The sequence below is a fragment of the Monocercomonoides exilis genome, assembly GCF_001643675.1.
Source record: "Monocercomonoides exilis strain PA203 chromosome Unknown scaffold22-1379369, whole genome shotgun sequence".
Lineage (NCBI taxonomy): Eukaryota > Preaxostyla > Oxymonadida > Polymastigidae > Monocercomonoides > Monocercomonoides exilis.
In genome coordinates this window covers 1203645-1274148 of record NW_027150567.1, presented here as the reverse complement: position 1 = coordinate 1274148, position 70504 = coordinate 1203645, and the positions used below count along the sequence as shown (strand labels likewise).

General features: G+C 41.2%; 9 protein-coding genes across 9 annotated transcripts in view; 4 read left to right on the top strand and 5 right to left on the bottom strand.

Annotated features, from left to right (window-relative positions):
* Nucleotides 1–221: 221 nt before the first annotated feature.
* On the bottom strand, nt 222–1313 carry MONOS_1873 (uncharacterized protein; the record flags this gene model as incomplete). The annotated part of the gene is made up of 2 exons (XM_067871752.1): nt 222–1070; nt 1131–1313. The coding sequence occupies 2 exons, from the start codon at nt 1311–1313 to the stop codon at nt 222–224; spliced, it is 1032 nt and encodes a 343-aa protein (XP_067727650.1).
* A 1523-nt stretch (nt 1314–2836) lies between these two features.
* On the bottom strand, nt 2837–4240 carry MONOS_1872 (uncharacterized protein; the record flags this gene model as incomplete). The annotated part of the gene is made up of 1 exon (XM_067871751.1): nt 2837–4240. One exon carries the CDS (start codon nt 4238–4240, stop codon nt 2837–2839), a length of 1404 nt encoding a protein of 467 aa, XP_067727649.1.
* Nucleotides 4241–11053: 6813 nt separating this feature from the next.
* Nucleotides 11054–12145, top strand: MONOS_1871 (uncharacterized protein; the record flags this gene model as incomplete). The annotated part of the gene is made up of 2 exons (XM_067871750.1): nt 11054–11194; nt 11256–12145. The coding sequence occupies 2 exons, from the start codon at nt 11054–11056 to the stop codon at nt 11967–11969; spliced, it is 855 nt and encodes a 284-aa protein (XP_067727648.1). The 3' UTR covers nt 11970–12145.
* A 1443-nt stretch (nt 12146–13588) lies between these two features.
* MONOS_1870 (uncharacterized protein) lies at nt 13589–33819 on the bottom strand (the record flags this gene model as incomplete). Its single annotated transcript, XM_067871743.1, has 5 exons — nt 13589–32990; nt 33080–33235; nt 33295–33433; nt 33503–33627; nt 33699–33819. The coding sequence occupies 5 exons, from the start codon at nt 33817–33819 to the stop codon at nt 14113–14115; spliced, it is 19419 nt and encodes a 6472-aa protein (XP_067727647.1). The 3' UTR covers nt 13589–14112.
* A 207-nt stretch (nt 33820–34026) lies between these two features.
* On the bottom strand, nt 34027–37543 carry MONOS_1869 (putative vacuolar protein sorting-associated protein 72; the record flags this gene model as incomplete). Its single annotated transcript, XM_067871732.1, has 4 exons — nt 34027–36637; nt 36753–37168; nt 37222–37322; nt 37393–37543. The coding sequence occupies 4 exons, from the start codon at nt 37541–37543 to the stop codon at nt 34222–34224; spliced, it is 3084 nt and encodes a 1027-aa protein (XP_067727646.1). The 3' UTR covers nt 34027–34221.
* Nucleotides 37544–38278: 735 nt separating this feature from the next.
* Nucleotides 38279–45535, top strand: MONOS_1868 (uncharacterized protein; the record flags this gene model as incomplete). The annotated part of the gene is made up of 1 exon (XM_067871721.1): nt 38279–45535. One exon carries the CDS (start codon nt 38279–38281, stop codon nt 45533–45535), a length of 7257 nt encoding a protein of 2418 aa, XP_067727645.1.
* Nucleotides 45536–47349: 1814 nt separating this feature from the next.
* Nucleotides 47350–50331, top strand: MONOS_1867 (uncharacterized protein; the record flags this gene model as incomplete). The annotated part of the gene is made up of 1 exon (XM_067871710.1): nt 47350–50331. The coding sequence occupies one exon, from the start codon at nt 47350–47352 to the stop codon at nt 50329–50331; it is 2982 nt and encodes a 993-aa protein (XP_067727644.1).
* Nucleotides 50332–50400: 69 nt separating this feature from the next.
* Nucleotides 50401–59661, top strand: MONOS_1866 (uncharacterized protein; the record flags this gene model as incomplete). Its single annotated transcript, XM_067871699.1, has 1 exon — nt 50401–59661. One exon carries the CDS (start codon nt 50401–50403, stop codon nt 59659–59661), a length of 9261 nt encoding a protein of 3086 aa, XP_067727643.1.
* Nucleotides 59662–68017: 8356 nt separating this feature from the next.
* Nucleotides 68018–70504, bottom strand: part of MONOS_1865 (uncharacterized protein) — a gene marked incomplete at both ends in the record, with an annotated part of 4136 nt that continues 1649 nt past the window's right edge. Inside the window, 3 exons of the mRNA XM_067871688.1 lie at nt 68018–68390; nt 68442–68581; nt 68853–70504. The exon at nt 68853–70504 is cut by the window's right edge and continues 819 nt beyond it. Of these exons, the coding sequence (XP_067727642.1) occupies nt 68018–68390; nt 68442–68581; nt 68853–70504 (2165 nt within the window). The remainder of the gene's footprint in view (nt 68391–68441; nt 68582–68852) is intronic.

The window sequence follows — 70504 nt, the reverse complement described above, 5'->3', positions numbered from 1 at the left end:
ATTATTAAAGGAGAAAATAAAAGAAGAAAATGCATAAACAATGTTAATGAATGAAACAATAAACTCATATTTAAACTCATCTGTACAGACAACGTGAATGCTCTTCTCATGAGATATAAACATAAAATCACTGACCTCAATCAGAATCTCCTGATTCAGTTTCAAATGTGATAATCACTTGCATCGCCCGATGCAAATGAATAACACTTTAACCATGGAAGTTAAGTTTCGAAGCTGAAGATAATATCTTCATCCCCTTCTTCCTCTGACTTATTCAATATTACTCTTTTTATCAACATTTTCTTTGCCTCATCAGTGCCATTGGGTTTTTCATTTTCATCGGCATTTATCACTTCGTCATTGTCAATTTCTTTGCCATTTTCATCGCAATCATTGTATTCATCACACTTATCATCTTGACCACCTTCGCCTTCCCATTCAAACACATCCAAATCCTCACTTTCATCATCTTCAACATTCGTGTTGACTTTTTCTCCGTGCAACGCAATTGACAGCTCTGAAAAGAACTGCATGCACTTTCCAAAAGTGTCACATCTGAATGTCGGTTGGATCAGCTCCTGAAAAAGATAATCCATTGCTCCCCTTCTCAGCAAAAAATCAACGTTTCCCAAGCAACTTCTGATTATCTTTTGGAAAATGAACATTCCACTCCCAAAAGCTGTTTTGCTCGAATTCTTAACAGTCTGACAAAGTCTCACAACACATGCAATCAGCCTCAAAACTTCATCTCCTCTCAAAGTGTTATTGAAGAAATATGCGTTGATTATTCGAAGCCATCTTTTCATCAGGCGAACCTCAAAATTTTCATCTATCTCCTTTTCATTTTTCCTCCAATTCACACACCTCAACAGCTCATCCAATTCTCTTTCTGCCTCTTTGCAAAAATTCAGTTCATTTTCAACCGTTTTCCCCATTTTCTCGTCATTGCTTGCCTGATTAACAATGGAACACCAAGCAGATTGATACGCAAGTCTGGTGAGGTTGTGATGCTCCTGGTGATATTTGATGATTTCAACACTTTCATCAAGGAATTGAACCCTGTTGTCACACTATTCAAAAAACAACAAACCAACAAACGAATTATTGAATCAATGAACAAACTTTCACACATCAAAATATTTTGCATTGCTCAAAGCAAGCAAGGCCATTTCCACTTCTTTTTGAGTTTTCTCATCCTTCTCTTTGCTCATTGCAGCCTTCATCACACAACGGACACTAACAGCAACGGTATCCTTTGATGCGTCTGGAATTCCTTCAAACAAAGCAAGAAAGCATTCGCAAAGGTCGATCATCAGCTTTTCGTTCTTTTCCCCTTTCTTGTTTTCTTCTTCCAGCACCAACTTTTCGAATCTTTTGTGTAAAGTGCATTCGTCGTATTCAGATATCCACACACGTTCAACAATTTGCAAAAGCCAATCCGCTTGAGCAATAAAATCGAATTCTCCAAACGCAAGTGCCCGTTTTCAATTGCATCATTGATTTCAATAAAAAACATTAAAGATATTGCGGATTCCACAGTTTCATTATCACCTTGCTCAAGAAGAGCAAAAAACTCTTCAATGCTTTGAATTTGGGCATCACCTTCAGATTGCTTAATCTCATCAAGCTTTTCTGAAAAAAACAAAACAACAACAAAATGATGAAATGTCTAACTGAAACATCTGACATGCTTTCCAGTTCGTCTGGCATTGGCTCGAACTGCATCCGTCAGTTTTTTTGCAACAAACAAATTTGTTGAAATGAGGAAAATGGAAGTTGAAATCACGTCCATTGTGCAAATCAAATTGTCAGATGCAAAACACAATAACAACACCAAACTTCCAACATGTACTCTGGTGGTTTCATTTTCAAACTTGAATAATCCTCAAAAAGGAACATTGATCTTTGTGGATTTTATTATGAGTGCAAAACTTGTCTTTTTTTCTCAACATAAAAGCAAGGCGTCACATAAAGAAGAAATGTGCATTAATCTCACAGAATTGTCAAAATCAGCACATTTTCAAATCCAGCATTGTTTCACATCAGGATGTTTAAAGATGTCTGAAAGATCAAATAAAAATAAATTTGCTCGCCCCAAACATTCCGAAAATTCAAGCTGTTCTCACTCTATTTGTGCAATAATCGTTATTTGAATCAATGTGATAAACATGCAATATTTGAAAATGAGAGAAACAAAAACAAAATGAAAAAAAGAAGGAACAAACAACTTCATAAAATAGCATTTAATTTCAAAATAATAAAAAGTGTTGCAAATTAGGAAAAAATACAAAGAAATTTATTGTTTAATATTATTAAAGAAAAATCAATCTTGAATACTAATCAAAAAAGATTTGGAAAATAGGATGTATTATTCAAAATAAAACGCGAATATATAAAAAACTATTCTGAATAAACAAGCAAGTCCATCACCGAAACAATGCAAATAAGACTATCATTCATTCAGAAAAGATTGAAAGATATGCACAAGTGTTCATTCGTCTAATACTGAGTCGAAAAAAATAAATAAAAAATATAATAAAATAATTAATTTTTCCTGGTGTTGTCAAGTGCACAAATCTAAATGACTATTACGATGATTCACATTTTGATAAATTAAAGAAAACAAACCAACAAACAAATATAATACTATGTTATAAAATAATATTTGTATAACATTCTATTACAATTTCATTATTTCTGCATATCCGCCAAAAACAGCAAAGAACAGCTGCTCACTCAGATTATCTTTTCCTTTGTTTCTCTTTCTCTTTCTCTTTCTTTCTTCTTCACCTTCATTCTTTCTCTCTTTCTCTCTCTCTCATTCAAATATCCTTCTTCAACACAAGCAATCAACCTTCTTCTCTTCCATAAATGTTCCTCTTTCCATCATTTTCTCCACCTCATTCAACAACCCTTCACATCCCTTGCTGAAATTTCCTTCTCCTTCAAATTCTATTTCCCTTCCTTCTCCTTCTCCCTCTCTTTCTCCTTCTCCCTTTTCTTCCTCTTCTTCTCTTCCTTTCTCTTCCTTTCCTCCTCTTTCTCTTTCTCTTTCTCTTTCTCTTTCTCTTTCTTTTCCCTCTTCCTCTTCTCTTTCTCTCCCTTCTTTTCCTTCTCTCCCTTCTCTCTCCGAATTTCTCCGAAATCCCAATCGGTTCGGAGAAATAGAACGTCTTCCTTGCTGTCTGCGCTTGCCTGCCCTGTGAACACACACATTCCGAGGAAATAGCTCCCAAAACGGATCTTTTTCTTCCTCTTCTTTATTTTCTTCTTTATTTTCCTCTTTATTTTCCTCTTTATTCTCTTTATTTTCTTCTCTGTTTTCTTCATTTTCTTTCCTTTCTTCTTCTTCTTCTTCTTTTTCTTTTTCATCTTTGACGTTTATAAATTCTTTGTCTTTATCTTTGTCTTCTTCTTCTCCCGATGTTTTGTTTGAAATATTCACTTCTGATTGAATTTCGGTTTTTTTTTCAACTTTTTCTTTCTCTTCTTCTTTCTTCTCTTTTTCATTTTCCTTTTCATTTTCTTCTTCTTTTCTCTCTTTTTTCTCTTTCTCTTCCTCTTTTTCCTTTTCCTCCTCATGTTCACTAATGTCCTTCAATTGAGAAATATGAATATCTTTGTGAAAGGAAAGAGAAGAAGAAGAAGAAGAAGAAGAAGAAGAAGAAGGCAATGAAGATAAAGAAGAAAAAAGAGGTTTAGAAGAATTTGAAACAGAATTAGAATTAGAATCAGAAGAATAAGAATTAGAAGAAGGAGAATTAGAAGAACATGGATGATTTGCATTAAAAGTATTATTATGATTATGATTATGATTATTATTTGTATTTATATTGACTTTATCACAGTCAACAATAGAATCAGAAACATTGGAAGAGGAAGAAGAGGAAGAAGAGTTTAAAGAAGAATTCAAAGAAGAAGAGGAAGAAGAATTCGAATTAGAATTTGAAGAAGAGGAAGAAGAAGAGGAAGAGGAAGAAGAAGAAGAGGAGGAAGAAGAAGAATTAACAGCAATATTAATTTCTTCTTCATTCTCCGCTTCCCAAAAGCAGCAGTCATTCAAAGACAACTCTGAAAACTCAGAAAACTCAGAAAAGGGAGAAGGAGAAGGAGAAAAAGAGGAAGAGGAAGAGGAAGAGGAGGAGGATGAGGAAGAGGAAGTAGGAGGAGGAGAAAGTGAAGAAGAAGAAGAAAAGGAAGAAGGAGGAGGAGGAGGGGTAGAATCAAGTGTGAGAGGCATGGAATATGAAACATCCAAAAGAGGGCTGAGAGAAAGAGGAGAATAAAGAGAAGGATGAAGAGGAGAGGTGGAGGCAGAGGAGAAGATGGTGGAAGAAGAAGAAGAAGAGGAGGAGGAGAAAAGAAAAAAGGTGAAGAAAAAGGTGTAGAAGGCTGAGTGATTGAGAATAGTGAAATATACCCAAAACAAAAAATTAAGATGTTGAAAATGATTTTAGTGACGTCGATTGATAAAAACAAATCATTCGATGAGTTGATTTCAGATGAAATAAACAATCTTTATCACAAAATATGTGAAAGGGAAAGAGATGCAAACTGATGAAGATAGAAATCTACAAATCGTTGACTGCCTTTGTGTGGTTGAACTGTTTTTCCCTCAGAAAAGGAAAATTATCTTTGTCCAATGATGTTAACAGTTCAAAGAATTTAATGCATTGTGAGGATATTGGAAGAGAAGAATTCGAAATCGAAGAAAGCATTGACGATTGAAGAAGTTGACTTCAATTGCAAAAATTTCAAATGAAATAAGAAGAAAATGACGAATTTTTTGATCATGTGATTGATGTGTCGATTCTGGCAATGAGCATCTTTTGTTGAAGCGAGACTGTTGAGAATGATAGCGAAGGTGAAGAAGAAGGTGAAAAAAAATAGAAGATGTCAACTTTTCCAATTCAAATTGATCGACAAAAAAAGTTGAATTTGTTGTGAACGAGAGTACCCTGTCAGCTCATCATCTCTGATGAAAGATTCGCCTCTGCCGAACACTCTCAACAAATAAGCCAAACAAACTGCTTTTCTCTCTCTTGCAAACTCATGTCAAGCATTGTAAGGCTATGCAGCATGCATAACAGATGGCAGAAGTCACGGATGTTATCGTTGAAAGCAATCCAAACAAGAATAATCTCAAAACTTCTGGTTCTTTTGAAAAAGGATAAAAAGGCTTTTCTTTCGATGGCATTCCTGTTCATGACCAATCTGTATTCATTCAAAGAACACTTAAAAGAAACATGAATGAAAGAAAAAAAGCCAAACCATCTTCTTGATCTAGAATAATTTTCCCATCTCCAATGGATTGGTAATTATCGATCCAACAGGTCTTCTTGTTCTTAGAATCCATTGTAAAACTGCTTATGAAGTCAAGTGAAAATTCATGTTCTCCAAATAAACAAGAAATGAACTCCTATTCAAGGACTTATTCAATGTTAAGTCTTTGCCGATAGCATACCAGCATGCTTTGTGCAAAATGCAAATGCGATTGTAATTGAGGCCTGCTGAGAGTTTCGCTCTGCTCGCTTCCTCCATTGTTCAATCCCCAATTCCCTTTCCTTTTCCACAAAATAAATCCTGCGCAAAAGATATTCTAAATAAACTGTATTTCCCACAAAATGACAAAACGGTTCAATTCAATCTTTCAGATATTCTGCTCGCTTTTTCTTCATCTTGCTTGAGTTATTTTTCATTCAAAATATTACAGACGATGTTGCATCACATACTTTGCAATAAATAACCATGCTCGTATTTCATGCTGATTTTCCCCTGCCAATTCACTTTTCATAAGCAATTGATGCAAACAGCAGCTCGCTCCTTCATCTGGAAATAAAAAATCCCTGTTCTTCTGCAATGTTATAACTCACATGGGTGCATCTGAAACCCTGCAACTAAGCAGCTCAAATATGTTCTGGCTGCAGCAAATAATTTATCAAAAATCTTCACTTATATAATTTATGGCTGTTAACCCTTATTTATTTGTTCAAAAACAAGTTTTTTTTATTTCATGAATTTTCTTTCTTTGAGGCAAAAACCATTGATGAAACACGAAGACGTATGGACTTTTATGTTGTTTGATAATTGATTTGGTGTTTTTAATTCTATTGATTCAATTACGCCATGAAAATTTCGAAAACGAATTTATTTGTTGTTTTGAAATCATTTTACGATTTCATAGTCACCTTCAACGAAACAAATATTTTACGGTTTGCAAAATGTAATAAGAAATAGTTGGTTTTAAAAATAAATGCTTCTTTTTTCTTTTTTGATTTTTCAATTTTTTTAAAGAGAAACTTTCACAGTTGGAACAAATCACTGAAGCTGAACAGAAACAAAAAATCGTTGAAATGAATAAAATGATTGATGGAATGAATAAAGAAGAATTCAAATCCGTTTTCACAGAAGAAACATTCAACAAAATAGAAAAAATGATTGAAGAAAAGAAAATGTCAATAAAAAATGCAATTTTGCTGCCGAAGCATGTCGGATATTGCAATGTGCTGAATGAGTTATTTATTGATGGATTTGATTATTCTTCATTGAGCAAAAGATTTGGGAGGATGATAATTGAAGAAAATAAGAAGAAAGAAGAAAAGAACGAGAAGCTGCTTATTGATCTTTGCGAATGCAGTCTTATGTTATGCTTCATCAGTATTAACGAAGAATTGCTAGCTGTTTGTGTGCCTTGCCTTCTGAAAGCTGCATTGAAGAAAGAGGAGAATGAAGAAACGCAAATGGAAGTGGAAATGATTTTTCTGATTTTGAGCATGATCGTAGAATTTGTATGAGCATTTCAATTTCATTTTTATGCTGTAATTTATTTTCCCTCTTTTTTTATTAGAAAATAAAGCAGGAGCTGTTTTTGACTGAAATTAAAGAAATCATCAAATATCATCAGGAACACAACAATCTGACACGACTTGCTTATCAGTCAGCGTGGCAGTTTTTAATAAAAAGATTGTTCTTTGAACAAAGTTTGGAAATGGTAATAGTGAATGAGCTGCATTTTGCGAGAGAGGCAAGAAGAGAAGTGAAAGAGCTGATGAAAAGCATAGATTTGAAAAAGAAAGAAAAAATTGAAGTGGGAAAAGTTATGAAAGAAGAGGATGTTTCGATGAGATGGCTTGAAACAATTGAAGAGTTCTTATGTCAATGCGAAATGTGGAATGAAGAATATGCTGAACTTATTCACAACATTGTTCAGTTATTTCTAGCATCAAAGAAAAAATACACACTCTTTCGGGCCAGATGCATTGAACTTTTTTCAAGAGCAGCATTCAACAAGACTGTGAAAATTGGAGTTTTTTTGAAGGAAGGAATCGTTGATCTCTTTTTGGAGGAGATTCAGGAACAAACACTTGATGACGAGAAGACAAGTGATTGCTTGAAATTCTTTAAATTGATCTCCATTCAATTGAAAGATAAAAAGAAAGATGAAATGGAAGAAGTGGAAAGAAAAGAGTTGAAAAGGAAAGTGTTTGAAAAGATGGAAGAAGAAGGATACGAAGATATCATCATTGGCTTTCATGAAACATTTGATTTTCTTCAACAAAAATATTTTTATGAATTATCTTCAAACATTTTTAATTATTTTGTGTTTATTTGAAGAAACGCATTGAATTTTGTAACTCGACAGTTTTATTTTATTCTTTTTTTTTTATCATTTCACAAGAGCGAAAACAAACGCTCATTTGAATGATATTTTTTAAGATATTTTGTTTTTCATTCCACTTCATTTCATCAAAATGAAGAAACAAAAAATAGAAAAAAAGATAAAATTTCAATTTTCTTCCAAAACTAATGTTCCTCAAAGGACTTATCAACTCAAAAGTTGTGTGAAAAAAAAAAATAAAAACTCTTGAAAAAGTTTATTTATCGTCTGCAACCTCATTAATGTCTTTTGAGAAGTTTTTTCGTTCCACCATTTTCTTCTCTTGTTTTTCCAATTTTCACTTGATCTCATTGAGCTGAAGAAGACAAAACAAAAACCATTTCACAATCAGAGTATTTGAAATTCGAATGTGAATGAAAAGAATATCAGACTTTCTTTTGTCAACTGGCTGGCCAATTGCTGCTTCAATTCCACAAATGTCCATCTTTCCCAAAGCCCCACCTTCTCTTTCCCTTCCTGCATGCCTCACCAAACAGTCATTCAGAACATGATGTCCACACTCAATTCCAAATGAGCAAGAGAAAAGAAGGCTTCACAAAAAGTGAAGACGAAGAAACAACATTCTCTTGAGAGGTTGCTATTTTCTGTCCAAATGTCTTCATTTGCTTTTTTTTTCCTTCATTCTTTGACAATCCAGTTACCTCAGAATACATGATTTTTTTGACGCATTTCGAAAGGATGAGGTTGCTTTATCAAAATGCAAAAGAGGAAGAAAATTCTAATTGAAAATCAAATGCTTTCTTTGATGATCACGAAATTGATGATGGAACTGAGAAAAAAGGAGAAAGAAGAAGAGCGAAGATAAATTGCCTGTGTTGTTTTTCATGTTTGTTGAAGGGCTTTTTGTGAAGGATTTGAAATATGTGTCACTTCTTCAATGACCACAAAAAATGAAGTGAAATGACTGTTTTCATTGTGATGAAGATGAGGAAGATGAAGATCTGAAATTGTGAATGTTTTAGGGATGATGCACCCAAAATGAGGTTGTGAATGGTTATTCAAAACTTCATGAGATTTGATGGAATTCAATAAAAAGTGCAATGTCATTAACAAACAGACAGAAAGAAGAAAAAGAAGATGGATTAATTGTGAAATGTTGATAGTTGCTTTGTGAGAGAAAGGTAGGATGAAATGAAGAAGTTGAAGCAGATGATGATAATGAGAAGGCAGACTGAAATAAATGAAGAATCCACAATTTGAGTTGGATGTGCTTTTTTTCTCAGACAAAGATGCTGTTTCAGATTGAAACATTTTCTCTCATGTAATTCTCTCTTCTCTTCTCTTTGTTTGTTCATTTACTGTTATATGCCTCTTCTGTGACTCTATTGACATTTCGTTTCATTCCATTCTTCTGCTGCTGCTTTTCTGTGACTTCAACAAAAGGAATGGAATCGAAATGAGCCTTCGCTTTACAGATGCATAAAAAATCTTCAATAGTTATTACTGTATTGTCATCTCCAAACATATAATTAAGACCTAACTTCAAAAATTTGACAACGCAGTCTTCATATCCATCTTCTTCCAACTTTTCAAATATCTTCCTTTTTATTGTCTTTCTTTCTTATTTTTTCAATTATTTCTTCCTCTTCTTCTTCCATTCCAACTTTCTTTTTTCCTTTCACTCGCCATAAAATGGACTTAAATAATTTTAAGTTGCCAAATGTTATCATGTCATCCAATGTTGGCCTCCACATATCCTCCAAAATAACATTAATTGTTCCACTTTAAAACAAGTCATCAATCATCACAGCTCTATTTCCTGATGCAATTTTTAAAGGTCGTGTACAAGGGAAATGAAAAAATTTTTTTATCATCATTTGACACTCGAAGCACTCGGACAATGCTGTTGAAAAAGTCACAATTCTCTTCGTTCCTCTTTTGGCTAACGCCGAAGAAAAAAATAAGTGTTTGGTTCTATCTCATTGAAAAATTCGCTTCATTCTTTTCTTTATCTTTCTCCTCTCATTTTCCTCTCTTTTAAGCAACACTTCTGGTTAACATTTCTTGATCTCTTTTTGCCTCCTTCGACAAAAGAAGAATATTATTGAAAACAACCTGAATAGCATTTTTATTTATGGTAGCATGAAGATCATAAACGGCAAAGCATTCTGATATACAAGCTTTAGAAGGTTGTAATTCTCATGATGATATCGGATTATATCTTTGGTTTCATCCAGGTTAGTTCTAATTCCACTTTATTTATCAAACAATGAAAAATAAAAAAATAATATCATTTGTGAAATAGAAATGTTCAAATCCAAACAATATTGATGCGACAAAAGGTAGAAAAGCCATTTTTGCTTCATCTTGAGTATCCTCGTTTTCCTCTTTGCTTAATGCAGCTTTCAGAAGAGAAAGCCACATGTCGAAAGCAATAACAATTGGAATTTTGAATATAGTGAAACATCACAATCACAAAGATCAACAAGAAAGTTTATGTGACTTTTCTCTTCTTTTCTCTTTTTATTCTCTTCATCAGAATCTTCTAACCTTTCAAACAATTTTGAAAAAAGGCAAAGAAATTATTAAAAGAATTCTTTCATTTTGTATTCAACTGCATTATGACTGCAATCAGGTGAACTATTCAGAAACAATAGCCTCCTTTATTTCAGCAGAAATTTTTCTTTTGACAAAAAACCATAAATTGGTCTGATCAAAAGAAAAATTCAAGAAATTACACTTAATCATTTAACAACATAATGTCATTGAATCGTTGTGGCATCTGATACATATCTATATTTTCAAAATATTAATTGGTATTGTAACTTTCAAACTGTCATTTTGAAAGATTGTAATCGAAGTTCATATTTATCGATTTTTCTGTTGGCTGAAAAATTTTCCTTCGAAATTCGATAAAACATTTATGCATAAAAACGAAATGAAGATGCTATCAGATGATAAATGTGTTGGTATGATTAAAGAAATTCAAGTGACCGAACAGTTTTCGAGTATGAATTCTTGTTTTTTTTCCTATTTGAGAAGCTAAAAATATTGTTTTTGATGCATTCTGAAGAAATGGTAATGGAGTTGGAGCATTGTTCGGAAAATGAGCAAACGCAGAAAATCGAGAAGATGATAGGATTGGTGGAGGAAATGAATTCGTTCGAATTTTATTCAGTTTTCGCAAAAGATGCATGCAACAGAATCGATAAAATGATTGATGAAAAGAAATTTGGAGAGGAAAGCACTGTATTGCTGCTAAAGGGGGTAGGACGTTTGATGAATCTGAGAAACTTTTCTCGAAAAGGCTACAACGATTCTTTGCTGTGCGAAAGGATAAAGAGAATGATTTTGGAAGAAGAGAATAAAAAAGAAATGAAGAATGGGAAGTATCTGGCGGATCTTTGTGAATGTTTTCTTTTCACAAGATATCAAATGGGTGACCCGCCAAAAGAATTTCTGACAATTTGTGTGCCTTGCCTTTTGAAGGTCGCATTGAACAGAAAGGAGGATAAAGACATTCAAAAAGAAGTGGAGATGGCTTTGCTTGCTTTGAGTAGCATATACGACCATTATGTTTAAGAACTTTATGCTTCATTTTAAAAGTTTTTGAGTTTCTTTCTCCTTTTTATATTAGGAAATTGAAAGAGAACTGTATTTGAATGAAATCAAAGAAATCATCAAATATCATCAGGAGCATCGCAATCTGACACGACTTGCATATCAATCTGCTTGGGGGTTATTGGTTAATCAATCACGCATAAATAGAAGTTTGGATGACGTTGTTATAAACGAGCTGCACTTTGTTAGAGACGCAGCAAGAGAACTTGGAGAACTGACGAAATGTGTGAATCTGAAAAGAGAAGAAAAAACAGAAGAAATTCGACAAATGAATGAAGCGGAGACAATAATGATGAAGTGGATAAAAACTGTGGAGGCATTTTATCTGCATCTCAGGTCTTGGAAAGAGGAATATGCTGAACTGATCAGTTATCTTGCCAAGCTGGCAAGAGCAATGAGAGAAAGCGAGAGAGAGATATACAGATCGCTCACCAGCGCTTTTCAGCTCATTTCAACTTGGAAGATTTTCAGAATAGATGCAATGAGGAAGTGTGGAGTTGTTGATCTGTTTCTAGAGGAAATACAGCAAAACACATCGGATGATATGATTACATATGATTGCATGATGTTTTATCGTGTTTTTTCCAGAAGACTGAGAGAGAATGATGATGAAGGATACAGCGAAGTTGGTTGGGAGGAGACGAAGAGAGAGGTGTTACAAAAGATGGAAGAAATTGGATGTGAAGATATCATCACAAGTTTTCAGAAAATTTACGCTTCTATTTTATAAAGGAAAGTTTTTAATGAAAAATTTGGCTTATTTCCATCTTCATTTCTTTTTCTTCCACCAGATTGTTTTGTGGGTTATTTTCTAATTTGATTGGTTTCTAAATTCATTTCAAACTTTCTTTTAACAATAATTTCATCAATTCAGAACTCAATCAACAGAAAAATATAATTTTTGGATATTTTTATTTTATTCAAAAGTTGAAATATCAAGAATTTTCGAACAACATCAAAAAAGAAAGAAAGAAAGAAAGAAAGAAAGAAAGAAAGAAAGAAAGAAAGAAAGAAAAATGATGCAATTAAGGAATGGCAGCACAGAAAACATTCAAAAACAAAAAATAAAATGAAACACTAACACTTCACTATCTTTAACAAAAACAAAAAATTCAGCAGCAACGGGTCTAATTTGTTAAATTTTGAAAATAGTCTCAGAAAATAAACATAAAAAAGTATATACATCAATAAATGAACGTGTCTGTTTATTTTTTCATCATTTAAAAAATGTTACATAAATCAATGAAATTTAAGAAACAAAAATCAAATTTTTCACTGAAAATTGTTCATTTTTTAAAAATAAACAATAAATCTGAGTAATCAAAAAATTTGAAAACAAAGCTTCAACATGCTGACACATTAAAAATGACTTTTTCAACCCTTTTCTCTTATTTTATTGTTATTGTTAAAATGAAATAGCACAGAAAAATGAACCAAAAAATATTCTTATGGGTGTTTTGATAACACCCATTATTAAAATATCCTTGTATTTATCGTGATGGAAACAAGTGTTGCAATTAAGCTGAACGTAAATGTCGATGTCAACGAATTATTTAATACAGCATTTAAATTTATTTACGGAGGAACAAACTATCAAAAGCAGTCTGCTGATGGCGGAACTTGGATTTCATATTCTGACGGTGAACGAATTATTTCATGCTATTTCCATCCATCAAAGAAACACTCTGCCACTGCGCAAAGCAAACTTTTAGGTGCAGTTATCAGTAATCAACGCTCCATTGCAGAGGCAGGAGAATGGGCTTGCGCCTGCTGCAAAAAGAAGATGGGAGTTGGACACACATTCTACAATACATTGTAGAAGAATTCACAACAGAATTTAGTCATACCCTATATTTTTGTCTATTTTTTGGTTTTGTATTATATTTTCATTTATTTTGGCATTTGAGCAATTTTTGTGAAACATAATAAATAATAAGTTGTGCATTAAATAGAAAGGAAAATGAGGGTGAGAGGGGAGGAGGATGAAAATTAATAAAAAAATATTCTTTAAAAAATTATTAAGGATTCAAGGTTCTAAAAAAATTGAAAATCAAAAAAATAATTACGAATATGAACATTTGGCAAACAAAAAAAATGACAAAAGTTGTTTTTTCACACATAAAAGAAAATTTCACTTGCTCTATTGAATTTGATGCGATTCACTTAAAGCAAATAAAGTTTTTAATAAACTTTGAATCGTTCATTTGAATAATTGAAAGATATTGGCAAGCAAACATTTATTATTTTTCATATTTTCTTATTGATTGAATAATTTTCGCAAGAATTTCATAACTACTTTATCAAACAGTATCATAAGGTGTAACTCTTAGAACACATAAAGATGAAAAGAATTCATGTTAAATGAATCTGAAATGAAAAGAATGATGTGACAGCCTTCAGATCTGCATGATGCAAATATGATTTATTGTAAGGATAAAAACAAAAACTAATGATAGAAAATATTTAGGAAACAAAAACATTATAAAACACTCACACTAATAAAGTGATGCTTTACATCGATTATCATTAGATTTCAGAGGTTTGACAAACAGCAATAAACTTAAAAAGAAAACTGAAACATAACTTTTTCACAAAAAAGATATCAGGAAAAAAAAAATTGAATTCAAAAAGAAGATGATATAAAAAAAAATAAAATACAAAAAAATTTCTTAAAAAATTCATTTATCTGAATTTGTTAATAACAAAAACTTTTCAAACAATCCATTTTGAAGAATTGAATACTTTTTAAGCAAAAAACTTCTCTCAAAAAAACAAACATTCCAAGAAAATCAAATTCAAATTAAGATCTTATCCGAAATAAAAAATAAATTAAATTAAATTAAAACAAGATAAAATACAATAAAAACAATGAATTAACTGGGGGCATTTGAGACAATCAGCTTGGTCGATTTGATTGAGTCTGTGATTTCGGCAACAGAATGATTGAGCGAAGAAAGTTTTTCAGTTGTCAGCCCCAGCGATGCAATCAGCCCGTTGAAATGTATTTCCGTGTCGCTCATCTTCTCAGTGCTCATTTTGAGTGCTGTCTGATTGTCTGCCATTGTTTTCAGCTTGTCGGCGTCTTCCTGAATGTCTGCCACATCCTCCTCCAGCGTCAGAGAGCGGTTCAGCGGATACACATTCACTGGGTCAATCTCTGAGTGCGTGTAAACAAGACGCAGAAACCGCTCCGTTCCTGTCATTTCCTGCTCCTTCAGCTTCATCACTGCGCAATAGCAGTGGAAGTACGACAAAGGATTGTGCTCGTGCTCTGTATGATACTCAAACAGTCTGTTTGCATAGTCTCCCTTCTGCTTCTCTTCATCAACACTCGCCCCAGCACCTTCCTCTTCGCCTTCTCCGTTGTCTATTTGCTCATCTCCATTGCTCTTTTCAGTTGCAGATGAACCACCATTCCCATCTTGCTGAGTAGCTCCTCTGGAATCTTCTTTGCCAGGACCAACAGAAGAAGAAGAAGAAGAAGAAGAAGAAGATGATGATGATGATGCCATTCCTCCATCTGATCTTGCTGCTCCTCCTCCATCGTCCACATGCATCATCTCCTGCATCCCTTTCGCAGCCTCATCGCTCGCATCTCGCAGCGCTTTCGTCTGGAACTCATCAGACATCTTCCCACACACAAGACACTGGGTGTTCATCGCATCCTTCACTGCGTCTTTCCTCGCACGCATCTCAGCAAAGCCGTCGATGATGATGCCCTGCAGCACATTCATCAGCATCACCCCGAAAATGATAAACACCACCACCTCCAATATCACCAGCCACACGTTTTGGTCTCCTAGAATCTCGTTCAGCTTGTCGCCTGGCGACAGATTCTGCCAGATCATGAAGAAGAAGCAGTACAGAAGAGAAGAGCAGTAGTTGAGGTTGTGCTCGTCATCCAACTCCTCCGCCACAAGCCCCTTCAGATACAAGAAGAACACCAGGCCGAAGAAAAACATGACAATGATGGATGTGAAGATCGTGACACTGAACATCTTCCACCCTCTCCCGAATGTCTGGATGATCGTGTTGAGCGTCTGCGAGTCGATGAAGAAGTCAATCAGCAGGAAGCAGTACAGCTTCCTCTGCCACAGCCACCCGAGCAGCGCAATGAGGAAGAGCACGAGGAGATACACGTGCCTTCCAGACATTAGACAGCGCAGCTTCACCGCCATCTTCTTCGCCGGGTTCATCTGCTCCGGTGTCCACCCAACCACAAGCTGCCGCTGCTTCGTGCAATACGTCGCCCACTGTTCGTAGTACACGTCGGTGTTCTTGCCCAGCAGGAAGAGGCCGTAGCGGATGGCGATGAAGATGAAGTTCAGCAGCGACAGAATCGTGTTGATTTTGTCGATCAGATCGCGCCACTGGTTCAGAAATGGGTCAATCAGCAGCATCACGTTGATTGCCAGAGTAAACAGATTGGACAGGAAGTTCGTTGTGATGTATATCCACGGCTGTGCAAAGAACTTGATGAGCTTAGCAACACTCAGCTTGTTCTTCTTCTCTGTCAGCAGGACGGTCTGATTCAATGTTGCTATTTGTGTGTGGAGCACATCAATTCTTTCTCCAGCAGGCGCATCCCACGCCTTCTTCACCACATTCTTCTGTGCTTTCTTGCTCGCCAGCGAAGAGACAGGGTGTCTGGCAAAGAAGAACGCAGACAAATAAGGCAATTCTCTGTCAAACCGCATCACCTCCACAAAGTCCAGCCGCGATGCAAACGACGGGAACAAGAGTGGGCTGAACAAACGAGACATTTCTGCGCTGACTGCATTCACAGGCGCCATCTTCAATGAAACTGCTGCCCTCCTCACACCGAATCGGAGTGTCGACGATGCCACAAAGAATGGCAGCGCCTCTTCCTCCATCATCTTCGCGATCTGCTTGGGAGTCATCGTGCTTGCACCCTTTGTGAGTCCCAGCGTGGCTGCGTTGACTGTCTTCGAGGCAGCTGATGAAAGAGCTGACAGGACAGTTGAGTCACTCTGCTTCAGATAGTCAATCGCAGTGCGATACGACAGCATCTTCCGCTGCAGCGCAATGGGAACAGGCGAGGCTCCGATGGAGACACAGAGTGATTCCGACTTCTCGCCTTCCATCATGCACCTGAGGAGCAGGCACGCCTTGCTCATGATTTCTCTCTCTGCCACACCTGTTTGGCTGTCTGTCAGCTCAGACACGACTGATTTAACAGTCTTGCCGTGGAAGCTCGCCAGCTTGAATTTGCTCAAAAACGAGTGGTTTGTTGTGAAGAAGTACTTGTGATAGCAGTCAGAGGCAGAGAAACAGGAAAGCGGCCATTTCTTCTTGTGCACGACGTAAGTGCTGTAGTCCTTCATCGACAGCACACACCCACTCTGCTCCACTTTTAGCGCCTTCGAAAATACCCCCACCACTTTGTCTATCCCCGACGAGAGCGTCCCAAACGCCCCGCTCAGCAACTGGTTCTGCGCGGCCTCTCTCTCCCTCTGCAGCACCAGCCTCCGCACAGAATGCAGCAAGGGAAGCTCAAAACTCATCGGCAGGCGGAACAAGCGGGCGAGGATGTTCAGCCCACCACACTGCACAAAGTGCTGCTGGTTGGCCAGGTTGGGTCCTCTCACGAGGTCAATCAGAAGAGAAAGTGCAGCACTCACAATGGCTGTGTTGCAGCTGCGCGACCAGCCAAAGCGCGGGTGGCGGGGCAGAGTGACTGAAATGAGCACAAGAAGAAGAAGAACGAAGTCAATCTCATCAAGTTGCACATTTGGAGTAGATGATGATGATGATGATGTGTTGTTGACAGATGATAGACTCATAGAAGAAGATGATGATGACGAAGAACTCGAGGAAGAAGAAGCAGCAGATGATGAAGTGCTTGCAGATGAAGTGCTCAATCCAGATTCCCCGCCATCTGCTGTTGAGACTGCCCCGTCAGCCTGTGGCAGCGCAGTCTCCTTTGTGTAGTTGATGACATACGACATCTTCTCCAGCGCATCATTCGCCTTCAGAATCTGATCCTCCACAAAGCTCTTCGGCACAAACGTCGTCAGATTGCTCGAGAGCGGAGAGCGAATCTGCAAGGACGTCTGCTCTCCATTCATCGTACTCACCGACACAGCAGCAGTTCCCTTTGAAGAATTGTTCGGATTGGCCTTCATCTCCTCTGCTTTCTTCTTGTCTGCTGCCTTCTGGTTCTTGATGAGCTCTTCCATGTCGACAGAGGAGAGGCAGCTGGAGAAGATCTGCTCAGCAGGCGAAGGAGGAACAGCCCGCAAACGCGACTCCACGCGCAGCAGGCCTTCAGGCCCCAACATGCCCTGAAGAAGCTGGTTGGTGCCTGAACAGAGCACGTGGATGAAGGCGAGGGACGCTCGGATGTACTGCTCTATCAGCTGCTTCTCAGTCAGCATGGCAGCTGATTGCTTGATTGAAGAGGATGAGGAAGCAGAGGAAGAAGAAGATGATGATGAACTGTGCTTCTGTTTGGAAGATCTGCTTGACTTAGAACTCGAAGAAGAAGAAGAAGAAGAAGAAGATTTTGTACCAGAATTGTTGTTTTGGCTGCCCTTTTGATTGCTTTTATTCTTTTGTGCTGCTTCACTCTTCTCTATCTTAGCCATCTTCTTCTTCTTCAGCCTCTTCTGATAAGCTGTCAGCTCATCAATTCTGAATATATCAAACGCAAATCCTTCCTCTTCATCGTCCTCCAGCAATTCATCATAAACACTCCTGTCATTTGCCCCTCCCCCGCCTTGTCCGTTCCTCGGCCGCATCGACTTCGCATGGGAGCTGTAGTGTGTGCTTATTCTGTCTATCTCTCTGAAGAAGTGCTGCGGAAACACAAACAGCCCCTTCTTCGCCAGCAGAGCAATGAGCTGTGTCACATAATTCAGCACCTTCGGCACAGGCGTGTCTCTCTCTGCAAAATTCGCTATCTTTCTGTCTCGATACAGCTGAACTGTTGCATCTTCATCCCCATCAGTTCCATTAATGCCATTCTCACTAACACTTGTACCTGCGCCCTTCTGCAAGTGCTGTGTCTTCGTTCCCACTCTCATCCTCTCCCCTTCCCTCTCCCTCTCTCTCCCTCTCACATCCTCCTCATCTGCATTTGGGTTTCCTCCAACCAGCACGATCATCGCCTTCATTGCATAGATGGCAGTCAGCTTCAGAGGAGAAGACACTTGCAACAGCACTCTCCACAAACAGCCCGATTCCATCAGCCGAATGCGCAGGGCGTCTCTGCTGTTGAGGCTGCGCTCGCTCATCACGATGTTTCTGATGGCTGACAGGATGTGCAGGGCAAGGGGAGACTCATGTTGGATGATCTGTTTGGGAAGAAGAGATGTGTACTGCAGGAGGCGAGTAGGGGAAGAAGAGAGAGAACGCAGAATCGACATCGACTTCTTCTGAGAGGAGGAAGTGACTGACGAGAGGACAGGAATGATCGCAATGGTGAAGCGGATCCAGCTCTCAAACACGAGCTGTGTGAGGGGCTTTTTGTTCTTCTGCTCTTCTTGCTGCTGCTGCCGCTGCTGATAATTGGTTGACTGCTGGATAAGCATCAAAGGTGTGGAAGATGGTGCTATTTTGTTGGCTGAATGAATTTTGCTCTGCTTAACAATCGCTTCATTATCTCCACACTGCTTGCTCTTCTTATTGTTCTTCACTTTCATATTCTTATTCTTGTTCATCTTATTCTTGTTATTGCTCTCTAACACATTCTTCTTCGCCACATGTCTCTTCAGCTTGTGAAACAAGGCAGCATCGTTCGCAAACAAAGTCATTTCTTCCTCTAACTCCAGTGGCAGCCTCACAAAAGGCAGATGAAGAGCATTTCTGAGAGAGAACGAGATGATCTGCGTGATGCTGTCTGCCACTGTGGGGTCTTCACCAATGATGCCAATGACCCTCTCTGTCAGCTCTGGGTGCAGAAAATAGAAGGAGCCTATTCCTTCAAAGGAGGCAATGCTCGACAGCTCAGCTGACCGACGGGAAGAAGAGGAAGAAGAAGAAGATGACGATTTTGAGGAGGAGGAAGAAGAACTGCTGGAAGAGGCATTTGACAAGTTAACATTGACAAATCTTTGGCGGATGGCAGAGACAGCTGATGAGATTTCTTCACAGCCGTCGCTCGTCTCAAACGCCATCATCCGTCTCGGCATCATCTTTCTCACTTCTTCTGTGTTAGACAGCATCTGATCGGTGATGAAATTGGCTCTCCTCTGCTTTATCTGCCCTTTTCCGATGACTCCACTCTTCTCCTCTTCTGCCTCTCTGCTCTTTCGACTCCCCTTTCCCTCTTGTTGTTCTTGTTGCTGTAACTGAAGCTGTTGTTGTTGCTGCTGCCGTCTGTTGTGTCTATTTGAAGGCTCCCACACGCCAATCGCTTTCGATACGAAGAAGTCTTCTCCGCAGAAGCGCAGGTCTTCATCACCAGAGGGGATGAACGGGAGATAAGGATTGACTCTGTTTAGCATCTTGGCAAAGAAGAGCAGAGAACACGACGTGCGAAGCAAAGATTCACTGGCAGCAGCACAAAAGCGGAGAGAGTGGGCTATGCAGCTGACATCGCCCAGTGATGACTTCAAAATCTTTGGCTTGTCCTTCACAACAAGCGCAGGTGTTAGCAGAGAAGGAGTCGGGGTTGGTGTTGGAGCGGGAGTGGGGGTGGGAGAAGGAGAAGAAGTGGGTGTGAGTGAAGGCGTGGGGGTAGGCGATGGAGAACCAGAGCCACTTGACTGCGATGTTGTGAGAGGAAACAGCCCAGTCTTCATCCCTTTCATGAGCATGTTGATCATCTGAGGTTTCCCATAGAGCATCGACATCCTCACCTGCTGTGCTGTCTTAAAGGAAATGTTGTCCAAATTGCCAGATGGATACAAGAAATCCAGCAAAGCATTGTGCCTTGCCTCTAACTGAACAGGATCCGAATGATAATCTTCCTCTTCGTCAAGCAGAGTGAGTGAGAAGTATGAATACATCTCCAACGACTGCCTGCTCGCTTCTGCATCATACAGACGGTGCAGTTCTTCTTTGCTCAGTCCAGTCTTTGTGCTCTTCTGATTCTTGCTCTGCTTCTTTCCCTTCATCTTCATCTTTTTGATTTCTGCTGATTGCTTCTCCAACATCTCTGCTATTTCTGCCTTCTTCCTCTCCATCCGCTTCCTCCTCCTCTGCCTCATCTCCGTCGCTGTCTTCATCGCTAGAAATGAGTAGAACAGCTGCCCTTGCTTCTTCCAGTGTGCTTCAACGAACGGGATGAACAGCTGACACAGCGGCGCCATCATCGGCAGGAGGTCTGAAAAGAGAAGAGAAAGAAGCATACTCAGAATGTGCCTGGATATCAGCAGCGGAGGATCAGTTCCTGTTTTTGAGTGGGATGCGTAGTCAGCACTGGAAAGGCTCCTCTGGGAATATGGAGTGATGCTGATGTTGGTTGAAGAGGAAGAGGAAGAGGATGAAGAAGAAGAAGATGATGATGAAGATGAAGATGAAGATGAAGGAGTAGGACTCGAGAAAACAACACCAGAACCATCAGAACTATCAGAAGCAGAAGCAAGAGAAGGAGAAGTTACAGAAGAAGAAGCAGCACAGCTCTGCTTCAGCTCCTGCAGATACACCACACGATATTCTGTCTTGCCCACATTCATCAGCTCATTGAAATACGCCTGCAGCTGCGCAGAAACACTGCTGCTTCCATCAAAGTTTCTCTCATTGGGAGAATCGAAGTTGTCTTCATTGCTGTCATCGCCTGAACAGTACTTGTTGAACAGCTCTTCCACCAGGCTGATCTTCTTCTGCCGCACTCCAAACAACTCTTCTGTGTTTGCCCTGATAAGTCTGCCGTGTCTGAAGGAATGATACAGTACAGGCACCTCAGTCACACGCGATGTTAGAATCTCGTCCTTCCACTTGCCCACCTGCTGAACAAACTTCCTTTCTCCTTCTCTCCTCGCTGCTTCGATGCGTGCTGCTGTCATCGCACCTTTCTTCGTCTTTGACTTCGTCTTTGAGTTCTTCACTATTTCATTCCCACTCATTTCATCACCATTCATTGCAGATGATGAACGATTCATTGCCACATACGCCTTTCTCAGCATCGGCACCGCTGACAAGCCGATCAGCTCGCAAAGGGCACCTGAACAGAATTCGCACTGTTTGCAGCACCAGCAGGCGATGTGGGTGACGCTCTGCCTTTCCAACGGCAGCATCCTCGCAAACGACGTGGACTGCACAACAGACGTCAAAAGAGAACACACAGCAGAGAAGAAAGGATAAGGCAGCTCTGACGAATGATTCAGCAGGAGGGGGGTGATGTCAGTCAAGGGAGCGATCTGCCGAAGAAGCACGAGGGGAGAAGAGGCAGCATCGGCGTCTGACTCATAGAGCACTTCATCCGGTGTGGCATCTCTGCGGGTGAGGGCGTTGATGAAGTTGATGTGTGAGACAGCGTCTGTCAATAAAGTGGACAGATGGCGAAGGAGTGTGCGATGAAGGTAGATCAGCTGCTGCAGATACCTTTCACTCTCTGCCTCCCACTCTTCTTTCTCTCTTCTCAGCTCCTCCTTCTCATCTTCTGTCAGTTCATAATGCACTTCCTGTGCAGCCATTGCCAAATGTTGTTCTTCTCCTTCTCCTTCCTCCATCTCTGCCATCACAGCTGACTCTGTTTGGATTGAAAGTGTTCTTCCTTTCGCCTTCGCTTTGGCTTTCGCTTTGGCAATGGCTGCAGCTTTCGCTTTGGCCTTTGCCATTGCCAGTGCTGTGTGCTTTTTGTGTGTCCCCGGATGAGAAGGAGGGAAGATTGGTGAGCTGCCTCCGTTGTTCCCAGCCTCATCTCCTTCTCCTCCTCTTCCTCCTCCTCCATTCCCAAACTCCTCCGTCTCTGCATCCAACGCTCTTGATGCCTCAATCAGTGAGTGGAAGTTTCTGTGTAATTTATCCAACCTCCTGTCAATCACCACATCATTCACTAATGACGCCACAATCTTCCTCGGAAACAGCGAAAAAGCGATCTGTTGTGCCTCTTCTTCTCCTCCTTCCCCTCCTTCTCCCAACATGCTCAGCTTGGGTGGCAGCAGAGCAGGGTCCATTCTCTCAGCATCTGCCTTCTCCACAGTGCTGTTAGGGTCGATGAATGAATAGAGGGCACTCAGATCATTCAGAACAAGGCGGGCTAAGCGACACGCAGCCAAAGGCTTGGCAAAGAAGCTCTCTTGTCTGAAGGAGGAGGAATTGGCAAAGGAATTCATTTGAGAGAAAGAAGAAGAAGAAGAAGAAGAGAGAGATTGAGGAGAAGCATACAGGAAGAGTTGGAGGAGAGGAGGCTCTGTGCTTAGCTCAGCGCTCATGCTAAGGAAATCATTATTCACATTGATATTATTGGAATTATTATTATTAAAGGATGATGAACTAAATGCATTTGGAGAAGGAAAAGAAGAAGAAGAAGAAGAAAGAGAAGAAAACGGGGCAGCATAAGCCACTCCAGCTGCCTTCATCTGCCGATACTTTGATTTGTCTCTGGAGAATGTCATTGAAGACAGCACAGGAAACTTTCTTCTTTCTCCCTCTGCCTTCATCTGCATCAGCTTGTGTTTCGCATTCGGATGCTGCAACACATACGCCTTCATCGCCTCCTCCCTCATCCTCTCCCTCTTCATCATCTGCCTCCTCAACAGCCATATCCTCTCCAAAATATCATTCACCTGCTCCTCCTCATACCTCACTGTGAACACATCCACAGGGTTGGAGATGGTATTCCTTACAATCTGCTGATTTCTCTCAATTGGAAGAAGAAGTGAACGAGGGGCAGCTGTGTTGGGGCTGCCACAGCAGGAAGAAAGAAGCTCGCAGAAGAGAGAGACTCCGAAGAAAGGCGGGTCGCGAAGAGGGAGGAAGTTTGACTGGACACATGAAAAGTACTCGGAGGGAGTGTTGGCAGTGAGGAAGGTGAGAGAAGAGGAAGAAGAAGAAGAAGATGCTGTTGTTGATGATGATGGTTGAGATAAAGTGTTTATTTCAGTTGATGGTGATATGATAACTGGTCTGGCTGGTGTTACAGTTGCAAAGTTTGCTTCATTTTTCCTCACATTTGTGGGAGAAGTTGGATACATTGCAGTTGGAGAAGCAGAAACAGAAGAAGAAATGGAAGATGAGGAAGAAGAAGAAGAAGAAGAAGAGAAAAGAGGATTTTGGAAGAGGGCAGGAGTTGCTATTCGTGAAGAAGGTGTGCTTCTTTGAAGGTTTGTCCCGCCCATTGCATCGTCAAAGGGTGTCTGCATTCGAAGAGGAGGAGATGCTGCTTCTGCAATGCGGAAGGAAGAAGGAGAAGGAGAAGATGATTGAGAGGGATAAGGAGAGGGAGAAGGAAAACGAGAAGGAAAAGGTGATGGAAAAGGGGTGGATGAAGATGAAGAAGAAGGAACAACAGATTTAGTTTCTTCTCTTCTCCTCTCCAAAGCATTATCTACCATCATCTTCCTCTTCTCATCTTCCTCCTCCTCCTCCTTTCCCCTCACTGTATTCGCCATCCTCTTCCTCATCTCCATCTCCATCTCATTCAGCGAAGAACCCCTCTTCCCTCTCATCCTCGCCCTCTGAGCTGCTTCTGTCTCCCTCGCCTTTGCTGACACCTCCACCAGCCCCACAATCGTCGCCACGTGTCCTGGACTCAGCGTTTCTCTGAACTCCTTACAGCCCAACAGAGCTATCAGCAATAGCATGGCAGGCACAGAACTCAGAGAAATCTCAGAGAAGATGGTGGAGAGGATGGGCAGGTACAGCAAGGGAAGGGTTGTTTCGTTCTCTCTGTTGTGTGCATTCACAAACATGGCAGAGATGAGGAAGAGGAGGGAGAAGAGGGGGCGGTTGGGCTTGATGCGAGGGAGCTGCTGGATGAACATGATGAGAAGGTGGGGGATATCCAATGAAGCAGACAAGTGGAGAATGTGGAGAGAGGGAAGCTGGACATGGTTGGTGTGAAGATTGACTGGGTTGGTTGAAGAGGAAGAGGAAGAGGAAGAGGAAGAGGAAGAGGAAGAAGAAGGTGTGGATCTTGAGGTGTTGATGGGAGAAGAAGAAGAAGAAGAAGAAGAAGAAGAAGAAGAAGAAGAAGAAGAATAAGATGATGATGATGATGATGAAGTGTTGCTAATATCAGAAGAAGAAGAAGAATTTGAAGAAGAAGACACTCTGTTCAGAATATTATTCGTGAGTGATGGCAGTTGAAGTGGAACAGGTGAGAATCTCGACACCTGATGAAGAATGTCATCCACCGAAGAAGCAAGAAATTGCACATGCTGAATGACAATGTGGTACAGCCCCAGTGTCAATCCCTTGATCCTTGCTGTGATCATGTTGTGTGTTCTCTTGGGTGTGCGTGTGTACAACATGCACGAATCAGCTAAGTCCTGATCATCGCCCAACTTCTTCCCTTTCCCTTTCTCAAACGGCTTCAATTCGATCCGGTGGATGGGAAACGGACGAAGAGGTTGTTGGCTCTGTTTGGTTTCTCTGCTGTTTGTGTGTGAAGACATGACAGGAGCGAGTGAATCAGCAGGCGACAGCAACCTCTCTGGCGCTTTCGATCGTTCGCTCTCTTCGTTCTGCCTGTGGATGCATCGTGTGTATGACTCTATTTCTGGCTCGAATTCAAACAAGTCGCACACATTCAGCAGGAGCAGCGATGCGAGCTGCCTGTTCTCCTTCGTCGGAGGCCTCTGCATGACCATCCGGAGGAAGCAGATCGTCCTCTTCAGCTGCCTCTCTTTCTCCCCCAGGTCTCCATTGCTGGTGACTGATAGGTTCCTCAGCATGTTCACCACAGCCGCGTTGCTGTTGAGGGATGACACGTAAAACTGCAGTCTTCGCTTGTTGATGCCGAGGTGGTTGAGAGAGAGGAAGGTGAAGTCCTGGCAGCGGTTGGTGATGAAGGGGGGTGTGTCGATGCTGCGCCGGAGGGATGAGACAAGACGTGTGTGGGTGAAGTCATTGGAGGTGAGGGAGAGGGCGGTTGAAAAAGAGGAAGAGGAAGAGGAAGACGAGGAAGACGATGATGAATTTGATGATGAATTCTTTGAAGATTGATTGGACTTTGCAATTTTTGTTGATGAATTTGATGATAAACCTTGTGAATTGCTTGTATTTGGAGAGGGATCAGCTGCATGTTGCAGAATATTCCTGAAGTCAGCATCTGTCAACGTCTTTGCTATCCTTCTGCGTTTCAGTTCAGAACCTGAATTATTATTATTATTATTATTATCAGTAGATGATATAGAAGAAGAAGAAGAAGAAGATGATGATGATGGTGATGATGATTGCATCAACATTTTATTCTCCTCCATCCCGTTCATCATCTTCACCCTCATCTTCCACGCATTCCCTATCCCACTCACAAACAGCCTCCAAATCAGATCCACCTTCGACCTGCACACCGTCGCCTGCCCCAACAGCAAGAATGACACAACCAGCATCTGCAGCGCCTCAAACGTGTAGTGAAGAGAAGGTGTTCTGTGCAGCCTGTCAGCAGCCAATGACAATGTGTTGCGTGTGACAGCCCCCGCCGAGTCTGCAATGGAATAGACGATGCTCTTGTACTTTGTCCTGTCTGCACCATATGCATTGAGTGCCTGCTTGTTCAGTGTGAGTGTGTAGAAGTGCTCATCCAGCAGGGGTGACAGCACCATAATCGTCGCCACCCCACTCCTGATCTCACTCTCATATGCATCAAAGGAAATAACCTTAGTCAATAATAACACATACAGACAGTGAATCACTTCTTTCACCAAGATGAGGTGTTCTGGAGAACGTAACAGCTCATTTGCTGAGTGGTGGATTGTTGCCTCAGAATACACAAAATCGTCTTCTGTGCTTATTTCTCTGTTGTCCTCACACTTCACAAGCTGTTCATTTGCTTCTCTTCTTCTTTCTCCTCCATTCTGAATGTTACTGCTGCTGCTACTACCGTTATTGCTGTTATCACTTGTTTGATTGCTTCCTCCATTCGCCTGCTCCACACTCGCACCCACTGCCAGCCCTGCCTCTTCATCCCTCGCTTTGTTCAGCACATTCATCACTGCTGACACATTCGAAGGAGTACAATACGGCGGAAATGCAGCAGGAACACGCGATTCAATGTAACTTCTGAGTGTTTGCGACTTCCCCACCAATCTGTCCATTTCTGTTGAATGCTCCTTTTGTGTCTGCTTCAACAGCGCCTTTGCGAGTGGCGTGTCTTCCACTCTGGCCGAGGCAGTCGAGGCAACTGAACTGCATCTTCTGTGCCTCCTCCTCGTCTTCGGCGTCTGCCCTGCAGTCAATTCACCATTGCTTCCATCATTGAATGCGTCATTGTTTGGATTGTATTGGAGTGTGTTGTCTATCATAGGGTTGGATATTCTGCTCATCATCCCACGCACCCACAGCAGAAACTGGTGCATCACACACTCCTTCAGCACCTCTGTCTTCAACTCGGCATCTTCTTCTTCTTCGTCTTCATCGTTATTTTCACTTCTTTCATTGTTTGATGATGAAGAAGAAGAAGAAGAATTTGATGAAGAAAGCGCTTTCGAACCAACAGCTGATCTTGTATTCCTCATCAGTGTTCTGCTGCCATCTTCATCATCATCTCCATTTAATGTGTGTTCTTCTCTGAATATCTTAATCCATGTCCATTTGACTGGCTCTCTCTCTGGTGCCAGCAGGAACGAGTGGCGGAAGAGAGACAAAGCAGCCGCACGAATTTTGAGGGGGATGAAGCTGCTTCTGATGATGTGGAGGAGCACATGAGGAGGGAGAATGCGATTAACATGGGAAATATTCGCGGAGTGCTGTCCAATACACAAATCACGCATGAGGTTGAGGCAGAAGATGAAGTACTCTGGAAGAAGAGACAGAAGATGCTTTTGAGATGGATGGAGATGGGGGTTGTGCTCATATGAGCGGTCGATGCCACACAAAGTGAGGAGACTTACTTCACCTGCAATGGTGGAGAGGGTGACAGAGGCATAGGGAACATGGGGGAGAGGAGAGGAAGAGGAGGAAGAAGAAGAGGAAGAAGAAGAGGAAGAGGAGGAAGAGGAAGAAGATGAATTGGATGCGGAAGAAGCAGAAGAAGAGGATGAAGACGCTGAAGAAATAATGTTGCTTAAAGAGATTACTGAATCAGAAGGTGCATGTGAAGCAGACGAAGATGAATCATTCGTCTTTTTCCCATCCATTTTCTGGCTAAACAGACGAATATTCGCACAATCATCCAAAATGGGAAAGTAATTCTTTGAGCTTGATATAACAGCAGGGTCAGTGGTGACTTTGAACTCCACAACAGAACAGAGCATGCGAGAGAAGGAGAGGGCAGAGGCAGAAAAGAGAGAAGAGGCAGAAGGGAAGGAGGAGAAGCGAGAAAAGTGAGAAGAAGAAGAAGAAGAAGAAGAAATTGAATATGGATTGGCAGAAGGTGAAAGCGCATAAGAAGACAAAGGAGCTAATGATGCATTCGGATTACTCGCAATATACCCTCCCTTTGGCGATCGAGAAGCAGCAGAAGCAGCAGCCGACTTCATCCTCATTGCGCTGAAAAGCTTCTTCGCCACATTCGCCACTCTCTCCTGGTGCTGCCCAAACAACAACACACCCACCATCGTCTGATTGCGAGCAATGGCTCTGTCTGCAGAAAAGGACTCGGCAGCCAACGGGGAGCATTTCACTGCTTCCTCTGGTGGAGGCACAAATGTGGTGAATCGGTTGGTCGCATGCATCGCATCCTTCGGAACTGTTTTGAGCTCTTCTTCGCCTTCCCCTTCTTCATCTCCGTCTTCTCCATCTTCTCCTCCTCCTTCTGCTCCTTCATTTTCTCCTTTGTCATTTCCACTGCTCCTATTTGAAACCCCTTTCCTGCCTCTCTTCCTCATCTCCACCGCCTCCGCTGCATCTGCTGCGATAATCTGCTCAGCAGCTGCTGTTGTCGTTGAAGAGGCGATGGAAGAGTTGATGATGTTGAATATCTTCTCCCCAATCATCATGCACTGCCCATCGTCTGGATAGAGCGAGCCTGTCTGCAGCCTCAAGTCTTCAATAGCCACGTGTGCGCCTGTGGTGTGGTGGGTGATGAAGTCAGGGGCAGCACTGGTGGAGAGGGAGAAGATGATGCAGTTGGGAGAAGGTTCTCTGCAGAGGGATGAGAGGAAGCGGAGCATGTGGATAGAGGTCTCAAGGGCAGTGACTGCATCAGAGAGGGAAGAGACAGGAAGTAGTGAAGAGGAAGAAGAGGAAGGATATGCAGAGAGAGAGAAAGAAGGAGAAGAAGACATTAATTGTGAGCTGGAGGAGCCTGAAATGAGGTGAGGAGGTGAAATTGTTGGCTTGTGATTCGAAAGAAGGGCAGAAACTTGTACAACTTCTGTTTGCTCGTTTCCTCCTCCACTCAAATTGTGTGGTGTTGTGAGATCAAATGGATCTTTTTCTCTTCCTTTGAAAGGGTCAGAGAATGAAAGAGAGGGAGAAAGAGGAGAAAGAGGTGACAAGGGAGAGACAAATGGCATTAGTTGATTGCCTTGCTGATGGGAAAGAGAAGAAGAAGAAGAAGAAGAAGAAGCAACAGAAGGCAAACAAAGAAGCCTGTTTAGGTTGAACATTCTGTTCGATTTGAACAGCAGCTGCACCAAAATGTCTGCTGGGATGTTTTCAGCCGACAACCTGTCCGTGCAGAAGAGGCAGGTGAAGAGGGAAAACACAGCCAGGCTGTCTAATTCACTCGCCTGCACAAGGAGATTGGTGAGCGACAGCTGGGAAGACACAGAAAGCGACGTGTGTCTGCTGTCAAGAGAGAAAGAGAGCTCTTCATTGGGAGGGAGGACAAGCACAGAAGTCATCACAGCCCTTGTCATGTTCTGGTTGGCCAGGCAGATGACACTCAAAAGGCACAACACAGAATGCAACGCTGTTCTAATCTCCTTCTCAATCGCTTCGACATTCTTCGTGTTTCCTCTGAAGGAGAACGAGTATTTCATCGGATTGAATTTGGATAACACAGGCGGGTGATGGAAAGAAGCCCTGGAAGACTCAGAGACAAGCGAATTCAGTGCCACCAGATGGGCAATGATGCGGATGCACTGGCGGATGAAGCCAGACGCACACAGCACATCCTGCAGCCAGCGGAGGAGGACAGGGCTGTTTGAAAGGAACGCAGCCAGTTCGAAGTTGAAGAGATGGGAAGAAGGCTCAAGCTCAGAGGAGACGAGGGTGAGGATCTTGTGGACGGAGGACGAGATGAGGGAGAGGAAGGAGAGGACGTGGTGGGTGGGGAAGAGGAGGAGAGGGAAGGTGATGGCAGCGAATGTGTTGGCAGAGGAGAAGGAAGAGAAGGCGGTGTGGCCAGCTGGTTGGGCATTGTCGATGTGGATGGATGAATTATAAGAAGGATTATTATTATTGTTGTTGTTGAAGGAAGAGAAGGCAGAAGAAGAAGAAGAAGATGTTGATGATGCTGACGATGATGATGATAAAGACATTATTGAATGTTCTACACCTTCTCCCCCATTAATACCTGCACTATTGTTGTTATTATTATTGTTTTCATCATCATCCTCAGGAAATGCCATTGCAATATACCCCTCAAACTTCTCCTTCGCCTGGTCAATCAGCCTTGTCATAACTGCCTCGTGTTCTGCAATTGCCTTCGAAATTCTGTTTCCTGTCTGCAAACACTCACACACCACAAGAGAATCAAAGGGCATTGCAGACGTCATTCTCCATGCGTCCTTTTCATCTGAGGGGGAATACAAAGAGACAAAATTGGTGGAAGAAAGGCTTGTGAGGTCGGGCTGGAGATAGAGAGGGTCTGGCTGGTAGGTGGAAATGATGGTGTGGAAGAACTGGGAGGAGTGGATGAACTGCAGGGCTTGCGTTTGGATGGACTTGTGGGTGAGAAGAGAAGAAGAAGAAGAGGAGGAGGAGGAAGAAAATGAAGAAGAAGAAGATAAAAATGTTGGATGTTGAAGCTGTTGGAGCTGCTGATAAGGCAGAGGTTTTCCATTGTTCTGATCATAACTGGAAGGAGATAAAGGCATTTGAGAAGATTGCACTCCATCCATTTCTTGTTGGTTTTGTTGTGAGTTCATTTGGAATGTCTTTGCCTTTCGTGATGCCTGAAGAATGAGGTTTTTGAAGCGGAAACGCGTTTTGGGCTCATTTGCATCAGAAGATGGCTTAATTGAAGTGGATGAGGTGGAATTATTGTCTGTTGAAAGAGAAGAAGAAGATGATGATGATGATGATGATGAAGTGAATACAGAAGAAGAAGAAGAGGATGAAGATGAATCAACAGGACTAAGCAAGTTATGATGTGGACTATCAGAAGAAGAGGAAGAAGAGGAAGAAGAAGAAGACAAAATTGGAGACTTGTCGTTATTCAATCCATCTTTTTGTTTTTTGCCTGTTTCTTTTGGTGTTACACATTTTGGAGAAGAAGAAAAAGAAGAAGAAGAAGAAAAAGGAGAAGACGAAGGAGAAGAAGAAGAAGGCGAAAAAAGTTCTGTTTCTCCATTGATATCTTCATATTCATCTTCAAATTCATCGCTTCCTTCATCATCCAGCAACCTTCCATCATCTTCATCGCCATTGTCTTCCTCTCCTTCTTCATCATCGTCATCCCCTCCTCTTCCTCTCCCCATCCTTCCTCTTCTTTCTCCTCTTTCTCTTTCTCCTTCTCCTCCATCTTTCTCCTCCATCTTCTTCCACCTCCTCTTCTGCAATGCAAATATTGTATTCCCTCCTCCTCCTCCTCCGCTTCTTCTTCCTCCTCTTTCAGTTGGCTGTCTGATCAATGATATGTTCTTCTGTGATCCAGCAAGCGTTGCATGCCTCAGAACAAGCCCAGTTGCCCTGTGGCAGAGCATCCCTGCCTCGTTCATTCGGATGGGGTGTTCGAGAGAAGAGGTGATGTGGAGGGGCTTGAACGACCACAGGAACCAGGAAGGGTCGGGTTGAGAAAGAGAAGAAGAGAAAGAAGAAGAGGAGGAGGAAGAAGAAGAAGAAGAAGAAGGAAGAAAGGAAGAGAAGAGCTGATTGGAGGAAGGTTGGAATGATGTGGAGGAGGAAGGCAAAGAAGAAGGAGAAAAAGAAGGAAGAGGAAGAAGACGAAGACGATACAAAATGCTATCAGAAGAAGAAGAAGAAGAAGGATTATCAGAAGAAGAAGATAAAGCAGAGGAGTCAGCAATCTGCTTAAATGCAGTCAAGAAATTGTGTTGTGAAGAAGAAGAAGAAGAAGAAGAAGAAGCAGTTTCCAATGAATGAGATATGTCCAATGGAAGAACAGTCAAATAAAGGCCAGAGACGAAGTGGCGAATGAGAAATGTGTCTTTCCACCGCAAAATACCTGCGTTTTGAGAGAAAGCATTGAAAAGATCAGAAAATGAAGTGGAAGAAGAAGAAGAAGAAGAAGATGATGATGATGATGATGATGATGGGTTTTTGTTCATTTGCGTAAGTTCTTTTAATGACACAGTGGGAAATAAAGAAGAAGGAGGAGAGGAAGAGGAAGAGGAAGAGGAAGATGAAGAGGATGAAGAAGATAATGAAGTGGAGGGAAAAGAAGAATTTAAAGAAGAAGAAGAAGAAGAAGAAGAAGAAGAAGAAGAAGAAGAAGAAGAAGAAGAAGAATGCAATCTTGAAGACAGCACAAAAGTAGGTTCAATGACCCAATATTCACCCAAACTCTGCTCAACTGCCTTTGCCACACGCTGTGCGGGTGGAAGGGAACTGAACGGCTTCTCCTTCTTCTGAATAGCTTGATCACTCCCATGTGATTGAGAAGAAGAGGAGGAAGAGGAAGAAGACGACGATGATGAAGATAAAGACATCGTCCTTATAAAAGGAATAGCTGAATATGGTGCTGAAATCATGTGTGGATCAGACAGGGACTTCTTCTGAGTGACAATCTGCTTTGTCATTCTCTGCTGCATCGCTGTCTTCCCCACCTGCCTGACACACCGCATAAGCATCAGCATCTTCCTCACTCTCCTTTTGAATGCTCCTTTGTTCTCGGGGGGTGTCTTGACTGATGGTTTAGATGAGTGTGGAGGAAGGGAAAGGGGTTGTTTGTGTGATTGGTCTTTGGATGAGGAAGAGGAAGAAGAGGAAAAAGAGGAAGAAGAGGAAGAAGTTTGGTGATTTGTGAAAGAAGGAGGAGAAGGAGAGGGAGAAGAAGAAGAAGAAGAATGATAAGAAGCTCTCTTTTGAAGTCTTTGCTGCTTCTGATTAGAAGAAGAAGAAGAAGAAGAAGAAGGTTGAGAAGAAGGAGGGACGTAATCACTTGCACAATAAGGAGCCACAAAGGGAGGGAGGATGACATTAAACACAGGCGAATGAGAGGCAGACAAAATCGCCCCAGCAGAAATACGCTCCAAGCGGATGATGCAGTATGTGAAGAGGAACTTGGATGAGATCGGCTCACGAGACAGCCTTCGGTGTGGAAGACGGCTGCTGGAGATGTTATGTTCAGAAGGCAAGGAAAGTTGGTCTGTTGAAATGGAAGAGTCGCTTTTGTCAGTGGCATCTTCCGTGTTGTTGTTTGTGAGTTCAGTTACATCACTAGCTTCGGGTTTGGCGATGGCATTGTCAGAAATTGGATCGGAAGTTATCTGCCTGTTTCTTTGGTTGTGTGTTGAGGGTAATATTTCTGTTGCCACAACATGAAGAAATATCTGATCAGCAAAGCTGCTGCCAAATCGCTGGATTATCCAAGGGGTTTTGTCAGGTGTGCCTATAAAAAATATTTAAAATAAATAAAATAAAATAAAATAAAATAAATAGCGATAATAATTTTAGTTATTAAAACGACAATAGTCGTACATTGAAGAGGAACGTATCTTTCTTCCCACAAAGGCTGTTCATGGTCTGAATTTCTTTTAACGGATTCTCCAAGACCATGATTGGGATCAATACAAAAATATAAATTAAGAAGAGTATTTATTAAATAAATCGTATCTCCCGTATTCACAGGATCACCTGAAAAGTTAAACAGACACAGAATTCATTAAAATATTTCTTAACAAAAATTCACAAACCTATTTCTTTGGAAGATGACGCAGGCAATATAATAAAATATGCAAAATCTTGTGATTGACTCACAGTAATTTCTCCTCCAAAGTCGCCTTTCTTCATTCCTAAATATTTTTTCTCGTAAAAAGACCTTAAACTTATAGTCTGTTTTTAAACATTAAATATTAAGAATTTCAAATATTAATGTGTCATAAAATAGTCTCAATTGCAAACTGTGCCGTAATGAACTGTGAAATTTGTGTCATTTGTGTTTGTAGTTGAAGCATTTGAAGCAGATACAATTTCCCACACATTTTGTCCGAAATATCGAAACAAATCAGATGCAGGAAATAATGAATCTATAGAACAAATAAAAGTATATTGAAAAATTATAAATGTGTTAAATGATATCTTTTATTAAGACGAATACCATCATTTTGAAAAAACATTGCAGAGCATCCATGGGCAATAGAAAGAAGTGAATGATTTGTTTCTTCGGAGTATCGAACTGATATTAAATCTCCAAAATTAAGAGGGGCTCCATTGTCCATTTAATCTCCGCCTTGAATAACTGCTATTTGTTTTTTCCCTTTTCGATTGAGATATTAAGGGTGGATTTTTTCATGCCGCGATTTGTGTTTGGATTGGAAAAATAAAGAGATGTACAATAGAATTCCTTTTTTGTCCTTTAATAATAAAAATGATACATTCTAATTTCTCTTGTGCAAAAAGCGTAATTTTTAATTTAATGATTCAATTTTTAAACCTTTTTGTTAATTTTCAAATCGATGAATAATGCAAACAAAAATTCATTATGAAGTGATACATGAAGTGAGCAGCATTTCTTATAACGCAAATATTATGATTTTTCTCTTTCAAACATTACAAAATTAAATAAAAAATTAAAATAATAAAAAAAAAAATAAATTCATCCATTTCACCATATTTCCACATCAACGAGGCGGGTTCTGAGTCGGGTAATGAATGGCATTCATCTGATAATTCGGATGCAGATCAGAAATTGGTGATGGGGACATGAAGCGCAGTGGGAGCTGGTGGAATGACTGAGGATGCTGTGAATGCTGTCCAGTCTGAAAAGAAGTGAGAGAAGAAGCAGAAGAAGAAGAAGAAGAAGCTGATCTTTGAGTTGAGGAATGATAAGTGGCCAAAGAGGAGATCGAAAGAGGAGAAATATGGTTGCGCTGGAAGGAGCGGATGGTGGATTGGATAGAGGCCAATGAGTCCAGATGAGGTTGTTTCTCTGTTTGTGATGGAAAATGTGATTGTGAATGTAAATTTGACTGTGTTTGTGAATGTGTTTGTGATTGAGCTGTTTGTATATTCATATTCATCTTCGCCATCTGTGTGCGAGGCAGCTGAGAATTGAATGGCTGAGAGAGCGAAGGAAACTGCGAATAGGACATGCCGGATGAATTGGGCTTGTAATAAGACAGAGAAGAAGCTGTTGAGTTCAGAAGGGATTGTGTTTGTGTTGGATACTTCAGAATTTTTGAGCCAGAATTAGTGCGAACTTCGGAGATTTTGATGGGTGCTTCGCTTTCTGAGGGAGAGGGAGATGGAGAGGGAGATGGAGAAATGGAAGAAGGAGAGGGAGAGGGAGAAGGAGATGACGATGATGGAGAAGAAGAAGAAGAAGGCATTTGCTGTGCAGCTGATGCAATTGCATTAGAATCATTCACAATCCTCTGTGTTTGCCTCAGCTCCTCTTTCGTTCTGACACCCGGTCCGTCCCTCTTCCTCCTCTTCCTCTTCATCTGCCCTGCCTCTTCTGCCTCTCTCTTCACTGCCACTTTCTTCTCCTTTGGAGCATCAAACGATTGAGATAATGATTCTTGTTTGACTTGCTTGTTCTGCTTAGCAGTTGGCAATGGCTGAACAAGATGCCTTCGCATTGGCTTGTTGTTGTGGATGTCAATGCACAAATCAACTTCTGATGGGAATGAAATGCTCATCTCTTCGTTTTCTGCCTCTTCTGCTTCTGCTTCTGCTTCTTCAAGGTTATGTTTAAACTTCTTCTCTGTTTGTGCTTTCGCTTCTTTTCTCATCTGCTTCAGTTGACACAGCACTTTTCGAATGTGCTTAGCAAAAGCAGGAATAAATCCTTGTTTTCCCTCACTTCCTTCTCTTCCTTCTCTTTCTCTCTCTCCTTTCTCTTCCTCTTCTTCTATTTCATAGTTCTCATCATCGTCATCCAACACATCCTCATCAGCAACAGCCCCATTCACTTTGCTCACATCCACATCTTCCAATCCATCCCTCATCCCAATCAGCATTCTCTCTGCTTTCACATCTCCCCCTTTTGCCAGCTCTTCTTTCTTCACATAAGCAAACTCATCCACACTCTCGTTTTTCTCTCTGTAGCTTTTACTCTCACTCGTTTTGAATGGCAAGTCAAACACATAATCTGACGCTGCATTTGTCGTTGCCCTTCTCCTTCTCCTCGCTTTCCTCTTCGCCTCCTCTTCTTTCCACTCCCCTTCTTTCCCCATCATCACCGCCATTAATCTCCCAATCGCTGAGAGGGGCAGAGCTCGCAGTGTCTGAAAGGCAGAAAGAGAGGCAAAGGGAAGAAAAGTGATTGGATCCACAAATGAGGCAGGCTTTCCTGTAACGAGACATCTCAATTTGGTGTTGTGATTGGGGCGAGGTTGCAATTGGAGTGGCTGAATGGCAGACAAACAGGCAGTGTCAGCGAAGGAGAGGGAGGAAGGGCTCTTGTTTGGCTGGGCAGGAGAAGGAGAGGAAGAGAAAGGAGAGTCAGAAAGAGAATGCTGAGGGGACGGTGTTGCATTTGGCGGAAGAAGGGACTGGAGCGAGGGAGAGGAAGAATAATAAGGAAGAGAAGAGAAAGGAGAAGAAGAAGAAGCAGGGGAGAAAGAAGGGGAAGAAGAAGATGACGATGATGATGATGATGATGATGATGAGAAAGAAGTTGATTGAAAGTGTTTTTGAAGTGAAGAGGAATGAATCCAATGAGATGACATCCATTTTGGTAGTGCTGTGAAAAAGACAAATGAAGAAGAAGAAGAAGAAGAAGCAGAGTTTTCTGAATCAGAATAAAAATCAACAGGAGAAGAGAGAAATGGCGATGGCATAGGAGATGGAGAAAACGGGGTGAACGAAGAAGATGATGACGATGACGATGACGAAACAGAAGGAGAAAAAGAAGGAGAGGACGATGGAGAAGAAGATGAAGAAGAAGAAGGAGAAGATGATGATGATGATGTTTGTGTGGCATTTGGATTGATGAATTCTTGGTCTTCGCTGTCGAAGAGTGACTGTGGTGGATACGATGAATAGTCAACAGGCAGCAGTGTTGACAGGCTTCTGATCAACGGCCCTTCAATTCTGATTGAAAAAGCAATCACATTGAACATTCAACAATGAAAAAAAAAATCGAATTTAAAAAAAAAAATATTTTTAATAATTCAAAACCCAATAAAATGGAAAAGAAGTGTCAAACGATTTTTTCACAACTGAAGTCTTCTTCTTCTCATCTTCCAATTTCAGCTGCTCATTGAGACTTTCTCTGTTCCGCCTTTCAGTCTCTTTTGCTTCCTCCAGCATCTCTTCCTGGGTCATCGGGACATAATCTGGTTTCTCTCTCTTCATGCGTTGCCTTGGCTTGTTTGTGTGGCACAGTTCATTGACGGTGCGTTGAATTGCTTCAGTGGCTCGAAGGACAGACTTTCGTTGAGATGATTGGCGCCTTGGAGGAGGTTCCACCTTCCGTGGATGTGCTGTGGTTTCTTCCTCAATTATTTTTACGGAATTGTCTTCTGCCGATGATTCTGTTTGGGTTTTACTCTTTGTTTGATGTTGAGCTTGTTTTTTTTGCTTTGCTGGATCAATATAAGCTCTCTTTTTCTTTGACTCATTCTGGAATAAATAAATAAAATATATGAAAATGCATAATCCAATTTTTTACATACGATTTTCTCTCTTCTCTCTTCTTTCCGAACTTTGTCTTCCTCGTCAACATTCTCTGATTCTTCGTCAATATCAAAATCTGAGTCAACAATATCCTCCTCATCTAAAAATTAAGAAAACGTTTAGTAAAAATTAGGAGCTGTCAATTATGTTCGAACGAAAGTCTGACATACCCTGAGCCTCAAAAAGTTCGTCATCGTCATCATTTTGAAAGATCTCCTTAACTTCATCAGATGCCCAAAAATCACCCTGCTCAATGGTTTCATCCTCCAAAAGCATCTGAATTTTGGAGCCACGATTAGGCCTTGTAAATCTCTTTGTCATGGAAAACACAATTTAAACTGCAAAAGATATACAAGAAATTATTATTAGGGGAAATTGATCAATAAAAAATTCGATTTTTGTTTTATGAATAAATACAATTTCACATGATTTGAAAGATTGATAATTTCAATTTGTTGTTTTGCATTTTTGATATTCTTAGGATTCCTGCACATCTGTGTCTTTGAGAATTGGGTTTACGAATGTTATTTGTGAAGTTTTATTTTGATGCAAGCTCAACTGCATCAATTTCATGGGTATAATTTTTGATAAGAGATTTCAAAAAACCCAGGACGTTCAAGATGAAACACTTCATACACAAGATAATAGTTTGTTTCGCCAACGAAAAAGGAGATTTTTCTTGAGACTTCACAGATTTCACAAAAATCAACCAACAGACTCGAGTAAGCAGTTGACAATAGAACTTTTACCAGAACCCAAACAACCATTTCATCCTGTTCTTCGACAGTTAGATACAAAGGAATCACATTCAATTTCAATTCGCTTTCTTCAAAATGGAATGAAAATAGTAAACAATTATATTATAAAAAGAATAATAGGAAGAGGTGCTTTTGGGAAAGTTGTTATATGTGAAGATTCTCAAACTGGAAAGCGATTTGTTTGCTCAAAAATTATCATTTTTTTGAATATTAAATAGATTTTTTGCAAAATTTTTAGGCAATGAAAATACTGAAAAAGACATTGTTGTCTCGTTCGTTAAACAGAAGTCAAACAAGAATGGATCGGTTGAATCATGAAATTCGGATTATGAGACTTCTTCATCATCCAAACATTGTTCGCCTTCATGAAGTCATTTCCAATGGATCTCATCCAAAGCTGTATTTAATTCTAACTCTCTGTGAAGGAGGACCTCTTGTCGGGCAGCAGACAAAGATTGAGCCATTCCCTCCAGAAGTGTGCCGCATTTGGTTTCGGGAGATACTCTCAGCAGTTCATCATGTGCACTCACACCACATTGTGCATCGAGACATCAAACCAGAAAACATTCTTTTGACTGCCGATGGACATGCGATGCTGGCTGATTTTGGATCTGCCGTTGAATTAGACGACGTTTCCTCAGCTGATTTTCCTGCATTGTATCCGGTGACAAGTGGAAGCGCACCACCAACAACTTCTGCATCATCCTCCTCTTCATCTTCTTCCTCTTCCCTTCCCTCCTCTTCCTCTTCCTCCTCCCTCTCCCTCCACACCTCCTCCTCCACCGCCAAGCTGCTCCAGACACAGGGCACTGCTGCCTTTGTGTCGCCTGAAGAGATCATCACCCTCAGACGCCTGGCAGATGACCACGACGACTCCTTCATCTCTCCCTCTGCCCTGCCAATCACTGCCCCCGCTGCCTCTGCAAAGGATGGGTGCTTCTTCTCCCCTTCCTGCACCCCTTGCTCTGTTAACCCCTATTCTTCTTCTTGTTCCACATCGCTATCATCATCATCATCATCTGCACCTTCTTCTTCTTCTTCATCTTCTTCTTCTTCAAACCCATCTTCAACTCCTGGTGTAGCTTGCTCCTCCATCCACTCGTGTTATTCAACTTGCTCCTGTTTCTCTCTTCTTTCTCTTTGCAATGCACCTTCCTCTTCTTCCTCCTCCTCGTCTTCTTCCTCTTCCTTCTCCCCTTCCTTTCCCCCCTCCTGTCTGTACAATGAAGACGCCATCGACTCCTTCAATGGCTACAAAGCAGACATGTGGTCTGTTGGTGTCTCGCTCTATTTGTGTGTGTGTGGAATCCTTCCATTCATCTCCCACTCCACTCGCTCTCTTTACGACAAGATCCTCCACCAGCCGTTGGGATTCAACACACCTTCTCTTTCGCCTTCACCTCATTCTTCTTCTTCTGCTTCTGCTTCTTCTTCTTCTTTATCGCCATCTTCTTCCTCATCCACCTCCTCCTCTTCCAGGTTCCCTTCCATCCCCCTCCAACTGCAGCACTTCCTTCTTTCTCTCATCTGCCGCTCTTCTTCTCAGCGCCTCTCCTCTTTCGAGGCAATGCAGCACCCTTGGCTGTGGGAGAGGGAAGTGGGGACTGCTAAGAAGAAGAAGAAGAAGAAGGGGAAGGAGAAAAAAAAGATTAAAAAGGAGAAGGAGAAGAAGAAGATGATGATGAAGGAAAAGGTGAATGGAGAAAACTTATCTGAAACGTGTTCGCCTTCTGTTGGAAGCATTTCTGTGTCAAAAAAGCCAGAAAATGGAGAGAATTCAATGAAGAATGAGGCAAAAAAAGAGAAAGAAGAAATCAACAGTGCAGAAGACATCAGAGGGATGATGGCTTCATTGGAAAGTGACTGGGAAGAAGAATTAGATAGAAGAATAGAAGAAGCAGAGGAGGAGGGGGAGGAAGAGGAGGAGGGGCATAAGCTGAGTGAAAGAGAAGAACTGGCTCTGTTTGAAAGGTGGTTGGCTGACTGGAGGCTGAAGATATGTGCGACGACGAACTTTGTGGCGAATTCGATAAAGCAGACAATAAATTTGGAGGAGAAGGAGAAGGAGAGAGAGAAAGAGAAAATTACAAATACAATGAAAACAAAGCCATCTTCTTCTTCTTCTTCTTCTTCTTCTTCTTCCATTTCTCCTTTTTCTTCAGTGACTGCATCGCAATCAACTCCAACATCTTCTTTTCTTCCATCCAAACACCCCTCTTTTATTCCCCCTTTTTCTATGAAATCTCAATTCCCCACTCAAAACAACGCTTTTTCTTCTCTTTCTACAAAACCTTTGACTAAAACACATGCTTCTTCTTTCCTTTCTTCTTCAAATTCTTCAGTTTCAGCAAATTCTTCCTCTTTTTCACCCCCTTTCTCTTCTTCCTCTTCTTCTCCTTCTTCTCTTTCTTCTTCTAATCTTTCCTCTTTGTGTCTCCTCACCTCGTCCAACCCTCCCTTCCAGTCACAAATTGTCATCTGCTTTTCTCCTTCTTTGAATTCTCCTGTTTCTTCACTCCATCATCAGCATCAGCATCTACATCATCAACCACACCCTCTTCTTCAATTGCATCCACATCAAAAAGAAAAAACAAATAAAATGGATAACAAGGCAAAAGAGAATGAACAACATGATTGGATTCAAAATAATCAAAACATAACAGCCACTGCATCGTTTTCACCTTCTCCATCTTCTTCTTCTTCTTTTATCACATCATCTTCCAACTCACAAACATCTGCTTTGTTTCCTTCTTCATTTCATTTTGCTTCTTCTTATTCATCCACATTGTCTGCTAATCCCATTGATCCTTCTTATCCTTCTTCTTCTTCTTCTTCTTCCGTTCCTTCCTTTTTCTCTATCACACCCACCAATTCATCATCATCATCATTTATTTCTTCTTTCTCTACCTCAACCTCTTCTTCTTCTCCTTCTCCTTCCTTTCCTTCCTCTTCTTCTTCTTCTCTTTCCTCTTCCTCTTCATATCCGTCTGATTCCTCACAACTTCCTGTCTTCTCCCCTCAGCCAGTTATTCCTCACAGAACTTCTGTTTGGATGGACTGCGCAATAAGCAATGCTAATCAACAGGATTTATCAACGTTTCCTTCTTCTTCTTCTTCTTCTAATCCTTTTTATCCTTCTTCTTCTTTATCTTCTTCATTGCCTTCCTCTTCTTCTTATAATCCTTCATCAACATTTCATTCTTCTTCCTCTTCTTCTTCTTGTCCTCCCAATTCATTTGATGTTATTTCTTCTCCTTCTTCAAATGAATCAGACAACAGCATCATTTCGGTTGCTTCTTCAAAACACCCTTCTGTCTTTTCTTCTTCTTCTTCTTCTTCTAATCCACTCCAGTCATCGAACAATAACTATCACATCATGCTTCCTTATCCTGAACCTTCTTCTTCTTCTTCCTCTTCCTCTTCCTCTTCTTCAATGAATCCACCTCGCAATTCTCGTCGCCTGTCTGTCTGCCCTCTCTCCACTCCTCCTCTTCTTCCTTCTTCTTATCTCTTAAACTCCCAGCCTTTAGCTTACAACACAAACAATTCATCTTCATTGCCTTTTTCTTCATTGCCTTCATCATCATCATCATCATCTTCTTCTTCTTCTTCTTCTTCTCATTCTCCTCTTCCAGTCACAATCATCTCAACATCATCAACATCTTCCTCTTCATTTTCTCCTTCTCCTTCCTCCTCTTCCTCCTCTTCCTCCTCTTCCTCCTCTTCTTCCTCTTCTTCCTCTTCCTCTTCCTCTTCCTCTTCCTCTCTCTCACCCATTTCCTCCCTCCAACCTCAAATCCAACCACTTCAGTCAGATAATTCATACAACCCACTCAACAACACACTCCACCCCATCCACCACACACGCCATTCTTCCTCTGCTCAGTCTGCTCTTCTCTCTTGTCGCGTCCCTTCTGCCATTCCTTCTTCGCTTCCCCTCAATTCTTCCACTACCCTCATAGCTGATCCGTCTTTTCCTTCTTCTTCCTCTTCCTCTTCCTCTTCCTCCTCTTCTTCTTCTCCTTCTTCTTCTCTTTGTTCCCCCGCTATTTCTCCGCACCCTGCTATTTCTCCGGACTCACTTTCTTCTTTTGCCTCGTTCTCGTCTTATTCACCACAATCACCTGTTTCTGACACGTCTGTCATAACAGTTGGTCCAAGACAGCTATTTGTGACTCCTTCATCATCGTCATCATCATCTTCTTCTTCTTCTTCCTCAATCACTTCAAATGACAATGGAAATTTAGCTTCTTTGCCTTCTTCTTTAGCTTCTTCTTCATCATCATCGAAAGCAGCATCTGCCACTTCTTCTTCGCCAGCTTCTGATCTTTTTGTTTCTCCCTTTTCAGCTCAATCATCAGAATCCGCTGAATCCACCCCTCTTTCCCTGTCCTCACAGAACGAGCAGTCGCAAATAGGAAGTTATTCAAAAGACATGCCATTGGGTGTGGATGACAGGGGGTTTGACAGAGAGGGTATTGTGCTGGTGGAAGGAGAAGAGCTGCTGGAGGATGGAATAGGGGAGATGGAGATGGAAATGGAGATGGAAGAGGAGGAAGAAGAAGAGGAGGAGGAGGAGGAAGAAGAAGAAGAGGAAACAGAAGAGGAGGAAGAGGAAGAAGAAGAAGAAGAAGGTGCAATGGATGAATATGTATTCACAAGGAGGAAAAAACAGGATGAGAAGGGTTCTGTTGCATTGTCTGGAGATGTCAATAACAGAGTGAAAGAAACTGATTTTGAAGAAGAAGAAGAAGAAGAAGAAGAAAGGAAGAAAAAAGGAAGTTTTTCAAAAAACAATAAAACAACTAAGAATGCAGATAACAGCAAGAGCAAGAAGAAATCCAAACACAAAGCAAAAGAAAACAACATTTCAGAAGAAGAAGTCGAAGACGAAGGAGAAGAAGAAAATGATGATAAAGATGAAGAAGAAGATTACATTGAAGAAGAAGATTATGAAGAAGAAGAAGAAGAAGAAGCAATTCCTCCTCTCACATCTTTGTCTCATCCACTCCAGCGAGGCAGAGCAACAGCGCTGTACAATGCGCTGATGACTGCCCAGCACAAAGAGAACATGCACATCGGATTTGTCCCTTCTGCCTCTGCCCTTCCTCTGCTGCTGGCAGAAGCACAGGAGGAGCAGAGGAAGAAGGAGAAGGAGAAAGAAGAAGAAGAAGAAAAGGGAAAGTTATCTAAAAGTGGAAATAAAAAGAAGAAGAAGATTTTCTCTTATTCTTTTTCTTCATCTTCTTCTTCTTCCTCAAAAGCAGCTAAAAAGAAAGCAATGCCATCCACACCAGCCAAAAACAGAGTCACAAGTAACATTTCTTCTCAAACAACATCTTATCCATTCACCACAACTGATGATGCCTCACATATCACTAACACCTCCTTCACTCATTCTTCTCTTAATGATCCACTTGACTCGCCCTCTGTGATTGCATCAGCTGTCTCAAGGCAAATGGAAGAGGAAGAGCAAAAAGTGAATAATGAAATGCATATTGACTTGTCTGCACAGTGCTTGGTGGCAAAACTGGCAGGCGTGGAGCCATTGAGGAAGATGTGCAGGGCAATAAAGAAGAAGAAGAAGAAGAAGAAGAAAGGGAAGGGGATGAAGGGGAAGAAAGGAGAGAAAGGGAAGGGGAAAGAGAAGAAAGAGAAGAATATGGAGGTGTTGAATGTGAAAGACGAGAAAGAAGACATTTCAACAGCAACATCTTCTTCTTCTTTCACTCAAAACAATGCAAACTTCAACAAAACATCATCATCTTCAACTTCTTCCTCTTCCTCTTCCTCCTCCTCATCAACCAACAAATTCCCAAATGCATCAACAAGCAGCAAAGCCAGTGAATTCACCCGGATGTTGACTCAACTTCACAAAGTGCCAAACAAACAGACACAAAACTCCATTCATCTTCATCCTCCTCCTCCTCCACCACCACCACATGTCACAATCGGAGCTACTCTTTCAATGATGTCATTCAACCCATCCTCTGCTTCTCTGTCTTCTGTCGCCACTTACGATTCATCTCCTTCTCCTTCATCATCTTCTTCTTCCTCTTCCTCTTCCTCTTCCTCCTCAAATTTATCTTCCCCTTCCCCTTCTCCTTCCCCTTCTGTTTCTGTTTCTGTTTCTGTTTCTCTCTCCTCTTCTTCTGCTTATCCTTCTCCTCTCTTCCCCTTCTCCTCTGCCTCTTCTCCTCCTTTTTCTGCCATTTCGCCTTCTCCTGCTCTTCCCCTCACTCCACACAGCACTTCTTCTCTTCTTCCTCCTTCACAATATGCTCAATCATCATCTGCCTATCAAACTTCTCCTTTCTCTTCTGATTTTTCTAATTCTTCTTCTTCCTCTTCCTCTTCCTCTTCCTCTTCCTCTTCTTCTGCATCATCATCAACTTCATCCTCTTCTTCTCCTTTTCCTTCTTCTTCTCGTTCTTCTTCTTCTTCTTCTTCTATCTCTCCACTTCCAGTTCAATCCAATCAACCAACTACAGATCAATACACAAATCCCATCAAACTCATTGATTCTTCTCTTCAATCAGCTTCTTCTCTTCTCTCCACTCCATCTTCTCACACAATCCTTTCTGATACACTTCCTCAAGTTCCCATTCAATCAAATGAATGTTCTTCTCAGCCAATCGCATCTTCATTTGCATCTTCATTCACATCCACAAAAACAGAACAAGAAGTGGCTAGTGAATCGATTGATCCTTCTCGTTCAACACATCTTCAAACAGAACATGAAAAACTCTCATTTGAACAGGAGAAATCATCTCCTTCTCTTCAATTCGCATTTTCTTCTTCCTCCTCTCCTTCTTCTTCTTCTTCTTCTTCTTCTTCTTCTTCTTCTTCTTCTTCTTCTTCTTCTTCTTCTTCTTCTTCAGCAGCAGTTGATCGCTCTCTTCCAGACATCCATCTTCATTTGTCAGACTCCTCCCCTGCCCATTCTGCTCCTGTTCTTCTTCCTTTCTCTTTTTCCTCTGTGCTCGAAAATGCAACCCAAGAACCATCACACTTGAATCATTCATCTTCTGAAGAGGGGAATGGAGTGAGTGGAGAAGGAAGTGACATTAAAATCTCAAATTGCGATGATGATGATGATGATTATGACAGACATAATGTTAATAACAATATTCTTCTCACATCTGTTGTGGATCCATTGGTTCATATGGATGATGAGAAACAAGCTTCTTCATCTGTTTCTTTGCCTTTTCCTTTAAATTCTTCTTCTTCTTCCTCTTCCAACTTCCCCAAAATAAACATTCAAAGCAGCAAGCCAGAAGAAGTACCATCTGCCTCCTCATTGCCTTCTTCTCCTCTTTCATTGGTTCCTTCTGTGCCCAATTCCAGAAACAATAATTCTTCTCACCCAACTTCAAATGCTCCTCTCCATTCAACCGAATGCTCTTCTCTCTATGACTCTTCTGCTGCCCAGTCCTCCCCCGGCTCTCCTTCCTCTTTCGCAACTTTCTCTGTCTGCTCGCCTTTTTCTGTTAGATCGCTCACCGTTCATTCTTTGTCCCCTCACAGCGGCGTTGTATCGCCTAAACAGTGTTAGCTTTGTTAATGCACAGTTTATTTGGTGTTTCAAAAGATGATTGATTGAGAAACATGTTTTCTTAATGTTTTCTTCCTTTTTTTATTTATTTGTTTGTTTGTTTGTTTCATGACAGATGCTACTACTAGTAAAAGATATAAGATTTGAATCATTTTGTTGTTCATTTTTAAATATCGCTGGAATTGATTTTTTTCATTTGCTTGAAAAATGTTTAACTATTATTAATCATAAAATATATTTCAATACAAATTTTTGTTTCACAACTACCTTCACGTACATTTTAATGTGAATTTGTACGATGCATTTCAAGCTAATTTCATTGTGCAACTCTGCAGAAATGTGAAATTACAAGTTAATCAAATAGAACAGTTTGCAGAAACATAGCATTTAAAACACAGCAGGAAATGAGAAATACATGCACACTTATTAAACGGTAACAAACGCTATACTTCTTAGAAGAACAAATGACTGGTTATTCACCAAAATTGAAATATCAATGATGAAAAATTTTGCAATGGGTAAAGCTCAAAATGTAAATCGTTTATTTCAAGAGCAGCAAGTACGCAAAAACAAAGTTAGCCAGATTTTATGTTACTCATATTTTTCTTACAACACTTTTCGGAAGGGTTTGCTTGAAAACTGCTTGATGGAACAATTAAATGACAATATTTATTCATGCCTTGAATTCTGCACACAAATTTCAAATTTGCATAACGAATTAAAAACCGAAACAGAAAAGATATGTGTCTTTGCGCATCGAGTTGTTTTATTGATTTAATCGTTTATTCAGCGAACACTTGGACAAAGCAATAATATCAAGAGAATTGAACTTCATCTTGAAAGATCAGACGCTCACACATTTCATTTGCATAGGCATTCAAAAGGAAAGTTGCGCCTACACTCACGGCAGCTACAACTATTGATGCTACAAATTGGAACAAAAGGATTTTTATCAGAAATAAATCCATGAAATGAAAAATTATTTTGAGATGTCTTCGCGAACTTTCGCAATAATGAAAATTACACTTGAATATTTATTTGAATTTCTTAAAATTATCAGCCTAATCTGTTCATAATATTTTTCACGAATTGATTGCATATGAGTTTGACTGGAGCAAAAAAGTGTCAGCATCAAAGAACGAGAACATGACATATTCTCAAAAAGTTTCAAACAGATTCGAGCAATCTTCTATGATCATCGATTGAACGCGTAGAACAATAAAGTGAAGATTTGATTTGGAGGAGAAACAGAGACTTTCCTAGTCCTCATTCTATCTCAAAAGAGCTGGAAAGCAATACGAACATGCATATCCAATTGATATTCCTTTCCATTCACACTGATTGCAACACTAAAAATGAAAAAAAATACAGAAATCAAAAAGTGCAAATTGTTGTTCAAAATGTTCCGCAAGCCAAACATTGTATTTTTGCTATCTCCAGAATTTTTTTGATTTCAAAGTCTGTTTTGAAGCAATTCATTTTTTACAGAAAAACTAATAAATTTTATTGTGTTATTTTTGATAGATATTCAGATGCCTGTTCGAGGAATTCGATTAAAATGAATATTACAAAAGCCAAACGAAGAATGGAATGATTTTTTCGAAGAGAGAAAATCACATAAATTTAAAAGAAATTCAAAAAAAAAAGTTTGAAGCAACGATTATATGAAAATGCAAATGGAATGGAACGAAAGATAGAAATCAATGAAATTGACAAGATACAGAAAAAGGCATGATCCCACCCATTTTATTTTTCAGTTTTCCGTTTTTTATTTTTTAAAACTCTTGTTTCTGATTTTGAAGAAAGATAAAGGAATGATCATTTTTGGTATTGCAATCTTTGTGATCGCCATTGTTTCATCAACAGAAGGGAAAGGAAGATACTCATCTGATAATCAGTCAATGACTGATTTCAATGAAATCGAAAAAAAGACGAATGCGATCGGTTCAGAATTTGCTTCTGTGTCTGCAAATGAAAGAATAAGAAACAAATTTTTGAGAGATATTATGAAGAATGAAATGCTAAAGGTTGCGAAAGTTGTCCCACCAGGCGAAGAAAAGGGAATTTTTGTGGTGAAGAATTCGAGTGTGCACTTTGAAGGATTGGTGATTGAATGTTCAAAGAATGCTTATACTTTGAAAGCGAACGACAGGTCGCTGATAGAGCTTTTTGGTTGTGAAATTGGAGGGATGGATCTGAGCAAAAAGTCATTTGGAGTTGGAAGCGGGAAGGCAATTATGGAAAATGTTTCAATGATACCAACAAGAGACTTTGGTTGCCTGGAGGCACCGCTGATTGAAGGAAAAGAGTATTTGGAGTTTGTTTTGAGAGAATCTGTATTTGTTGATGCGATAATTGGAATGAAAGAGTCTTCACTTTTGTGTGGTGGATCGTTTGGATATGTCAGCGTGATAGAAAGCAACTTCAAGAACATCACAAGAGGAAGAGCAGAAAATAGAAAACAGGAAGAACTGAAGCTTTTCACAGAGACATGTGAAGTGTCAAGCAGTTATTTTGTGGACTGCTTCCAGCCATATTACGGAACAGTGGTGGCACCATCGAGGATTTCGTTCAGCTGCAAAAATACATCATATGTGGGCTGTGCCAACAGTGCAGTCGAAGAGAAAAACCAGACATTCAATGAAAGAAAAGTGTTTAATGAAGGAGACATAAAAATGATTGACTGTTTCTTCAAATGCACATCGCCAACAAACAGCGGTGGGGCTCTTACAATTTCTGGTGAATCAACAACATGCGAATTATTGCGATGTTGGTTCAATGAATGCTCTTGTGGAAATGAAAATCAAAATTACATATATCATGGAGGATGCGCTTTTATTGGAAACATATTGAACATCACAATTTTTGACACAAATGCATCAAATTCAAATTGTTCTTATGTCTGTGGAGGAATTCATTTAAGAGGATCAAGAAATTATCAAGTTAAATGTTGCTGCATTTTGAATTGCTCTGCGCAGTTTTACAGTTCTCTTAGCATTTACGAAGATAAGTCTGGAACAGTCTCTTCTTGCATCATAAAGAATGGAAATGCTTCGATCAATGCTGGAGGACTCAACTACTGGTCAGGCTATGGAAATCCATTAACAAGTGATTGCATGATCAGCAATTGTCATGCCAATTATTTAGGAGCTTTGAGTTATCATCAAACAGGAAGTCCAATTGATGCATGCATTGCCTTCCTATTTTTCAGTGGTAATTCGTTGAATGTGGAAAATGCTGGAGTTGATATTTCGATTCATGATATTTGGATCGGAATTATCAAAGATGAAGATGTTAAGTGTTGTTATTCAACAAGTACCAATCTCCGAGCCACAGCTGGCGGAGTGAACAAAACCGTATGGCTGCCAAGTCCACCATCAGCGAGTAATTCGTTTGCAGAGTTGTATGTGAGCTGGAGAAGAGGAGAAGACACAGCCGGGTGGGGCGATCGCACAAGGCCGTTCAAAACAGTGAAGCATGCGCTGAGTGTGAGAGAGAGGCGGAAGATAACAGTGGTGGAGGGAGAATACCGAGAAATGAGTGTGAATGTTGGGGAATGCACAATGGTGTTTGATGGGGATCGAAGAGACAACTCGAAAGTGATATCTGAGAGGGTGACGGCAGGGTCTGGGCTGTTTGAAGTGACAAGTGGAGAATTGAGGATGAGCAAGTTCAGTGTGATTCACAACTCGAGCTCATCGGCAGGATCGAGTGTGGTGAAGATGACTGGAAAGGGAGTTGTGGAGGCGAAGGAGTGTGTGTTTCAAAGCGAGTCAGAAGCACAGGCAAACCCATTTCAGGTGGGATTTGTGGAAGTGAGCGATGGGGTTGCGAAGTTTGCAGACTGCTTGTTTGCGAACATCGAGCTGAGGAGCACTGCGATGGTTGTGTGTGGGTCTGTTGGGAATGTGGAGTTTGTGCGAACAGAGTTTGACAGGGTTGTGCGCAATGAAGGGAATGGGTCAGTGATGGATGTGAGGGTTGGGGATGGAGAATGTCTGGAGGTAATGGAATGGAAGTTGGTTGGGTGTGCGTGCAGAGATGGGAATGGTGGGGGATTGATGGTGAGGTTGCAGCCAGGCGGGGTTGTGATTGTTGGGAACTCGAGTGCAAAGACAACTACAACAGAGTTTGGGAAGTGTCGAGCAGAGAAGAGGGAAAAAGAAAGAGGGGTTGGGGGAGGGATGATGATCGACTGTGCAGGAGGGGGAAGAGATTTTATGTTTGTGATGGTGAAGATGTGGGAGAATGAAGGGGTGCATGGGAAGAATGTGTTTGTGGTTGGAGCAGAACTTGGGGGAATGTGTGAAAAGGAGAGGTTTGGGTTTGCAGTGGATGAGGGGAATCTGGAGGAGGTGATGGGGTTTGATGCGAGGGAGATAGGAGCAGCTGTGCCGATTGTTCTGTTCTGGCGGACATTTCCGACAACTGTGGTTGTGAGCGGCAGGGCAGGCGTGGATCACGTGATGTGTGGATTTGGGATGGCACCGTGCTCGACAATGGAGTATGCAAAGGCGACACATTTCAGATCGTCAGTGCGGCGGATGCAGCTGGAGCAGCCGTATGAGTTTGAGGGAGGGATGGTGTTTGAGGGGAATGGGTATGAGGTGTCTGTGAAGAGCAAGGGGACGCAGATCAGAGTGGCTGGGGGTGGAGCAGCACAGGGATGTGGGCTGGTGGAGACACGGATCTCGACGCGATTCACCAATATCACATTCAGTCTTTGCGGGAGTCTTTCAGGGAGCCAATCGTTTGTGTGCTGCACAGAAAAGGAGCTTGTGCTGCATGACTGTTGAGTGGTGAGCGAGAGGGCAGGAGTGGCTGTTGGATACAGTTTCTGTGTGGTGGTTGGTGGCAAGGTGAACATGACGCGGTTCAGTGCAAGTGGTGTTGTGTTTGGGGAAGGGTGGCTGCTGAGTGTGTGTGGGAGTGGGACAAGCGGGCTCGTTGATGGAACAGTGGTGAGTGGGACAAGGAGCGGCACACAGGAGGGGATATTTGCAGTGAGGGAGATGGGGAGCTTGGTGATGCAGAACAGCAGAGTGGAGGCTGTAGGCGAGTGCAGCAGCAGTGCTGTGTGGTGTGGAGGGGGCGGGAGTGTTCGGGTGGAGAGCACAAACATCACGGGGATGGAGAAGGTGAGTGGAGACGGGTGTGGTGTGCATGTTGAGAGGCAGGCTGGGAAGACAAATGAAGTTGTGATGTTCAACTGCACACTGAGGAATTGTGGGGTGGAGATGGAAAAGAGAGGAGGAGGAGGGGTGTATGGAGAGGTGGGAGAGACGAGCCAGATGAGTTTGGAGCAATGTACATTTGGAGGGTGCACTGCACCAGTGATGGGAAAGAAAGGGAAAGGAGGCGGAGTGTATCTGGTGCTGGAGAGTGTTGGATCTGAATTTGTTATAAAGCAGCCAGTGTTTGAGGATAACAGGGCAGAGCATGGGAGGAATGTGTTTGTGGTGTCTCCATCGCTGCGAGAGAGCATTGTTTTGGAGCGACTGCCATTCTTTGAAGCAGTTGGAGAGGAGCTTGATGTGAACGAGATGGAAGGAGTTGAGGAGGCAGAGCAAAATGTTGTGATCCCGCTGGGGTATTATCTGCTGGCACCTCCTGTGGCTGTGTATGTGTCGGAGAGCGGGACAGACACGACAGCGTGTGGGTTCAGGAGCTACATGTGCAGGAGTGTGGGGTATTCGCTGGGGCGGATTGTGGGAAAGCAGAAAATGGTGGAGATTGTGTCTGGGGTGAGTGTGGATGAGGATCTTGTGCTGGACAGTGTGGATGGATATGTTGTGAGGGGTTCTGTGAAAGGAGTGGGGATGAAGATGGTTGGGGATGGGAGCGGAGGGAGTGGGATGGTTGAGGTGCTAGGAGCGGTGGAGATGCGGAAGCTTGAGTTTGTGCTGGAGGAAACACTGAATGGAATTAAGGAGGGAGTGTTTTTGATTGGGTTTGTTACAGCGAGTGGGTTGTTTGAGGAGTGCAAAGCTGTCCGTGATGAGAACGTGGATCATTGTGAGTTTGGACTGTTTGTGGTGGAAAGAGGTTCGTTGACGGTGGTTGAGATGGAGATATGCTCGGTTGTGTTTTCCACGTTTGGGGGTGTTGTTGTTGGGAGTGGAGGATGTGCGGAGGTGAGGGGGATGAAGGCGAGCATGGTTGGAGGGGAAGGGGCAAAGGGGATGTTTGAGTGTTTGGGAAAGGGTGAGCTGAAGATGAGGAATTGCAGTGTGAGCGGGTGGAGCAGCACTGGGTGTGGCGTGGTTGGGGATCGACATGGAAAGTTGGTGGAGGTGAAGAACAGTTCGTTCAGTGGAGTGGTGATTGAGGGAGGAGATGGAGGAATAGTGAGCATGGCTGTTGGGGATGGGGAGGTGGCAGTGGTGAGTGAGGTGAAAATTGAAGGATGCAAAACGAGAAGAGGGAACGGAGGAGGGATGTGGGTTGAGGTGAGTGGGAGCGGATCATTGAGTGTGGGAAGCACAGAGACAGAGGCAGAGACAGTGATGAGGATGTGTGAGGCAGAGAAAGGGGATGGAGAAGGAGGATATGGGGGAGGGATGTATTTGGAGTGTGTGAATGGAGGGAGCGACTTTTCAGTGTTTGGGGTGAAATTTGAGGAAGGAGAGAAAAAGAACCATGGGGCGAGTGGAGGGGACAATGTGTATGTTAAGGGATGGGATCTGGTGAAACTGGTCAGAAGAGAAAAGATGGATCTGGAAATGCCTGGAGAGGAAGGAAGGCTGGGAGAGTTTGAGGGGTATGATGTTGAGCGGAGCATGACAGTTCCGCTTGCAGTGTTTGTGGGAGAATGGATGGCTCCGGTGTATGTGGGAGGAGAAAGTGGGGTTGACTATCCGCTTTGCGGGTATGAGTGGTATCCGTGCAGCACTATTGGGTTTGCGGGGGAGGTGCGAAGTGTGCAGGGGAAGGCTGATGTGGTGCTGCAGGAATCGTTTGTGTTTTTGGAGAGGATGGTGCTTGCAGGAGAAGGAGAGATGGAGATTAATGGAGGAGAGGGAAAGAGGGAGATTATTGTTGAGAAGGATGGAAGTGAGGCAGGGGATGGGCTGATTGAGGTGAACAAGGGTGTTGGGGTGAGCCGGGTGGTGTTTTGTGTGCCTTCGAGTTTTGAGTGTGAGCGAAAGAGTCTGTTTGTGTGCAAAGAGAAGGAGCTGACACTGAGGGAATGCGGGATGAAGATGAGGGTGAGTGGAGAAAAGTGCATGTATTCGTTTGTTGTGGTGATTGGAGGGAAGGTGAGTGTGGAGGAGCTGAGTGTTGAAAATGTTGAGTTTGAAGGGAAAGGGCTGATGGAGTTTGATGGGGAAGGGGTATGTGGGGCGATTGAGGGGATGGAGCTTGAGGGGGTGAAAACAGTTGGTGCCTCTGGACTTGTTGTTGGGAGAAAGGCAGAAGAAGTGGTGATAGGGAACTCGAGTGTGGTGGGTGGAGAGCAGGAGGACAGCGGTGTGGTTGTGGTGGAAGAGAAGTGCTCGTTGAAGATGAGGAATGTGAGTGTGAGGCAGATGAAGCGCCGGATGGGGAATGGGGGGATGATGGTGTGGAAGGTGGGGAATGGGAAGGTGGTGGATATGAAGAACTGCACGCTGACAGAGGGGAGCACAGGGAGAGGGATCAGAGGGGGAGGGTGCTATGTGGAGGTATTTGCGGGAGGGACTCTGCTGTGCCAGGAGAGCACAGTGAGCTGGTGCCTGGCTCCATCAGAGAGCGGGTTTGGAGGAGGGATGTATGTGTGGTTCCGGAGTGTGGAGATGAAATATGGGATGAAGGATATGGGATTCAGCGAGAATTCGGCAAGTGCAGGGCGGGATGTGTTTGTGGTGTGTACAGAGCCGCGAGTTGCGCTGAATGTGCAGTATTGGAGTGGGACGACGAGGGAAGAGGAGGATGAAGAGGCGCGAAAGAGATTGTGGGTGGTTGATGGAGAGCCAGCAGTGGATGTGAGCCAATCGATATTTGTGTATCTGTATCCATCGCTGGACGAGGTGGTGTTTGTGGAAGCAGGAGGAAGGAGTGATGATGTGTGCGGGTTTTCAGAGACGCCGTGTGACACAGTGGAGCGAGGGTTTGGACGGATGGGGGAGACGAAGTTTGTGCTGCAGGTGAAGAGCGAGGCAACGCTGAATGGTTCTATCAATCGGCATGGGAAGTCACTGACGATTCGGGGAAGTAACACGAAGGGGGTGATGAATGTTGGGAGGATGGGGCATGTGGAGGTTGTGGAAGGAGGGGAGCAAGCATCGCTTGTTCTGAGCAAGCTTGTTGTGAGGCTGCCAGCAGAGTCAGAGAAGGAAGAGTTTGTGGAGATGAGTGTTGGGGTTGTGATGATTGTTGACTGCGAGTTTGAAGGGGAAGAAAGCGAGGAAGGAAGTGGATCTTCAGTGGCTGGTGTGTGGGTGGGGAGTGTGAAAGGCGGAGAGATGCAGATTGAGCGTGTGACAGTGAGAGGGATTGAGTTTTGTGGAGGAGGGATTGTGAATGTGGAGGGTGGAAGAGTGGAGCTGGGGTTTGTCACGGTGGAGGATGTGAAGACAAATGAAGAAGGGATGATTGTTGGAGAGAAGGGATCGGAGATGGAAATGAGTGGGATCACGATGGAAAGATGCGAGATGGGGATGGGGAGCGGGGTTGTTGTGAAGCGAGGGAAGAGATGCAGAGTGGGAAACAATTCGCTATTTTCAGCGTGTATATCTGAAGAAGGGGATGGAGGAGGATTGAAGTGTGAGGTTGCAGAAGGCGGAGTAGTTGTTATTGAGAACAGCACATTTGAGGGATGCGATGCAAGGGGGAATGAAGGGAAAGGAGGAGGGATGTATATGAGTGTTGTTGGGGAGAGCAGGGCAGATTGCTTTGTGGTGAAGGGGTGCATGTTTGAGAGGAACAGGGCAGGGGAAGGGGCAGATATGTTTGTAGTGTGTGAGGATTTGAATGCAACAGTCCTTCCGAAACGGTTTGAGATGGAGCTTGTGGGTGAAGCTGGGGAAAGCAAAGTGGAGCTGCGAGGGAGGGACAATGGAAGATTTGCAAGGGAGAGTGTTGATTTGCTTCTGTTTCTGGTGAAGTTCAGCGGAGATGAGGTGCATGTGTCGGAAGGGCGCGGGATGGATGTTCTGGGGTGTGGGAAAGAGGAGATTGCATGTGAGACGCTTTGGTGTGGGATTGGGCATCTGAAGGAAGAGAGTGTGCAAGAAGAGCAGAAGGTTGTGGTGAGCGATAGATGTGTGGTGAGTGACTGCTTTGTGTTTGAGCGAGGAACAAATATATGTGGGCCTGAGACAGAAGAAGCAAAGCAGGCGAAGATGCATGTTGAATCGGAGCTGAAGAGCGATGGATATGACGCTGTGATGTGGAGTGGTGAGCGCCTGAGTGTGAGAATGTTTGTGATAAGTCTTCCGCAGGTGTTTGGAAGTGGGCAAAGCATGGTTCTGGGAACAGAAGGCGGGGTGGTGAATGTTTCGAATGTGGGGTTTGAGTGGAGAGAGAGCGGGGTTGTTGGATACAGGGTTGTGAGCACGCTGAAGGGGATGCTGAATGTGCAGAACTGCTCTGTCAGGGGAGCATCGTTTGAGAATGTGCCATTTGCTGTGCATTCGAGTGTTGTTGTGGAGAGCTTGGAGGCGGATGGTATTGCAAGTGAGGGAAGCAGAGCAGGGGGAGTGATGGAGATTGAGCTGAGTGGAGAAGAGAAGGCTGTGTTGAGAAGCATGAATGCAACGGGATGCAAATGTTCTGTGAGCGAAGGAAGAGGAGGGTTTGTGCATGTAAATGGAAGCGAAGCGAGGAGTGCATCCCTGGTGACACTGCGAGGAGTTGTGTTTGAGGGAAATGAAGCATGGAAGGGGAAGAATGTGTATCTGGAGTGTGTTGATCTGAATGGGAGTGTAAATGAGGAGACATTTGTGTTTGAATTTGGTGAGATGGAGAAAGACAGCAACCTATTTGTTGGGAGCGATGGGATCCACAAGGATACAGATTTGTTCCGATTCCTGGTTGGATATGAAAACTGGACAGTGCATGTGTCGTGGAGCGGGCATGATGTGAAGCGATGTGGAAGCGAGGCAGATCCGTGCCACACGTTCTGGAAGGCGATGGGGCAGATGGAGGCGGGACAGGGAAAGAGGAAGATGGTGATTGGGGAAAAGAGCGAGATTAGTGAGGAGTATAAGGTGAGAGACTTTGAAGTGGTGTCTTTTGGAGGAAGGGATGAAAAGAGGGTGAAAAGTGAAATGGTGTTCGGGATGGGGGAAGGAGGGAAGGGCGGGCATCTGGAAGGAGAGGGAAATCTGGAGCTGTCATATCTTGCATTGAGTGCAATGGCAGGATTTGCAAACGAAGAAGGGTCTCTGATAACCAGCAGGAGTGGGGTGCTGATGATGAAGGAATGTGAGCTATCGTGGGATGGTGGGCGAGACAGCGTAATGGAGGTATCGTTTGTGCAGGCAGTTCGAGGGCAGATGGTGCTGGAGGATATTCGAGCAGATTCGGTGTCAGCAGGAAAGAGCATGATTGTTGCGAGCCACGAAGTGTCTGTGCAGGTGAGGGAGATGAAAATGAGCTCGTGCAATATAAGCTCGGGGAGTGTGATTGAGGTGGTTGCTTCATCAGCATCAACAATATCAAGAGCAGACCTTGGAGTGGAAGCAGGAGGGAGAAAGCAGCAAAAGGAGAGGAACAGCGAAGAGCGGGGACTGGTGGTGAATGGATCAGAGTTTGAGTTTGTGAAGGGAGCAGGAGATGGAAGCCGGGTAGTGAGCTATTTGGACTGGATGGGAAAGGGGTTGGAGCTGGTGAATTGTGTGTTCATAGGGTGTGAAGGGGCTGGGAATGAGAAAGGAGGAGCGATTTTTGTGGAGGTCGGGGCAGAAGGATGGTATGGGCTGCGAGGGTGCAGGGTGGAGAAATGCGGTTGCTCGACTGAGAAGGGGCGGGGAGGTGGGATGTATGTGCGGACAGACGGGGCAGGGAAGCTGGGGATGCTGATTGCTCCGAAGAAGTTTGAGGCGAACACAGCGTTTGCAGGGCGGGATGTGTTTGTGGAGTGCGACAATCTGCGGAGGCAGATCAACGAGACGCACTTCCGGATGAGCTTTGACGAGGATGTGTTTGTGCGGCAGAATGCGATCTTGGGGATTGACCGGAGCGAGCAGTCGAGGGAGCCAATGGATCTGCTGGATCTGATTCTTGTGTATCAGGCAGACACGATTATTGTGAGTTCTGCGGAAGGGAGGAACGGTGAGGACAAACGGCAGTGTGGGATTGTGGAGCAGCCGTGCCTGAGTGTCGGGTATGGGCTGACGCATGTGTCGCACAAGGTGGACAGCAGGCTGATTGTGGATGGGAAGAGTGTGGTGGATCGTGAGATGGTGTTTGAGGAGGTGAGTGTGTTGTCGCGAGGAAGGGCAGCAGCAGAGATGGCGATTGCTGGGCAGATTGAGGGGGAGAGGAGGAGGGTGGTTGAGTGCCGAGGAGCAGTGGAGATGAGGCTGTTGGCATTCCGGTTTGCAGAAATGATGGAAGGAGGGCATTGTGTTCTGTTTGGATGCACAGAGGGGAGTGTGTCGTTGGAAGGATGCGAGTTCAGCCCAGTGGAAGGAGCAGATGCTTCAGTAATGCATCTGACTCTGATCGAGGCATCGGGGGCTGAGGTGTATATTTCTGATGTGAAGGTGGCTAAGCTGGAAGTGGAGTGTGTCTGTGAGGTGGAAGGGGTTGGGATGTCTGGGAATGTTGTATTTGAGAGGCTGAAAGTGGAAGAGGTGAAGGTGGGGAGGCGTGCAATGGGGCTGAGCTGGCAGGCAGGTGGAAGGCAGGAAGGGATGGGCAGCTGCGAAGTGTTGCTTTGCTCGCTGGGAAATGTGTCGTTTGGAGATGAAGAAGGGAGAATTGCAGAGCTTGATGTTGGAGGGTGTTTGGTGGAGGTGTTCAACAGCACGTTTGTGAATGAGTGGAAGGGGAAAAGACAGGGGGAGCTTGCTCTGTTTGGGCATTGCACTGACATGAAGATTGTTTCATGTTTGTTCTATGGTGGGAAAGGGAGCGAGGAGAATGGAAGTGAGGAGGAGGAAAAAGTTTTGTTTGGATTGAGCGAGGTGTGTAAATGGAATGGGTCAGTGGTTGAGCTTAAAGGGAGTGCTGGGGTTATGAGGGATACGAGAGTGGAAAAAAGTGGAGCTGGAGGGTTGTTGGTGGATGGCGGGAAAGTGAGAGTGGAGAAAGGAGAGTTTGTGGAGAACAAAGTGCACATTGCCGGATATGTGTCTGTTCGGAGGAATGTTCGGTGTGGCGGAGGCGGAGAGGTGGATTTGAGGAGCTTAAAAGGGGGAGATGGAGCGAAAGAGAACAGCTCACTGTGGATTCTGGAAGAAGGGTGCAGTTTGCTGGGGATTGCAGCTGAGCGAGCATCACCGCTGTTCATCCCAGAGCTGGAAGAGGTGGAGATGAAAGAAGAAGGAGAGAACATGCATCTCATCGCAAAGGGAGAGCTTCTGCTCCCGTGCAATCTATCTCTGAAGATGATTTTCAGGAGAGGTGATGAAGAAGCGACTGAGGGATATGAGTTTGATGAAGAGGGATTTGTGTGGGAGAAGGAAGCGCATGCAAGGATTCCTCTGTTGAATGTGATAGAAGCAGATGAGGAAATTGAAATATCATGTTTTGTGATGTTTGGCAGTGTGACTGCTCCATCACACACAAGATCTGTTGTTTTGAAGAATAGAAGTGAGCCCATGGTTAACGGAGATGATAAGATTGTTGAAGGAGAGAAAGAAGGGAAATCAATATGGCCTGTAATTGTAATTATAATGGCTGTTGTTCTTTTGATTATTCTGATAATTGCAGTGATTTCAACTGTTCGATGGAGAAAGCAAAAGAGAAGAACAGAGGAACTGGAAGTGATTGTTGAAGATTCAGTGAAGAAGGATCCGAAGGCATTTGAGATGGTGACGATGGAGATGTCTCCAGAAGAGCAGTGGAGGAGAGCAGAAAGAGAGGCTGAGAAGAAGAATGAGGAAAGGATAAAGAAGAGAGTGTATGATTCAAATATGGAACATTCTGAGTCGTCAGAGCATCTTCTGTCTGAGAGTGGATCTACTGAATACATCCTGGGGAAAGATTCAGACAAGATTCCAGAATGGATGCTGGAGAAAGTTGAGGAAGAAGATGACATTTCGAGAAAGAGAACATCATCTCCATCCATTTCATCCACTTCAACCGCAGACACTTCAGATACAGAATCCACATTTGTTCGCATGGAAGATGCTTGTCCAACCACATCATCAATGTCGAATCTGGTGGATGCAATGGCCTGCTCGTCTCCTCATGAAAAGCTGATTGTGGATCTGAGGGATTCTTTGTTCATGCTGCTCCATGGGAGGAACGAGAAGAAGGAGATGGCGATTGGAAGTCTTCAAGAGAGGGAACAGACAGCTGCCCAGATCCTGTTCTGGGTGGCTAACCTTGCTCTCCACTCATTTGATGAAATGGAAAATCCCCTTCAATCATTAGCCAATTTGAGTCCCCACATTGTGCTGTTCTCCGAGCATATGGTCATTTGCATTGTGATGCATTCAGACCTTTTATCAGATGATACAGATTCATCCTCTATCTCATCATCAACCGTTGTGACATCTGCCAGTGATGATGAGGATGACTCTCTTCCCTCATCAGCTTTTGAGGATGAAGATAGCTTCAAAAAAGAGTGTTTGAGGTGGAAGGCGCCTGAGCTGCTTATCAACAAGAAGATGGGAGCGACAAAAGAATCTGTCTCATTCTCGATAGGGATGATGCTGTGGGAGTGCTTGACATTGGATATTCCGTTTGGGGAGTATGAAGCAGAAATAGCTGGAGATAAGATCGTGAAAGGAGAGAGACCAAGTTTGGATGCAATTCAAAGCTCAAAACATTTGCAAGCAGTTATTTCGTGCACTTCGGGGAATTCTGAAGACAGACCCACATTGGCTGATCTGAAGCGTCACTTTATCCAGTGCTTCCCATCAAATGCAGTGCTGATCACAATTTCAGATGCCATTATCGATGAAGAAGGATCAGACGATGAACAAGTAGCCAATGATAACAACGAAACCTGTGGACAATCGGAGTCTTGAAACAGGTTGATTTTGAAACTGCACATTTCTGGAATGAGGTAATATATTTAAATAGGCAAAGGAATAGCAAGTTTATTGATTTCGATGATTCAACGTATGCTTAAAAAGATTAGCCATTGCTGGAAGTTGTTTTTCAATAAGATACAAATCGTTTCGTTCTTGAAGAAAGAATATTTTTTCAACAGAGAATTTCATGAATAATCAGGAATCGTTTCATCATTATTATCAGAAGTGGTATCGTCTTTCAATTATTATCATAATATTATTGAATTTTTCAGAATATTTTCCCCATTTTCCAAGCTCAATGAAAATGGAATTTGATTATTATTCTCGGAGAAAAGATCAGATATGGACAGATTTTTGCTTGTTCTTTCATCGAAAATGCAAATGTTTTGAAGTTCATGTGTTTTGATAGGGCGTTCCAAAATTGAGTGTCTTTATTTCTCAAGGGAGTCATAATTAAATTTGACATTTCTTGCTCTTTCACTTCAGTTTTCAAAAGTCAAAATTTTAAAATTGAATAGCACATATCAATGGAAATAATCAAATTATAGACAAATTTGATAAGTCATTTTTTAGAACACATTTTATCTATTGGAGCCAAAATTTTTCAGGGTTGTATTGATTGATACTTTTTGAAATTGAACCTAGGGTGGTTTTTTTATCTGGACATTTTTTTTATCCGGACAAAATTTTTTATTATGAATAATTTCTTCCCACTTTTTGGATATTTTATCATATTTTTAATATATAAGGAAAAGTCGGCAGTTAGAAATTTTGATTAATTACGATTCCTAATTTCTGATGGGGGAGACGATGGGAAGGCTAGCTCCTCCATCTCTGATTTGTGCCTCACCTGAGGAGATTAGGTAATAGCAAGGAGTATAGCTAGGTTAGAATTTAATCGAATAAATTTTATTGATTTTTTTTCATTACAAAATAAATTTTTTTATCATGAGTGTCATCAAAAACAAAACAGAACAAGGATTGTTAAACATTCGAAATCAAATGATGTCATTTAATTACAGGCAAATTAAAAATCGATTAGTGCGTATAGCCACAATAATTGCTGACATATAATCCCGTGTTACCGACGCTGCTAATCTAAATGAATTCTCTCGTTCATCGATCAACCGAGCAGTAACTACTGTTGAAAAGGGTAGAATCGTGGGAAAAGTTGGTCGACCAGAGCTTTTCACTAAAGAAGACAAAGAAGTGATAACCGGAGTCATCAGAATCGAAAGTATGACAGGAGTAAGTTATTCTGTAACTCAAACAAAACGATTGGTTTGTATTCAATGCTTGTTCTTATCTATATTTATTAATAATGATAATGAAAAATGGAATCAGTGCAAACCGATAGAAAATTTCGAAGTGGAGATGAAAAAGATCAGGAAATTAAATTTTCAAAATCAACATCATAATCCTTTGTCAAACGAAATCCAGACCTTTTAACATCAATTCCTCTTAACGTTGGTTTTGAACGTTTATCCGTGTCTAACAAACAGTCTCTTCAACCTTTCTTCTCTCTCCTTCAATCACTTCATGACTCTCACATATACTCTTCTTCTCTCATCTTCAACACCGATGAATCCTCTTTCCGTCTCTCCGATTCCACAAAACAACTAGCCGTTCATCCTTTAGATGTTCCAGTCTGGTTTTCCAAAACTCCAATCAACATTCCAAACTCCACTCTTGTGGTTGCAGTTGCAGCTGATGGTTATTCTTTTCCAAGTCTTACTCTTTAACCATCAAAAAAAATACCACAAGTAATGAAGGTCTTGCTCAGCCCGCAGCTTCACGCCTGGGCAGACAATGATGGACGGATGACAGATGCATTGTTTGCTCCAATGATGAAGAGATACTGCTACCATGAATTATTCTTTGAAGAAAATTGCTTGACAAAAACGAAGATAGATGCTTGCTTCTCTTGGATTCTCATCTTTCAAGAGCACAGCCAGATCTGTTGCAGAAATGAGCTAAAACGTCAATTGTTGTTATTGCATTTATTCCACACAGCACTCATCAAACACAGCCACTTGACTGCGGAGTTTTTGCTGTGTTTGAATAATGTTTCAATTCAAACCATGTCGTTCCATCATCTTCTTCGATCGCACTCAGACGAAATGCAGTTGCAAATGCCTTGCCACAGGCTTTGCAAACTGCATTGCTTCCTTCAACAATTCACTCTGCATTTGAAAAGATCAGCATGTTGTCTGGGCAGTCCAATTCTGTATTGGTGAAGTTACCTGACACTCCTTCAGTTCAGCTGAAAAAAAAATCCCATCGTTTCAATTTCCATGGAAAAAATATTTCCGACCAAGCATTTTAAGATGAATGAATAGAATACAAAAAGATGAAAGAGGAGAAAAATATTGATGATTCCGCTGAAGAAAAAATTGAAAAAGATTTGTTTTGTGAAGAGAAGCTGAAAAAAAAGAAAAATATCCAAATCCCAAATTTTTAAAGATGATGATTTTGAAGATGATAATGAACGAAGAAATACCAGAAATTTTATTAATGGAGAATTGATGGATAATCATTTCTATTGATCGTCACATTTTTTCGAAAATTTCAATATGCGATTTATAAAAATATATATATATATATGGGGGAAAATACGGACTTTCAAGCTTTTTATGTACAAAGCATGAAAAAATTGTTTCGCTCATAACTTTGTTTCGCTTTCACAGAATTCAAAATAATTTTGATTTTCATATCCGTAAACATGCATCGTTGAAATTAAAACATAAATTTTTCCAACATTTCACGAATGCCAAAAAATAGAACCATTTTAATAATGTTTTTTATTCGCAAAAAGTCAATGAAAAGTGCATAATTTTTCAATGAAAATGCTTGAAGCAAAATATTTTGCCCCATATTTTTTATCAAAAAATAAAAATTATATCCGGATGAAATAATCACCCTACGTTCGAGTTTTGATCAAAATAACGTTCACAATGAAATTTTTGTCAAACAATAATTCTTTAATAACGACATTAAAGCAAAATGAATTTTCCGTTATAAATCATTTTTCCTTATTCCCGTGGAATATAATTGTACAAAACTCGAGAAAAAGTTGGATTTTTTAAAGAAATCAGCCATATTCTTTTTAAATACGAAATGGAAGCGACTTCAATGAAAAGAAGAAGAAGATGATGATGATTATCAGCAAATATAGAATGTGCACAAAATACCGGACAAGATAAATTTCTCTATAACTGCAAGAGGAATAATACTGATAATTTTCTTTGAAATATATCTTAACAATACTAACTTTCTTGTCATACAAAACTGTCATTTTTGTGTCATTTGAATATTATGAATGAAATTTTTGATATAAGGAAAAATCCAAAAATCAATTTCTCAGAAATTTCAATTATTATTTTTTTCTGAGCACAAATGAGGCTATTCTGAAAGTTTTGGATATCAAATGAGTTTGTTTTGATGAGATATATTATGAAGATAACTTGCAGAATTGTTTTTCTTGCAGTTATAGAATAATCGATCTTGTCCTGAATTTTGTGCGATGTTCTGTGTTTTGTGCACATTCGATTCAACATTTCCACTCTCAAAATATATAGCTCGATGTTGGGTTAATGAAACATTATATTAACGTTAAGTTATCTGGATCGAAATTTTCTGATTCCTAAGAGCACTTTAAGAAAATAATTAAAAACAGAAAACCCTAAAAATATTTCTACAAATAATTTCAAAAAAAATGTTTTTTTCTTTATTGATTGATATTGATTGATCTCAATTATTTTCGTATGTTTTTTGATCAAAGACTTGCTGATGGAAGCACTAAATTTTCGTGTTGTGATTTAAAAGTGTTGTTATTGTGAAAAACTTAACTTTTTTAATGTTGTTGGTTTCTTTTGTTATAAAACACATCGTTTTTTTATTGTTATTTCCGATTCACGATAATTTGATAATTGAAAGAATACTTTTGAACAATCGAGTTGTTTCATTGTTTTTTTTTTTTTTTTTTTTTTTTTTTTTTTTTTTTTTTTTTTTTTCAAAAGTGCACTTTGGAGTCAGAAAATTTTCGGTTCCTGTGAAAAAAGGAGATCCAACAAATCACTTACACCATCAATTTTTCTACACAAAGATACATCTTCATTCAAAGTTTGGAAAATAAACATTGAGCAAATGGGGAAAAAAAAAAGAAAGAAAGAAAAGAAAGAAAGAAAGAAAAGAAAAGAAAAGAAAAATGAAAAATGAAAAATTAAAAATGAAAAAAGAAAAAAGATAAAAGATAAAAGAAATAAATTTAATCTTTAATGAACAATGACTTTCAAGTCCAATTTACATGCTATTCAATAAAAAAGAATTCCATAACTGAATGAAATGTCCTCAAGAAAACGAATGTAGATTCATTCAGATGTTTCCATTCACTCAAGCGAATCACTATCTTTCATTCTTCTTATCATATTTTCGAATTCATTTGTGTTTATTCCCTTGTTTTTTCTCCGTCTCTCATTGTTTCAAAGTATCTTCAATGAATCTTGCTTCTTTTGGATTTTGTGCTTTATTAATTTGTCGCTGAGCGTTCTGTCAAAGCTTAAAAGAAGATATCAACAAATCAAAGTTGTAAGTTTTGTGGGTCATTTTGAACAACAAAATAATCATTCAGTTTCATCGCAATTCCAAATCTTGTTTGATGAGAAAAGAGAAAGAATCCCTTTGAAGATGATGAAAATGAAGAAGAAGATGAAAAACTGAGAAATATGTTTAGCTGCTTTCACACAAGAGGAGACTTTTTGCTTCTTAACAATTTGAAAAATACTTGTCAAGTTCAATTGAAAGATTTAACTCAAAACAAAATGATTCTGAATACAGATACAACTCTGAATAGCGTCTTCCAAACCTTCTTCCTCAAACATATCGAATATCTTTTTCTTTATTGTCTTCTTTTTTGTTTCATTTACAGTTTTCTCTCTTTTATCTTTGATTTCTTCTTCCTTTTCTTCAATTCTCTGATATTTTATCTTTCCTAATATTATTCCAAAAAGGGTCCTGCATATACCATTTGAAGGGTCTTCCAAAGATAATTGACAAAACTTCTCCAAGAATGCTTCAACAACGCCGCAGCTCATCAAGTCATTTACAGTTAACTTTCGGTTATTCGCAATGTGCTCAATAGTAGACAAGCAATTCAATGATATAGTCCGATGGCTATTTTTGGCTTCTTTGTACACCGCAACAATCCCTTCAATCATCTTTTTGATTTCTTCTTTCTGAAACATATTCACAAGGAATGACGATTGCAACAAGTTCAACCATCTCATTATTATCCACGGTTCTCTTGCTCGATTTATCTTTTTTTCATTTCTTCTCCAATCAACACTATTTCTCAGCCCTTCCAGCTCTTTCACTATTTCACTTGCAAAGCATAACTTATAAACATCCGAACCTTTAATTTCATTTTCGTAGATTATTCTGTGAATCAAAAACTGCCAAGCTGACTGATAGGCCAATCGTGTCAGATTGAAATGCCGCTTGTGATGCTTAATCACATGAATTATTTTTTTCAAACAATACTCTGGTTCGTATTCCTTTTTAAGATTCAAGCAAGAATCAATAAAAGGAACGAACTTTCAAAAAAGTGTTCAAACTTTAAATTGAACTGTTTCACTCAATGCCAATAAAGCTATTTCCACTTCTTTTTTAGTTTCTTTGCTTTCATTTTTGTTTGAAGAAACTTCAACCAGACAGGGAACAATTATTGACATCAGCTCCTTTGCTGCGAAGTGACTCAAACAAATATAGCATTCGCAAATTTCACTTAATTTTCTTTCCTTCTTTCCTTCCTTTCTCTTTCTTTCTTTTTCAACAATCAACATCTCGAACCTTCTGCGCAGAAAAGATTCTTCAAACAATGAATAGTGTCTGCATCTCAGAGCCCAGTAATATCCTAAATATTTCATCAATAAAAGACTATTTTTCAATGACATTTGCTTTCCATCAATCATTTTATCTATTTTATTGAACATTTCTTTTGTTGAAACGCAATGCACTTCATCATCTTCCATCTTTTTAATCAACTTTTTCATTTCCTTAATTTTCAATTTCTGTTCATCTTTTTTGCAATTTTCTAACTGGGAAAACAATTCTTCATGAAGAATGCAAAATAAAGAAAATTCATTGCAAATCCCAAGCACACCTTCAAACTTTTCATTTCCTAACATATTTTGTGATATCGCTTTTGATTTGCATCCTTTTTGAGCTTTCATTCTTCTAAACACTTATTCCGTTAAACCCAAAAATATGAAAAAAATCGTCGGATTAAATACGGAGAAAAGATTTGAAATTAAAAAAAAGTTGAAAAAATTGGCCATACGAAGTCCAAACAACAATTGACACAATGATCTATGTGTTCCTTTTCAGTGAATATTGTATTTTGGCACATTTGATCATTCGAAAAATAATCCCAAAAACTGTTTCATTTTTTATAGAAATATCATAAAATATTAGAAAAAAGAAAAGGATGGAAGATATTTCTGGTATTTCATTGAAAGAAAAATTTGTGACTGTCAATAATGATTGTTATTTTGAAATGGTGTGAAGCTATCTTTTGTGTTTCACTCATGAAAATTTTCATTTTCAGAAGAAAGTTTATTCAAACAAACTTTTGTTGCGGAATATTTGAAAAATAAAAAACCCGATTTTGAAAAGATATTCCGCATTTATTATTGAAAAATAAGAAGCATTTTTACATGCTCAGTAATTATCAATCAAAATAGTTAAAGAAATGATGGCGATAACGAATCTTTAAAAATCGATCTTTTGTTTCTTATATTCTGCTGAAAAATGAATATTTTTTTATTTAAATGAAACAAATCAAGAAGTATTAATATTCAAATTGAACATTATCCCAAAGTTAAATGAATGAACCATTGGAACTTTCAAGTTAAGTGTTTTGCTATTGAAGAAAATGATGATCATCAAATAAATCAGAAATAACTTTTTGCAGACAATCTGAACTGCTTTCCATGGGAAAAAAAAGACAAAAAAAATTACAGACAAAATATAAATTGTTTGGGATTCAGTGGTTCCCATTCATAGTCACTCATTTTCTCAATTTGATAAAGACATCCAAAAATCAAATCTTCAAATCCTTCTTTCTCCAATTTGTCATATATCTTTCTTTTCATAATTATTTTACAATCCTTGACTTTCTTTTTATCTTTCTTGATTTTCAATATTTCGTAAAGTTCTCTGAAAAAAACACAAACAGCTTTGGATTGCATATGGATGAATTTTTCTCAGCTGGGCTATTTCCTCCAAAGCCAAGTCAAAGGCTCCGCCTTTCAGAAAGTCATTGATTTGAATTCCATTGTCTCCCGCCAATTGTTCAATTAGAAATATGCATTTCTCGTTAATATTCATTTCGTTTTCTCTTGATGCTCGAAATAATCTTTCAATGCATTCCACAAGTCCAAGACATTCTTCATTCCATAATTTCCTGAATGCTGAGAAACTGTGCAAGACAGCAAGCCACCTCGCAATCAATATAATTTCATTCACTTTTTTAATTCATTTTCTTTCTGGTTGAAGTCCACACATCTTTCTAGTTCTTCCGATTCCTTTGTTGCTTCCTTTACAAAATGAAATTCATTTGCAATAACATCTTTCAAACTTTCAGCGTGGAACATTTCGATTAATAAAAAACATCCAAGCCGATTGATACGCAAGTTGCGTAAGATTGTGATGCTCCTGATGATGCTTGATAATCTCTTCAATCTCATTCAAATTCAGTTTTTTTTTTCAATTGCCTTTTTTTAAGATTCAAGATGCCATCAAAAATAGAAGCAAAGTGATTCGATTAAAACAAATGAATAAATAAAAAAGTAATTCAGACCTCCCATGACCTAATATTACTAAAAGATAGCAAAGCAATTTCCACTTCCTTTTGAGTCTTCTCGTCTTCCTCTTTCTTCAATGCAACTTTCAAAACGCAAGGCACTCAAATTGAAAGCAAATCAGGTGGTACAGACTCACTCACAAAAAAATAACATTAGAAAAGAAAAACGTAATTCAATTCCTTCTCTTTTATTTGAGATCACGATCTATGGGCCATCGCCCAGGATCAATGTGGTAACGATGTGAGGGTTTATGCATTTGTTTGAAAAAATAAGCGTTTTAAAAACAAATAAACGCTAAGAAAAGGAATTGCAGAACACAAGAGAATGTTAAAAACTTATATATGAAAGAGGGGTTGGGAGTGAAAACGGTGGTGGGAAAAAGAGAAGGAATTGAATTACGTTTTTCTTTTCTAATAAAAGTGCATTAGCACCTTTATTTTCAAGAAAAACATCCATTCAATTCCTTCTCTTTTATTTGAGATCAAATGTTAGTTGGGCATTTCTGATACCATCATGACTACAGCTTTTGACACTTTCCATTCCTTCTGAATTTCTTCTTTCTTTGATTGAGCTCTTGTTCTGATAATAAACCTTTTGTCATATTCTGTATCCTCTCTTCCATCTTCCTTTGGTTCTTCAATCTTCGAAGGCTTTATTGCTTGGGAGAAATCTGTCGCTTGGTTTCTGTCATTTCTTTGTCTCATATTGAACTGCTTTCTCACAATTGCAACCTTCTTTTCATCATTGTTCTGTCTTTCTTTCATTCCTCTCTGTTTGTCTTCTTCAGCACGCTGCGCCTGCTTTGTCGTTCCTTCTGATGATGAAGCAATCACCCTGCCCATTGATGATGCCAAATCCGCCCTAAAGTAATGTTTAACTTATGTGTTTGTTTGTGGCGAAAGGCGAGCAAACTTTGCAATCTGCACCGGAGGAATACCTGCCATTGTCAAAGCCGAAATCGAAGCTGCCTTGATTGAGTTTGGAGTAAATGTGTCTGGTATCCCGGCGTTTGTCAGCGCTTCCTTGGCAAGTTTGCGAATCCCTCCAGGTGTCTACTGGGTAAATGTGTTTGAATAGAAAGAGTAAACAGTTTGTGCTTGTGTTGGCTTATTGAACTCTCTCCCACCAGGTCTAAGTTGCGAAAGCTGGATAAATCAATGACAACTCTGATTAAAATGGAACAGCAATCTCCGTGCGTGTTTCCGAAGTCTTCAGTCTCGTGTCCAGATATATTCCTTCTTCTTTAAACCTTGAATTTCTCATGTCTATTCTCTCAAGCTCTGTAAATCTGCAGGCTGAAAATAACATTGTTAACACAATAACCTTTATTGTCAGTTGCTTAAAGCTCAATGTCTCATTCGGTCCCTGATCTGCGAAATACTTCAACAACGTCTGTGGGTTCCAAATTTCTCTGTTTTCCTTCTTCTTTGATCTGTTTGTTCTTCTGAATGCTCTGAATAGCATCTTTATGAGTGGGATATCTCCTAAGCACGTATTGAAAACGAGACTGGAATAAAAAGAAACTGCAGCTCTTGTTATTTGTAGGCACGTGAGCGACATTCCGCCATTTCTAAGGGATAAAAATACATTTGCGCAATTCGATGCCCAATCGAAAATATTGTCTGGTATTTCTTTGTGTCCACATTCTTCCCATTGCTTTCCAAAATGTGCAAAGTCAAAGAGGTATCCTCTCCATGTTGTCTCCGCTATTCCCTTGCGGCATTCCTCTGCAAGATTTGTTGAGAAAGCTTTCTGCTCCAAAGCGCGTTTCCACCATTCTTCTCCGTCACGCTGTATGGATTCAACAACACGATCCTCAACCGTCCTGGAGGAAGACTGGCATTCGTCCATTGCATTGAAGGGCCTTTCCGTAAGACTTCCTTCTGCAGCTTCCAGTCCCAGCTCCTGTGTGGTATCGATTTCAAAAGAGCGTCCCAGTTCTGGCCTCTCCAGTTCGGCAGGAGTAAGATCACTTGTGCTTTCTCCCTTTTCGCTTTCTGAATCGTTGATACAATCAGCGGCACAGGAGGGTGAGCCAAAACAACTTCGTCTTTCCATGGAACTATGAGACCATCCTCTGCAATCGGACTGTTGATGCCACACCATCTCTCCAACTTGTGATTGTGAACTGCCGCAAACGCATCCAGTGTTGGTGTCCTCTGAGCTATCTTCAGAATCTCCGGCAGATCTTCTGCTCGCACTTCGTAATCCCCTGCTCTCTCTAGTCTTGACAGCGCGTCTGCCCTTGTGTTCTTGATGCCTGGGATGTGTGTGGCTCTCATCTCTATATGTGTTTCTTCCTTCCATCTCCATATCTTTCTCAGCACGGGTCTCAAGTTCTTTCCTGCATTCCATCTGTTTATATTGTAGACAACCGCTGTGTTGTCCGACCTCAGATGCAGTCGACTGATTCCGTTCCTCTGAAGCGCTGGGCCAAAATGGTTGAGAGCTAACCACACCGCCATTAGCTCCCTGTAATTCGATGATTGTTTCGTAAGTTGCTGTGGAAACCGACTGTGCGCGTCTAACAGTTGATTGTTGATTGACAGCGTAGCACCCCACGCCACCTCCGATGCATCTGTTGTCATTACTGCCTGTGGGACAAACACTGGAATCAGCTTGCGTCGAGGGCGTGATTTCAATATCTTCCTCCATTGCAGAATCTGCTGTATAATAGATGCGTTGATTCTCATCTGTCCGTTCCATCCTTGCAACTCCAATCCTTTTTGTGAGAGGCGATACATGGAATGCAGCCATAGGGAAGCGTCTTGCTGAACGAAACGAATTGCGCTGAGTTTTCCAATGAACGAGGCGAGATCTCTTATTCTCACCTTCTTGGCTTTCACTGCTTTCACTTTCCATTTGTCCACTTCTTTCATCAATACAAGTCTTCTGTCCTCCGTCAACTGAACCTCCATCATTTCCGTGTTCCATTTGTATCCGAGGTAAACAAACTCTCTGCTGGCAGATAGGTG